Source organism: Rhagoletis zephyria, unplaced genomic scaffold (assembly GCF_001687245.7).
Source record: "Rhagoletis zephyria isolate East Lansing unplaced genomic scaffold, Rhagoletis_zephyria_1.1 Rzeph_scaffold_00903, whole genome shotgun sequence".
NCBI lineage: Eukaryota > Metazoa > Arthropoda > Insecta > Diptera > Tephritidae > Rhagoletis > Rhagoletis zephyria.
Genome location: NW_016157987.1, coordinates 52,459 through 124,547, shown reverse-complemented (window position 1 = coordinate 124,547; position 72,089 = coordinate 52,459). Strand labels below are relative to the sequence as shown.

At 35.2% G+C, this 72,089-nt stretch overlaps 1 protein-coding gene across 1 annotated transcript; it reads left to right on the top strand.

Moving 5' to 3' along the window:
• The first annotated feature begins 51,862 nt into the window (after positions 1–51,862).
• Positions 51,863–64,136, top strand: sr (zinc finger domain-containing protein striped). Its single transcript, XM_017614806.1, has 2 exons — positions 51,863–52,712; positions 62,156–64,136. Exons 1-2 carry the CDS (start codon positions 51,887–51,889, stop codon positions 64,120–64,122), a joined length of 2,793 nt encoding a protein of 930 aa, XP_017470295.1. The 5' UTR covers positions 51,863–51,886; the 3' UTR covers positions 64,123–64,136.
• The last annotated feature ends 7,953 nt before the right edge of the window (positions 64,137–72,089 follow it).

Sequence of the window (72,089 nt, the reverse complement as noted above, 5' to 3'; positions counted from 1 at the left end):
AGGTATATTTGTGAGTGAAATCCTAAGTGGCTGGAGGGATTTTAACAAAGTTTTGTGTGTGTGTTTGAGTGGGTCTCTGGATAGTTAAGTTTCACAATTTAATCCGCCAGTTGCCGCTGGAGTTGAGTTATTACTAAAAATCCTTTTTATGATCCGATTTGGCGAATATTCAAAACATGTATTCAAAACGGTAAAGGCAGTCCAATTGCAAAAAAGAGCTGCCAGGTGGTGCTGAGGTCGAGTTATTACTAAAAATCGACAATTGAGAAAAGGTGCCGTAAATGTCAGACTAAATCGACCTGTTGCATCGTATATCGAACTCTCGTGTGTTACGATTGGCTAGGGTGGCCAGATATTATAGTGACATAATCAGTACAGTTGGGATCAAAAATCAGTACAAAGCCATAAAAATCAGCTAATTTTTAAGCGTATTTTTTATTATTAACAATATAACAACCAAATAACAGCGCATTAATTTAACAAAAAATAACTAATAGACTTTTAAATACATATAGTATTATCAATATAAAAATTCATTACTTTAAAACAAATCAAAGGTATTCCGTATGTATGTACAGCTGTGCTCAGGAAAATAGTTGTAAAATGTATTGACAGGTTTTGAAAATTTTTTGTTTCCTTACTTAGTTTAAATTTTTTATAAAAATATAGTTAATTCTATAACAAAAGACATGTGAGTTGAAGTCTCAAACTTTCTAGAAAATTTATAAAAATTGAGAAAATTTAAAAAAAAAATTGTAGCCCATTCAGTTTCAGTAGAAGACGAGCTCGAATGAGAATCTGTTTGCATATTTTAAGCTACAAATTTAAAACATATTTAGTTGGTGTGCTTATTAAATACAACATTCACATTAAAATGTTGACTAAAAGGTATATTACCGAATTATCGCTAAACGAATTTTCGAGTACGAATGAAATTTAATAGTGTTAAATGTGTGTTACAGGTGGTCGAACATCAAAAATCAAAGTAAAGCTACAAATATCATGTCCAAGAGTGGGTAGTTTGCACCTTTTCCAAATTTTTAGAACTTACATTGCACCGTATCAGTAGTCGTCTTAAGTTTGAAATACCGACAGCCGATTTCTCAGTGGATGTTTAATTATAATCGAAAGATAATCTCTTATTGTCATCTTCTCAGTGTACTTAATATATGATGAGCTCACCACCACCTTTCATAAGATTTGTTAATGGCGAAACCAGCTTTTCCTGTAAATCCTGNTGTAAATCCTGTAAAACCTGCAAATCGTGATTGCAAATCGGGTTAGGTTGAATCCAAATAGTTTGTTATTTTGCGAAATCCTAGGAAACGAAATAATTGCAAGCTGACATCTTTTTAATAATGGTTTAAATTTAATTAATGCTTTGAATCTGCTCACAAGTATGAGTTGTCAAAAACCATTGTTTTGAACCTGTAAACCTCAAGTAAATGTCAATTACACCAATTTACAAAAGTATTTATTAAATGTAAAAATCAGTACAAAATCAGTACAAACTCAAAAAATCAGTAGATTTTGCGTACTGATTTCGGGCTCTTAAAAATCAGTACAATAGAAAAAAATCAGCACATGTACTGATTAAATCAGCGCATCTGGCCACCCTACGATTGGCCCAATGGATGTGATTTGCCAATATTATTATGCGTTAAAGCTTCATTCGAAGGGTTGAGTTGTGCAGTGGTAAATCTCAAATCACCACCTGTCGAAATACTTTAAAAGCCAGTTTCATGAAAGCAATTTAATGAAAATTTATTTTTTTAATTGAATTTAATATAGAACCCGACAGAAAAAAATAAGTTTTCACTTAAATTGCTTAATTTGGCTTTTAAGGTATTTAACCTCAGTTTATGTATGTATATTGTATTTCTGTTGAACAAGGATACGCATTCATTTTGAAATTGCCACCAACTATAAGATCAATTTCTAGGGCACATTCACCATAGATCCGGATCAGGGAAATTCTCATGGACATAACACTTTCGTTCGGTTATTTAACCCACCACCACCAAACGATAATCTTAGCCGATAAATGTGCCCGTACAAATGGTAAATGTGGATTGTTGGAGAAACTGTTGGACCAAATGTTTAAATTAAAAATCAAATTTTGGGGGGGACGAAGTTCACCAATTTCCACCAATAATCATACAAAGACTCACCGAGAAATGCATACAAAAATCTTAATAAAAGTAACCAATGCTGTAGCCAATTAAAAGTAACAGTCAATGCCGTACAACTCGATGTATTTAGGCAAGTACACCTGTCAAAACGGTGAAATTAGCAAAAAAGATTTTGCACAAAGAATACTTCCAAGGACTCACCCACGGGTGCATACACAAATCTTGATAATTTTATGAAGAAATGAAATTAGATACGTGCAATCAACAACGTGAACACAAAAACGCAACACGTGATATTAGTGGCTATAACGTTTAAATAATTAAATTGAAATAGGTAAATATGGGATATTTATAAAGAATAATTGATTACATTTTGCCTTTCAAGCGCTTACTTAAATACTTTATACGGAAATGCATCCTGCACTTGAAAAATAGCCTTTTGACATTTGTTGGAAGGTCTATTTTATGGCTGTGAGATAATAATTTTTCGGAGAAGTTCGTGTTGCCAGAAATTACTTCGCCATTAAATTTTTGAAAAATCCTTTCCAATAATTGAAGCTTTGCGCGAAACTCTTGTGAAGGCTTTTAAAGTCCAAATTTCACAGCTTGGCTTAGGCATTATTAATTTTTTAATCACGAATAAATTATATAGTATTTTTTGACAATAATTCAAACGGTAACTTTTAGAAAAAAAACATTTTACCACAAAACTTAAAACCCATTTTTAAATTGATAACCAATGTTTGAGAAAAATTTTGGAAAAAAATGTTTAGTTTCAAATGACAAACAGTGCTGAAAATAAAAGAGAGAAATAAGATTTCCTCAAACGCTTGAATATCTATTTTCCAATGTTTTTTGGCCATGTACATTAGGATGGCCCAAAAACTTTCCGAGATAGGTTGGGGGTACCTTCCAAAATTATTCCTCCTGCCGAATGAGGTTCTGGCACCGAAATTTACTTTTCTCGGGATGCTCATGAAATGTTTATGTTTTACTCCATGAGTATATTGACCACATATTAACCAACCAATTGGTTAAGCATTCTAAGATCATGTCACATTTAACTCAGCTGAAATATTACCAACTTCAGATGCCATGGCAACACCAGCATTTTATAAAAATCATCAAAAGTCTGTGAGTTCCCTAGGTACACAGTGGCGCATTTACGGTAGAAAATTTTAAGTTTGTGTAAATGTTACAAATACCATACAGAAATGGGATCACTCTACTGTACATACGTATACCATCATTTATCGCACACCGTCTTCAAAAGAGTCACAACTCAAAATTTGGCATTTTTGAAATTATGCGCTAAAAATGTACACAGAGCTTTTACTTACCTCTCAGCAAAAGCTGGAGCAAATTTTTGTTATATGTAATTTGTTAAAAAACCTAAGTTAAATTCGCCCTTGCCCATATGATTAAAATGTGCTACGAAATAGTTTCTCGCATTTTCTGACGAACGTATTATTTTGAGTTGTGACTCTTTTGAAGACGTTGAGCGTTATGTATACGTAAGTATGTATGTATACATACATATATGTAGTTGTAAGACTCCGTTTCGTCACTTGCAATTTCCATTTGCATGATCACTTAATCTCTGAGATAACAGGAGGTTGCAGTATACGATTCGATCTTGTCTTCGGTCCGGAAATTTGTCTATTACGACAAAGTTGTTAGCTGTTCGGCTAGTTGCTGTACAGGCATATAAAATATAAAGTATTTATGTTTGTATGTACATAGGTACAAATGTATTTACAAAAGAACAACATTTTCTCTGTAAATGAAAAAAATCAGCAAAAAGAGAATCGCTTGAAGATTGACGACCTGAGTGTGAATGTGACGCCAATATACGAATAGCCTTTTCCAGCATTTTTAACTCCACCTCTAATGCTAAACTTGGCCATATACTTAAAGCAAATAAGCATAAAAAAACCCACAGGCAATTGCATGCATATGTACATTAGGGTGGAGCTTTAATGAGGGAAGCAAATTTGTACATCAGATTTCATAAGCCGCAACTTCTAAGTCGATGCTACTATAGTCGAACATATCACAATTAAATCTTGGTCCCGTTTGGAGGCGGTTGAGCCGCGTCGTACAGGGCGCAGAGTTCAGATTCTTCTATAGATACTCAAATTAAAATTAATTTTTTTTTTCCGTCTAAAGATCAAAATCGATGCTACCGTAGCCGAAAATATCACATATAAACTTTGGTCCGGATTGGAGTCGGTTAAGGTGTGTCGCACAGGGGTCAAAGTTCAGATTACCCTATGAAGACATCTTAACCGACTCCAATCGGAACCAAAATTTATATGTGATATCGTCGAATTAGTAGTACCGATTTTGGGCATTTAATTAAAAAAAATATTTTAAATTTTTTGCGTTCCTGGAGGTGTCTTGTCTTTGACACCTTTGCGACACGCCTTAAACTTAAAGTCTCTATAGAGGAATCTGTCTTTTGCCCCCTGGGCGACACGCCTTAACCGCCTCCAATCGCGACCAAAATTTATATGTCTCAGATGACAGTGGTATTACCGATTGAGGGGGTGAGACCTAAAAAAATCCTTCATTTGATTTTTTTTAAGGACCACCCTAATATATACATTGTATTTCTTCAAGCAATGTGTGTACACTGGCGAAAATATACAGTATATGTATATATTTTAACAGCAAACACACTAGCGAGCAGAAAATTGTTGTTGCGAGTATTCGCTGTACATTATAAGGGGATTTCGCTTTGATTTCGAACTTTACTTGCGGAAACGACAAAAATAATATACAACTGTTTTAAATACAATTAGAGGATTCCCAAGACGTGTTACCGTCGTAAAATCTTAAGCTTAAAATTTTTTTATGTAAAATAATAAGCTGACCAACCGTCCTCTTTTGAGGAGGATTGCCCTCCCAAACGAGATTTGTGCTCCTCAAAAATATTGTCATTCTCAGTCCCTCTTTTGAGCAAAGATTTAATTAATTTTTATAGCAGCGATGAAATTTTAAAATAATTCGTTCAGAATAATAATATTTCCTAATCGTACACAATCATTGTATTTAGAAGCCGTTTGCATTGCTCAACTTTCAGTTAAATCGTTGAAGTGGTCCAAAGTTATGCGGTATATGTTGCATACAAAAAAAAATATTCCGACGATCTGATAAACTCCTCATTTTTTTGAAGTCGGCTAAAAATACATTAAAGTCCGTAAAAATCCCCAATTGTAAAGTTTTATGCGATTTCAACAGATTTTTAATTTTTTGTCCGCCATATTTGACCCGTCATTTTAAATTTTTCTAATCCGACTTCAGATTCGTAATCGGCAACCCCGATATCCCACGAGCAGTGATGTTCGATACGAGTACATATGAGTAAATACTCGAGTACCTCTACCAAGTACCGAGTATTTTTTGTAACTCGATACACTTGGTGGGTATCGAGTACACTGTGCAAGTATTTACTCGGTCCAAAAATTTATGCAGCTCTAGTCAAATTAGTAAAGTTGCCACAGGTTGGATATATGAAGTTTGACACGTATTCTTTATGGTATGTATTTCATACAACAACAGCCTGCGTTACGCAGGAAAAATACGTATATACATATTTATATTAAAAACTAGCAGACCCGGCGAACTTCGTCCTGCCCAAAATTTTTATATATTTTATTGAAACTTTTTGGTCCAACATTTTCACCAACAATTCACGTTTACGATTTTCATTGGCACACTTGTCTGCTAAGATTAAGGTTTGGTGGTCATTTGCCGCTTTAAATAACCTAAGGAAAGTGTTATATCCGTTCTTGAAATTCTCCAGTTGTGCGGCATTTCATAGCACGGTTATTCGCAAAGCGAAATAAATTTTTTCCTCTTCACTCCCTGGCGGCAACAATGACCCGGTTCTATAGTGAATGTCCTAGAAGCTTTACAGTATAGTAGGTGGCAATTTCAAAATGGGTGCGAATCATTGTTCTACAGAAATGCAATATACATATACTTATTTCAGACGAAATACCTTAAAAGTTTGAACGCATAATAATATTGGAAAATCACATCCATTGGGCCAATTGCAACGCAGGAGCGTTCGATATACTCAATGGTGCAACAGGTCGATTTAATCTGACCTTCACGGCCCCTTTTCTCACTTGGCTATTTTTAGTAATAGCTCGACTTCAGCACCACTTGGCAGCAAGGTTTTGCAATAGTATTGCATACATATTTAAAACATTAGCCAAATAGGATCATAAATAAGATTTTTAGTAATAACTCAACTACAGCGCCAACTGTCGGATTAAATTGTGAAACTAAACCATCCAGAGACCCACTCAAATACACAAAAAGTTTCGTTAAAATCCGTACAACCATTTAGGAGGATTTCACTCACAAACACACCTACAGAAGAATAAAAAAATTCATTCAAAGATAGCTAAAGGTCGGTACGTTTGTAGGCCTCACACCCCTTTTCAAATAGCCCAAATTTTCTCCATGAGTATGGGCTTGATTTCAACTATATACATATCTCCATACGAAGTTCCAGTACTGTACCATGAATACTTTCAGAGATATGCAGTATAAAAATTCGATTTATATGGGAGGTGCCACGCCCCCCTTTCCAACAGCTGCCCTCTTTCTTCATGAGTATGCGATTGATTTCGTATATCTCCATACCAAGTTCCAGAACTCTACCATGAACACTTCCAAAGATAGGCAGTATGAAAAATTCGGTTTGTATGGGAGATGTCACACCCCTTTTTACAATAGCTAAAATTTTTCTCCAAGGGTATGCGATTGATTTCGTATATCTCCATACCAATTTCCAAAACTCTACCATGCACACTTTCAGAGATATGTAGCATGAGAAATTCGGTTTGTATGGGAAGTGCCACGCCCCCTTTACATATAGATTTTTTTCAGCCTAAAACCATCCTTGGGACACGTGCGGCAGGTGGCAGTTTCAAAAAAATCGGTTCAGCCGCTCTCGAGCCTTGCGAAAACTAACAAACGGCTTTCTAAATATATATTAGTTGAGATATATTATATATTATAATTATATTTTGACAGTATCCGTTGTTTCTGATTGGCGCAAAAAAATCTTGCCTAGTGACGAATTCGCCCCTTGATATGGTCGTTACTTAAAGCTATTTATATTCGAAATTGCATGAAAATTGGAAAACAGGAATCTATAAGCTTATCCAGGCAAAAAGCTACCTACGTACCGAATTTTAAGCAAATCGGACCATAAATACGATTACTTCGAACAGATCGGTCCCTGGTCCACTTCTCGGACAAAATGGATCATATATGGTAATATATACTAAAAAGCTACCTACGTACCGAATTTTAAGCAAATCGGACCGTAAATACGATTTTTTCGAATAGATCAGTCCCTGGTCCACTTCTCGGAAAAATGGACCATATATCCTAATATATGCTAAAAAACTACTTACGTACCGAATTTTAAGCAAATCGGACCTTAAATGCGATTTTTTGGAATAGATCGGTCCCTGGTCCACTTCTCGGAAAAAATTGATCATATATGCTAATACATGCTAAAAAGCTACCGCGCACCGAATTTTAAGCAAATCGGACCGTAAATTCGATTTTTTCGAATAGATCGGTCCCTGGACCACTTCCCGGAAAAAATGGGTCATATATGCTAAAAAGCTACTTACGTACTAAATTTTAAGCAAATCGGATCATAATAAGATTTTTTCGAATAGACCGGTCCCTGGTCCACCTACCCGAAAAAAAGTAAAATTTTGTTTAGCCTAAAACATGGTGGTTACCGAAAGCTATTTGTATACAAAATTTCATGAAAATCGGACCAGCCGTTCGCGAGATTACCTGTTACAAAAAAAAAGGGACTTCTCTTTATATAATTAGTATAGATAAGCATATATTTTCATATTCAAAAGCCTTTTTGCATTAAATTACATCTTTATAGCATATAAAATATGATTTTATTTATTTAAAAAAGATTGCAAAACTGTTTTCAAATATTTCGTCCGAGTACTTTTGAGTACAAGTAGAATCGAGTATTTTCCAGCGATACTTTGAGTAGCTTCGAGTACCCCCTTCGATATTCTAAAATGAGTACTGGTATCGAGTACATGGTGGTATCGGACGAACACTACACACGAGTAACGAATTCTAAATTAATCCGTTCTTTATTTTTAACTAAAAGATATTTCAGAAAATATTTTCTTTACACAGCTTATCTTTCTTTGGGAGCTCCTAAAGACCATATTGTCCACTTATAGTGCTCGAATATGTGGTATCAGCATTTTCTGGGTTTAAGAATCGAACGACCACTTCCAAACTTTTTCTTAACAGAGCTTCGGACTGAATGTACTAGTATATAAACAGCTCCCTAAAAATATTAGATATGTAACGCACATACATATATGTTGCTTTAGCTGCTATATGAAACTAGCCAATAACCAGCGAGCTTTGTTACACCTTTTAAGTCAAATTTAATCCAATCATCTGGGGTCGAGTGCATCGGATCATTAATGCTTATGCAGTTCGATAGATAGATAGATAGATAGAAATTAATTAAACTATATCAAAATTTCCAGATATTAGTACGGCGTTTTCGTTTTAAAAATATGAGCACTTACAGCACTCTTGTGAATACTCTAATTATATTTATTTTGTCTGTTTTATAAAATATCTGAATACTTGCGATTTTCGGATTTGCGCAACACCCCTGACACTAATTAGTAACGCAAACCGAGTAGCATACAAACATACACATGTACATCTATCTGTATTTGAGCAGTGAAAAGTGCTTGCTTTGAGGTATTGGAAGTAAACTTTAAAAAAATGTTCATTCCCAAGGCAGACATTTTTTCACAAAATGTATATCTTTACATACATATAACGGGCTCCTATTATTTTGCGATTTCATTCACCGTTCATTTAATATTATTAATGGCTGCTTAATAAGATACATACATATGCATGTAAGTATAGTAAATAATGTATGTACGTACATATAATAAAATTTCCTTCATTTGCATTGGCTGTTGTAGACTATATTGTTGTTTGGCTGTTGAGTTTAAGCTCTTTTTGTGTTTTTGTATGTACATATATGGTATGCACACGCGGCCAGATTTATTCAAAATGCCGCCCTTTCTCCTGGAACTTACATGAAATATTAAAACAAGAGTGTATTTTACGGCGCGCCTGACGCGCGATACTGGAGCGCAAAATACCTTCTGTACAACTGTCAATTATTTCGATCCCATTTTCGGGCCTAGATATTTGTGTAGGAAGGAAGTCGCACATCTTTTTACTTAAAAAGTCTAAATTGCGGCATTGGGATAAAAATACTTAAAACTAAAAAATATTACATTAAATATTTTTTCCACTAGAATTAATATTTTTATCGGAAATCTTAAGAAAAATGCTTTCTAAAGCATACATAAAAACCGAAATCGAGCCACTTTAGTAAAATGAATATTACAGCTCGCGGTAAAACTGGAAATTTTTGATCCCTTGACGACTCAGCATACTAGGTTTGCACCGTTTGCAGATTTCAAAGAGATCCACTAACACTACGATTTGGTGGAGTTGCAGCATAATTGAGCAAAATAAAATTTTAGGCGGGTATACTTGAGCAATTATTATCCTTATCCAGTGAAATTTTCAAAACCTCAAAGAGTTAATTGCGAATCGCTGCTGCCAAGAGCTTAATAGCATAACAGGGCGTTTGCTTAAAATAAGTTGTCGTGGCATATGTTTAAAACACAGACAGCTTTAGATAACTCCTATTAAATAAATAAACCTGCCTTATCTGATTTTTTTTTTCAAAATTTGCTGCTTCCCAAAATCGGCTGCCCTGTGCCAGAGTTCGCAGTGCGCCTAGTGAAAATACATGGCTGTATGTACACATACATACATATAATGTTAATGTTTTCGCATTTCTCGCAATTTTCTTTCAGTCATTTTGCTTCTAATCCGATCCACCAATGAAAGCCCACAGAAGTTCCACCATTGCTTTGCAGAAAACAACACAAAATTGTTTACAACTTTTTGAACAGTTTGCGTATAATCGCCACGATTGTTACAGCTACTATACAACATTATAGTTGTTGTTGTTACTGTAACTCGCGCTATTCTTTTTATTTGTTCATTTGTATATTTGTTATTGTTGCACACATTTAAAGTCGACACAATTTACTACCGGAAAAGACAAATTAAATAAGATTTGCATTTTATGCTGACTTCTCAAAGCGTTTTACATATACAGAAATTCATACATAGTTAACGTATCAAACTTAACTTCCAGCTACAAATACACGACCCAACCAACATCGATTACACTCCCAGCCGCTTCTAGCCCCGCACCTTGGTCGGGTCCTGCTTGGTTTGAAAGCTTGATGGTAGGCGTTCAACTTCATTTCAATAATTCAATTGTCTTCGATTTGATTATTTTATAGTTGACTATCCAAAGACTGGGTGCACGCAAATACATAAGTATTTATGTTGATGTGAACGTTTGCATGCCAGTGTATATAAAATAAAGGTTACAAGTATAGAAATAGATGATTGTTTGTGTTGCTAGCGCTGTGTGGGTTTTTGAGCAAATTTATTTAACTTTTTTAGGTCTTAGGATATTTTTATACTCGTATCAAGCATTCAATTACAAAATTGTTATAATAAATATGAAGTTCATTCATAAAAATCGATTTGCACTCAATTCAAGTAGGTGAACTTAGGCAGTAGATTTATTGATTGACTTTAGTTCGGAACTTTGTAAAGCCGACGAAAACGTTTATATGTACGCATGCAGTATCTAATCGTTTTTTTTTTTAATTCACTATTCTAATGTTTTCTAAATTCGATTTCGAGTCATGCGGAAAGTGGCAATTTATTAAAATAACAAGCTATGTAGGCAGTGTTGTTTTTGGCTATGCCGGAGGCTAATTAAATGCAGAAGTTGTATTACACAAATGATGCCTATACCTTATGGAGTATCGATCTTGGTTATTTTTTTATACCTGATAAGCAAATAATTCACAAAATTTCACGGTCTAAACTAACTGCCAAATCTTCTGTTAATTCAAACATCGAAATCCTATGGTAAATTTTTCTACGAAGCGAAAGGTAATCACGATATTTTCGTAACAAAATAATATGTTTATGAGGCATTCCACAGTATTCCAATATGTCAAAAACTACTACTTTTGCTCAATTTTTCGATAAGTTGCAGAGGAGGCCCTAAAATGCGTATAAACGACAAAAATATAACAATAAAAAAACTTTCACCAGTTATACAAGCGTCCAAAAAAGTTAAGTAGTGCTCGCTTGTCAAATTTGGTTTGGAGACAAACCGGTTTCGGCGTTGTGCCATCTTCAGTGTCATTTTTCGTTCCGAAACCGGTTTGTCTCCAAACCAAATTCGACAAGGGATGACGGAAAATCGTTCCACATTACATCACACTCCTACCCTGTCGGAAACACAAACAATTAAGTAGTACTCCTTTATTGACAAAGAGTGAGAGTTTTATAAAACAATTTAAATCCTATTTGTCATACGCTTGTTAATAAACAATATAGAAAGTACTTAGCTACAAGTAATCTTTAAGCAAAAAAACAAGACCGACTTCAACCCTCAAAAAAAATTTAAGATTATCGTTAATTTTTTCACGATCCAATCATCGGATCTAAACAAAATGGGACTACCTTTAAGGTACCACCTTTCCGATGAAAGAAGAATTATCGAAATCGGATAATGTGGTCCAAAGTTATGCGGTAACATACATAAAAAAAATAAAATAAAAAAAATTCCGACGAACTGATAACCTCCTCCATTTTTTGAAGTCGGTTAAAAAAGCATGTTTGCGGGCTTCTAAAAATCGGCAATAAATGTATGTGATAGAAAGATGTAATCATTTGACTGAAAAACTTTCAAGTGTTTAGCCGAGCTTCGCCTCCAATTTGTATTGCGAGCCTTGATGATGTTACACAAATGGAGAGACCTACAGCTTTAGGCCCAACCGAACGGCAGATTGATTTTATAAGAAGTTTTTCATGGCAGAAGTACTTTCGGAGGCCGAGGGGCGGCGGCTTTTAAAAACGACTTTTTCTAATTTAGATGTTGCCCGGACTAGGCCCCACGGGGTGCAATAATCCTCTTACTTTGCGAAAAATCGCAAATTTAAAAATAATAATTTCTTTGATTTGTCGCAAGTCCTGCACGGACAGAAATAAATTAACCATTTTGGTTTTAAATAAAGTGGAAAGCTCCATATTATTAAAGATGTGGTAGAAATAGAAAGACCAAAAATGTAAATTTTTTTGACAGATTGAAAAAAAAATAATCACGTAAATCTTTATAGAAACTAAATTAAAAAATAAACATTTAGTGTCAACTGGTTTTCCGACGCCATCTTACAAATTTTTACAAATTTTTTTGGACTCGAACATTTTCTATACTGCATATCATATGGGTAAATCTTTTGAGATGAGGATTTTTCAATTAAAAACAATTTATTTTTAAACTCTTAGCACTTTTTTTCTACCATAAATGATCACTTGTCAACCTAAATGATACTAACTACTACTAATATTTTTTAATAGCTACTTTATTTAAAGAGAATGTTTAAAATTGTTTTCTATTAGCGCGGTCTAGTTAATGTTTATAATCATGAAGAACAAAATATTCGCATTAATTGGATGTTAGACCTTTGAATTTATTTATGCAAAAAATTCGCCATACATTTCGTTTGAGTTGATCGTTAGATCTAGGTGTGCGATATAATTTTTTCAAAAACAAGTGAATTGTGAAATATTATTGTGAAATTTGAAGGATAAAATTTTGAAAGGACATTTTCAATACTTACCAGTCCTACCGCATCAAAAACTTGAATCTGTTTAAATTCCACAGGATTTCCTCTTTAATTTGATATCCATACTTTTTCTCTAAGCACATTTCTCTGAATTTCTTAAATCATTTTTGAATTACTGCCGTCAGAGTGAAAAACTAAAAACTCAATTTTACTATATTTGGCCTACGGTTTCGCGAATATATTGATATTTGTGTTTAAAATTTACTATCGCGCGGTTTTATATGTATAATGAGCTAGACATTTTTAAAAAATATTAATTAGTAAATAAAAAAAACAAATATAGGCAATACGAATCAAGAAAAGGAGTTTCTATTATTACCAACAGTGCAAATAACATTTTTAGGAGCTTAAAAAGACCGGGATCCCGGGATTAACAATCCAAGTGCAGGTGCTTTTTAGCGGCAACAATATGCCAGTGCGGAAAATATCCCCATTGCAAAAAATTTCCCCATATAAATATATACATACGAATGTATCACATTCTACTAATTTCCTGCAGTAGAATGCAAGATACGAGTACATGGCTTCGTGGGCTTGCTGTTCCTTAGCCGTACAAAATATTATTTTTTTTTTTTGGTAAAAATGTAGAGTTGCCCATCGTACAAAAGTCCGGGTATGTTAATTGATTTCGGCAGCATTTCTTACTGCAAGATCTTTGTTTTTTTTAGAAGTTGCAAAAAAGTGCCACCCTGATTCAATGCCGTGTATAGTTTAATGTTCGAGCAAAGAAGAAAAATTAGACTTGTTTTTGTATTGAGACCAGCTGCTGACTGATTCGTCCTTTTTGAAATTACAACAAAATTTTCGCTTATTAATAGGTTGTTGTGCTTGCAAAACGTTACATACACATGTACATATGGTTTGTTGAGAACCATTCCAGTGGTAAGACTGGATTTCGTTTTGTATTTCTTATAAAATAATAATTTTTAGATTACGGATTCTTTAATTTTGGTCAGAAAAGAAGGTTGCGCTAATGCGATGAAATCGTTATTAACACCAAAGGTAATTCCTCTGCTATTTTCTGAAGGAATTGTGTACTGTGGTTTACTCGATTGTGCCAATAAAGCATTTACAAATTATACCAGCTCTTTACAAAGTTAAGCGGTACATTACATTGGATTATATATGTAGCTGGTAAGGGTTGAACCAGTTATTTCCCTATACGCAATATGCCACTGTCTTCACAATTTTTCAAATAACAGCTTGAGGCCGTTAATAATGAAATTTTTTGTGCAAATACAACAATAATTTACATTTTGGTAGAAGTTAGGGCTGCTATTTCGGAGATCACCGCGTCTCCTCCCACTGAGCAAAGTTCACCACGTAAACTTTAATAACAATAAACCAAATCTATAACTTTAGGTAAAAAGAAAAAAGTGGACTTCTCGGATGCTTTTATTGCAAATTTCTGTTCAAACACAAATAAATACAAATCTTAACACAGAAATGCACATATTTAATGTTAAAATGATGTGCATATGTACATACATATGTATGTATGTGCGTAAGCATTTGGCACGCGTTAAAAGCGCGCCATAGTCCATTTTTAGCATGATGTATAACATTTTATGTATATTTATATTTATAGATGTGTATGTGTGTACATAGTTTAACGCACGAATGCCCAACTTTATACGCCCATGAAATCATGGGCCACAGAGTAACGCATGAACTCATTCGAAATCAGTTTTTATTATCAACTTGGCATAGTTTGCGAAAGATAAACAACATTTCAGTACTAAATTCGCATATGTGAAAAATATACGCACATCTATACAGGTTTGTATATCGAAAAAAGAACATGAACAGATGTATGTATGTACATATGTATGCACCGGGTAGTTTGTATTTAGGTATGGCATGCACGCTAATTAGACACGGCCAAGAATAAACGCACACGAAATATTTGAGGAATCCCTGACGTCGTAACAATTCACACACGGGGAACTGCGAGTAACTAACGCCTGCTTGGCTGGGTTGCAAGATATTGAATTCATGTGCTGTTTATGAACACCGGCAAAATAAGAAAAAAATAACATGCATACATACCCAGCAAAAAACACGATTACCATAGAAACGAATGTGGAAACGAGCTAGGCGATGGGAATCGCTTACCCTTTCGCTTCAGGAAGGCCTTATTTTAACATGGGCATGTCATTGGCGGTAAGCCCTTACCAGCAGCATTACCTTCAAACGAAGGGAGAACGCATGGATAAACAGAATCCAGAGAAGCGAACAAAGAATGCCTTACAGAGAAACTAATGTAGAATGCCCAGATGAGTACATACTTATTTATATTATATCAGAAAATGTCTTAAAAGATTAAATTTAATTAAAATTTTTATAAATCAGTTTTTATACAAACATATGTATGTATTTGGGTATTTAGATTTTACTTAAAAATCGGTATGTACATACATGCATATTTAATTAAGCTTAAAATTGTACTTCCTCACTCATGTACTTCACTTCATTGACTGACTTCAACTTCGCTGCAAATTGAACAAAGCAAAACATGATTTTTATGCGAGACAAATTTCCACAGAAACTAACGGTAGGAAAAGATTTTTTGGATATTCATTCTATTTTTCAGCTGACTACGATGCAGCATTCTACGTTGCATTCCCCGAAATGAAGCAAAGAAGCGAAATAAAAAAAATATTGTAGGACATTCTACTTTGCATTCCCTGAAATGAAGCAAAGAAGCGAATTAAGAAAGAAATATTATAGGACATTCTACTTTGCATTCCCCAAAATGAAACAAAGAAGCGAAATAAATAAAATATTGTAGGACATTCTACTTTGCATTACCGACAATGCCTAAAAGAAGCGAAAAAATTCGAAGGCATTATAACGCTATGCCTTCTAGAACACGTTACCACTAAAAGCAATTACCGATTTTTTGCTGGGTATGTTCATATGTATTTCCACTGTGTGTGTGCACTTGTAAACAATTTTGCATTAGCCCCGAAGGTAAATTCGAATATTCAATTGCGCGCTTATTTGCCGAATATGAAAACGTCATTCTGAGGCTGTGATCTAGCACAAACACATCTACACTGTGNTTACCGACAATGCCTAAAAGAAGCGAAAAAATTCGAAGGCATTATAACGCTATGCCTTCTAGAACACGTTACCACTAAAAGCAATTACCGATTTTTTGCTGGGTATGTTCATATGTATTTCCACTGTGTGTGTGCACTTGTAAACAATTTTGCATTAGCCCCGAAGGTAAATTCGAATATTCAATTGCGCGCTTATTTGCCGAATATGAAAACGTCATTCTGAGGCTGTGATCTAGCAAAAACACATCTACACTGTGAAATAGCTTAGGTTCTTAAAAATTTGTTATTTTTAGTTATTTTACTCAGCACGCGAGCAATGAACGCTAACCAAATATATGAAAGTCGCTGCGAAGGTGAAGGTAAACCGAGGCAGCGTGTGCGTGTGTGAACGTGTGGCTATGAGCTTGCGAAAAACTTGGCCAACGTCACCACCTGTAGAAGCCCGGAGCAGCATACCTGTGTAGCATACAAAGTAGGAATAAAAATCGTGGTGAGAACGGCTGAAGGGAATATATAAAAGTAAAAATTGATTCATATACATATGTATACACACATACTTTACTACATGCAAGCCGGAAAACTGCGACATTTTAACTGTTATCGCTACCCACTTGATTTCACCCACTCCGCAAGTGTAATGGGTGACGTCCTAAGTTGTTACGTCATTGTTTTATTGTTGATAATTTCATTCATACCGCGCTCGCGCCACCATGCTCTTGTAACCAGCATGTGTGTTGTGTGTGTGTGTGTGCGTGTGTGTGTGTGCACTGCTTTCACAAGCGTAAAGTCGTCCTTTCATACTTCAGTTTTAAACGAATCACGCTTTAGCGAGTATGTACGGTTATGCATGCGTGCGTAGGTGCACTGCAAAAATTTGAGGACAAGGTGGTCTACTGGGACATTGTTTTACATTTTGTGCAAAAGGGTACCAGGTTGCATACTAGTAACTTGTTATGCTGACCTGGACCATGTCAAACGTAAAAATTTATATATGCCGACATCGATTCGCTACCTCATTATTGTATGTACCTCATTTGTTTCGTTCGTTTCGCCACTCGCTAACTGTTGGCGAATCGATGGGGGCTATTCATACATGCTAGGGAATTCATTCTATTTAATTTTTTCGCATCCCCAAATTACGGAATTTTTCGATGTTTCGACTTTATCACAATTTTTTTATTTTACAGTAGGCTTAGCAGTCTCTGCATAGCATAATTCACCTAAGTAAAAGAGTCCGTAATTTAATGTTAAAATTTTATTACAGTATTCTTAAATATGTATAAAATGTAGAAAAGTACTTACCAATATTTCCGGAAATTCAAATTCCACTAAACCACGCCAACAAAATATAATTAACAAAAGAAAAACTCTGCCATGCTCTAAAAGTTTATTGTGTTTTCAATTGAAACCAGATTTTTCAATATTACACAGCTCTTGCACAAAATGTTTACACAAGTTTCTGAAACTCACTTTCAAGCGCAAATAACCCAAGTTGAGTGTTGGTGTTGGTTGATTTTTCCGACAGGGTGGTAAGATGATTTATTTTGGAACGAATTTCCGTCATTATTTTGTCAAGTTTGGTTTGCAGACAAACCGGTTTCGGCATTGTGCCATCTTCAGTGTCATTTTTCGTTCTGTCTGGTTCGAGTTTTTGTCCTTAATTTATGTTCGTTTATCTTAGGTAATGTGATTTTCGTCAAAGTACCACCAGGACAAAAATCACCGACTTTTACCTACCTGCAGGCAAAAACTATACAGAGACAACACAACGGATGTTAATGTCGAGACAGCGAAGATTAACCTATTACCTGCTTCTGAAATAAAAAAGGACACCATGGCATTTCTAATAATTAATCATCGACGAAAATCACATTACCCATATAAGATAAATTAACGTAAATTAAGGACAAAAACTGGAACCAGATAAAACGAAAAATGACACTGAAGATGGCACAATGCCGAAACCGGTTTGTCTGCAAACCAAACTTGACAAAATAATGACGGAAATTCGTTCCAAAATAAATCATCTTACCACCCTGTCGGAAAAATCAACCAACACCAACACTCAACTTGGGTTATTTGCGCTTGAAAGTGAGTTTCAGAAACTTGTGTAAACATTTTGTGCAANTACATATGTAGGTATGTAGGTTTGTGTTGAACACAAGCTCTTCGTCGTGGTTCATCGGCAACTCGGNTAAATTCATTCTAAAATGACTCAAGTTGACTTTGAATCCAAATTTTGGTGTTCTGTATTTCTCTTTTTCATTTCAAATGCACGTGAATTGATTTTTTTCGTTTTCAACATCACTTTCACTTTGTACCTAAATAAATCAGCAGAAATCTCGGGATCACAGGATTTCCCTAATACATACATACATATGTATAGGTTTGTGTTGAACACAAGCTCTTCGTCGTGGTTCATCGGCAACTCGGTTCGGTTGTCGAATGTGCATATTAGTAAAGCGTCCAAACGGGGTTGTTGTGTAGGTTCCGTGCTATACAGCGGAGGACCAGAGGTGGTCGGGTCCAATAAAATCGCAATGTCAATGTAACCATTTTTTTCTCCATATATTTGGACCATTTGGGTAACTAGTCTTGGTTGCAAGGAAGCGTGGTCCTCAAATAGTATTTAATTTCCACATCTGCAAATCAAATGCATATATGTGTGGGTGGTCAAGAAATGTGTGTTAAAAATTATAGTCGGAATTTTTATGCTCTCACCCCCTAGGATTGCTCTATACCGAAAAAAATATGCCCCTATTTTTTATTTGGAAATAGAAAAATATTTGGAGGACGCTCAAAGCATTCAAAGTTTTCCTTGTATTTATAAAGAAAAAAAAAAAAGTTTTTGTAGAAATGATATAGAAATCTGGAAAATCCAAATTTTTCGATCGGAAAACTCTGTTCTCTGCAGGAGACTTCCAATAATAATAGCCACTTTTTTATGTAATCATTTTTTCATAGTAACTATATTTCATAGGTCCCCCAATAACCCAAAAAATGCAATGAGGGGATCATTGAAAAATCGTTAGTATAGAAAAATGGTTAAATAAACAACTGGATATTATTATTAGAAGTCTCCTGAAGAGAACCAGAGTTTTCCGATCGGGAAATATTGTTTTGAAAAACTAGATACCGTTTCTACGAAAAGTGGTTTTTTTTCATATCAAATACATGCACAACTATGAGCGACCTTTAAATATTTTTTGATTTCAAAATAAAAAAATAGAGGTATATTTTTTTCGATATAGATAGAACAGCATTAAATTTCCGACTTTACTTGTTCCCCCCCACCCTAGTGTACATATGTATGTACCGGCATGACTACAGCTATTACGTATGAATGCGCACACAAGCTTTCAATAATCTCTAAATAGTGCAATTATCGGTGGGAAAACTTATGTAAACAAATTCTTTTTAATTTTAGCTATGCGCCGCACACTTCATGTCTATTTTCGACACGGCACGGCAGTCATGGCATCCGCCGATGAACCTGCCTACTTTTGCAAATCTTTTTTAGATGTATTTNAAAATAGTGCAATTATCGGTGGGAAAACTTATGTAAACAAATTGTTTTTAATTTTAGCTATGCGCCGCACACTTCATGTCTATTTTCGACACGGCACGGCAGTCATGGCCTCATCCGCCGATGAACCTGCCTACTTTTGCAAATCTTTTTTAGATGTATTTAAAAATAATTAGCAATATACATACATATGCGTATATGGGTACATATGAATGTAGTTGGCTATAACCGGTGGCAGTGTGTTTATGATTAGAGATAGCGTTAGTGCTGCTCTAGCCGCTTGCAAGAGGCTCCCTGCTGTGTGGGTTATACATATGTATATGCAGTGGAAGTTTGTGAACGTATCGATGACGTAATGGTCATTCAATGACGCTTAATTATTCAGCGTGAGAATGTATACACACCATAATAGGATCGTGTGATCCCTGCATTAGGTTTACAACCGCCAAGGATGACCTAACTGAATAACAGGAATGTTATTAATAAAAGATATATAAAACTATCTCGACATGCCAAACTGTGAGCATAGCAATAGCAATTCTCATAATAAAAATATATATTTTTTTAGCGCTGTAAGACAATTCGGCGCTGTGGTGTAGTGGTAAGCACTGCGCGCTTCTACTCCGCAGCGCCTGGGTTTAAGCCCTGGTCAAAGCAACATCGCAAAAAAATTTAGAAAAAAGGTTTTTTCTTAACAGCGGTCTCCCCTTGGCAGGCAATGCAAACCTCCGAGTGTATTCTGCCATGAAAAACAGCTTCTCATAAAAATACACTCGCCGTTCGAAATCGGCATAGAACTGTAGGTCCTTCCCTTTGTGTGACAAGGCACACACCACATATTGGAGGAGAAGCTCGGCCAAACACTAACATATGTGTAAGCGCCAATCTATTATTATTATTATCAAGACAATTCGCCATAAATGTAAAACTTTATTTCCAGTACTCAGAGGGGGTTTTGGGAAAGCCTCAAACTTGGTCTTGATCTCAACTAAACTTGGTATTAATCTCAACTAAATTATGCACCAACTTACGCATCCATCCGTGATAGTGTCTTATCACCATTTTTATCACAGTGGAATATGCTTTAATTCTTTCCCCTTTTTAGTCGAAAATATAAGACAAGTAGATATTGTCGGATTTTTCACATCCCCACAGAGGCAGCTTTTTTGCAGGGACCGAGAACGTGTTCCAATTTTGGTTTAGTTCTGCACGAGAAAAAAATGTGATATAAACAACGTTCCCATAAAAGAGCCTAATGGGAACAAAACTGTCGGGAACGTTCTCGAAAAGAATAAAATGCTAACAAAACTCTCGGGAACGTTCTCAATAAGAACATAATGGCAATGAAACTTTCGGGAATGTTTCCAATGAGAACAAAATAAGAACGAATGTATCGAGAACGTTTTAATGAAGAATCAAATAAAAACAAAATTCTGGAGAACGTTCTGCTAGAGAACAAAGCGAGAACAAAACTTTTGAGAAATTTACGTGAAGAATGAGAGAGGCATTTGCGTATTGGGATGAAAACCCGCTTCAGTGAGAACCACGATGAAGCGAGTCTGTTGGAGCTCAACCGCAGCGGTCCGCGTTTACGTGCCACCAATGAAAAACCTAAGATGCTGAGAACAAATATGCACATCGCATTGAAGGCTAAGAAAACAGTAACAATTTACCTTTAATTTCCAATAATTCGCTTATCATTTATTGGCAAAAATACCGTTCCATTTTATGCGTATACTGTAGAAGGGAATTTAACTCAGAACTACACCGTATGCAAAAATAGAGACCAATTCGTTTAAAATACATTCCATTTTATGCAAATGTATGCCTGTATACATAATTGCTATGTTTCAGTAAACTAAGATCAGAGAATATAATACTCACGGGCTTTATTTCCTTTTTTATGAAATAAATCAAGCGGGCGTTATTTTCTTTTCCTTGGGAAATAAAGCCCCCGGCCATTATCGCTCTTTCGCAAAGGAAATAAAGCCCGCGGGCTTTATTGTCTTTTATTGGTGGGCGCTACTTCCCCTTCGAAATAGAAATAATTCCCATGGCCTTTATAATTTCAAGCTAATGGAACGCTTTGAGACAAATTTATTTCTCGATTCCTTCCTTCTTGATACTCTTGTTCCCAATTTGTTCTTCCAGAGAAAGTTCGTTGGACTTATGTTCCCATTTTGTTCTCTTAGATATGTTCCCGAAAGTATTGCTTCAGTTTGCAAGTCTTGGAGACTTACCTAAGGGTAGGGTCTTCAATATGAAAATACATCAGTAGGCTCACCCACAGACCTTGGTCAAGATTTTGACAAAAGATCTATGAATTCGGAGCAGCAACGAATGTATGGATACGAAGGATTGGCAATCTCAGCACTAGGAGCATTGTGATGTCGATATATTACTTCGTACACTTCTTTTGGCCAACGCGAGCTCCGAACGATCTTTTCCACACGCCAAGTTCATTAAAGCACACCAGTCGTTTTTCTGCTGTGCCAACGCCAGTTGAAATTCTTACAAGGCTATCTGCATTGTTAAAAGAAAACACAAACTTTGATGTTTACTGCAAATCATGGGAAATGAATTTATATTGCAGGAGTTGGAGTGCATTTAGCGTTAGTGAGCTATGATTTATAATTCTTAAGTATGCGTATTTGAACACCCATAAGGCTTCGCCACATAAAATGCATGCATGTCTGACGCGTACGTCTAGAGTCCGACCTATAAATCGTCATTAGCATCGGCATCGGCTAGTATCGGCACAAAATTGAGCGTCGGCATCGGCAGTTTTTCGTCGATTCTTTGGCGATTATTTGGAATTTCTTTTCATATGTTCAGGTGAAGCGACAGACAACAGCCAACATAAAAAACATTTGCAGACAGCTCACAAAAATCACTTTTTTTGTATGAAGGTATTTCCCGTTTTTTCCATACAAAAGTAGCTTGAAACTTGAACTTCATTATACTAGAATTAAATGGTCCACAAAACTGCATATCAAAATTCTGATTAAAAGGTTTGAAATTTTGGTGAAAATAAGCAGGTATTTTCTAATTTTTGTACAAAGTTTGAAATCTGAATTTATATGGTATTTGTTGTATACCAGCTAGACTTTTTAAAGAAAATAATAAACATTAAACAAAAGACAAATGCCAAATGCCAAAGCCGGTCAAAATATCGCAATTCTTTTATTTTGTGGACCAGTATATATATGCAAATTAGGGTGGTCCAAAAATAGTAAAGTAGGAATTGTAATGCTCTCACCCCCTAGGTTTGTTCTATTACGAAAAAAGTATACCAATATTCTTTTATTTTGAAATCAAAAAATATTTAGAGGTCGCTGAAAGCGCTCAATATTTTCCATGTATTTTTATATGGGGAAAAAGCAACTTTTCGTAGAAATGGTATTGAATCCTTGAAAAGCAATATGTTTCGATCGGAAAACTCTGGTTCTTTGCAGAAGACTTTCAATTATAATATCCAATTGCTTATTTGTCCTTTTTTTACTAACGACTTTTTATTGATCCGCCCATTGCATTTTTCGAGGTTTTCGTTGGTTTTTGGCGGACCAATTGGAACAATTGGGTATTATTATTGGAAATCTCCTGCAGATAAACAGAGTAATTCTTAAAAATGCTATACCATTTCTACGAAAAGTTGTTTGTTCCCCATATAAAATACATGGAAAACTTTGGGCGCTTTGAGCGACCTCTAGATACTTTTTGATTTCAAAATAAAAAATTAGAGATATATATTTTTCGGTATAGAACAATCCAAGGGGGTGAGAGCATAAAAATTCCGACTTTACTTTTTCACATACATTTTTGGACCACCCTAATACTTAGCATATAAGTTATTTTGCATTGAGTGCAAAATAGTGTATTTTAGTACAAAACGAAATTAAATTTTATGTTCCTAAATATTTCTTGCTTAGCACCATATAAAAAGTATTTTATATTTTTACACATACATATTAATGTTATTAATGTTGCATAACAAGCCAATGAATTCAATTATTTGTTTTCTTTTGTTTTGTTGACTTCTTTAAATTAACTGATTTTATGAATTAATAAATTTATTTGCAATTTTTTTATGGAATCGGCATCGGAATAAAGAATTATTCAATAAGCGCGGGTAGATATTAAAATGGAATGGAAAAAGTCTAGGGGGTCATATCGCACGATCTTTGTGGCAAATTCACGTCATATCTGCGAGAATTAACCTTCAAATCATTCATACGGAGTGTTCATAGTGTCCTACGCTATGTGGTGCCATGGTAATTTGGCATGAAGATAAGAGCGCCGACAGAGGGCGCAAAAATCGACCTTTTCGAACTGCCAAACCCTACATGACTGAAACATGCTTTTCATGTGAGCTGCTTCATATATTTTGTAGTTTTCAAATTGGTTTGACGTAAGTGTGTAGGAGACATTATTTCTGAATGCCAAGCACTTTGGAGATAACTTTCAAAAAAATTGGCATGAAAGGGTCAAAGAAAATGTACAAATTAGCAAACTTTTATTTTATTTTTAGCTAAATTAGGACGCGACACACGTGTCGTATCCTGTCTTGGAATAGATTTTGCACAACCTGAGGCAATTTATAACAGCTTCACAGTCAGCTGAAGTCGATTTCATTGGACAAATGAAGGATTTATTGGAAATTGAAAACAAAATAGGGTCCGCAAGTTCTTGTTGGAATCATGCCACACAAAATACTAAAAATAGTTAAAACCGCTTCTTTTGTTCTCAGAGTCGTGGTCTTTTTTGCGTACGGTGGACGTAAACTTCTTTGCTGTGAAATTTCTGTGCTTTTATCGTTTTTCGATTGCTTATTTGCTTTTAATGGATCTATAAGAGGCTAAATCTGTTGTAAACTGTATGCGTATTTCGATACATGATCGGCTTAATTTTAAAAGGTTTTCAGCTTTTTATTAAATAAGTTCTATAAGTAAAAAAGCACGTTGCTAAGTTATATACTTAGTGCCGTTTTCACAGTATAAAATTAACTCACATTCAGTGGTTAGCTTCAAATTTATATGCTAACAATCGCCAGTTAAGTAACTATCGCATGCAATACAGCCCTTCACTGTGTAGCGGCGCTCAGTCGGCAACATATATGTAAGTTCCAGTTTGTTGCTGAAGTCTTTCGTTTTCGCTTGAGCGATATGCCAGCGGCTGTTGTGGTGTAGTGGTTATCAATGCGCGCTACCGTTCCGCAGGGCCTGGATTCAATCCCAGTTTTTTAATATCATCAAAAAATAAAAAATAAGAAAGTTGTTTCTAATAGCGGTAGCGCCTCGGCAGGCAATGGCAAACCTCCGAGTGTATGTATGCCATTAAAAACAGCTTCTCATAAAAACATTTAAAACTGTAGGACCCTCCTCTTAGTATGACAACGTCAAGGCGTACGCAACAATTCGAGGGAGAAGCTCGGCTAAACACTAGCATGATATGTAGGCGCCAAGCTATTAAATATTATTGTTTTTAATATAAATACAATTGCCTTTATCTACGGTCCAGCTAGTTATCATGAATGTTTGTTTTATCTTGTATATGGATGAAAATATCTGTCTATGTGCTTTTAGTAGCCACCCAGATCCAACTAACCTAACCATTATCTAGTAGATAATTGATAACTTGTCGATAAAAAGTTTCTATGAACTATGTAGTGCATATAAAAAACTGTTTTTCAATCCGCTGTTTTTTACAGTGCCTTAATCTACCTAAGCAAGCTTTTTGAGAAAACCTTATAAGGACAACAAGTAAATAAGTAACGCCAAAGGTGATGTCAGATAAAACTTTTGCTTCGCGTTGCGTGACATATTCGTTTTGACAGATAAGATTAAATGTATGAAAATGCGCTAGGCATGTCACATAGATCGTTTCAGCTGCAGCGCGAAGCGAAAAGATGGCCAACTCCGTTGACGTGGCATTGACAATCAGCCGGTTAATATATTAATTTTGTCCAAATTCGAGTTTTCATGCAAAAACATAAAACCTTATTACATTGTTGATATTTTTAAAGCTAAATAAATAAACTCCACATCAATTTTGACGAGTAAAAAATCAGTATAAAATTGTTTTATTGGCGTTCATTGTGGCATACCTTTTGCACAAAGTTTTATCTGGAATCAGCTTAATTTATTCACGGAAACTGTGTAGTGAGGATAAAAAATTAAGCGGAAAAAATATTTAACGTGCAACACCTAACTAAAACAATTTCGGTAATAATAATTATTCTCAATCAAGTAAACAACTTATTAGAAAGTAATAAAAATGTTATTAGGGTCTAGTGGCTGCTTCGAAACCGAACTTTATAAACCCGGCACACAAATTTATATACATCAACTCCGCTCGACCACCTTTACGAACTTTTAAAATCGGACAATAACTACGCCTACCGCAGAAATACGAAAACTGCGATAAATCAGTAAATACTGAGGCTAATTTAATCAAAATTGATGTTTGGAATAAGTCCTTAGAAAGAAGTTCGAATATAATAAACTTTGGAAAATGGGAATGGCACGGCCCACTTATAGGTGTATTTCGGTAAGCGATTTATCAATTTATATCAAACTTAGTACAAAAAAGCAACTTGTTGAAAATTTTTTAAATTGGACTAAAATTACGCCAACTTTTCATATAACGAAAAATTTCAAAAATACGAAAACTTCGATATTTCAAAATTTAAGGACGCTAAAATTGTTATGGATTTTTCGAAAATGAGCGTAGCACCGCCCACTTACTTATGACAACATAAGCTCCGCTTTATCGATTTCTACGATTTCTACCAAGCTCGTTAAATTATTTTATTAAGTGCCCAATTAAACTTAATAAAATAATTTACCGAGCTTGGTAGAAATCGTAGAAATCGATAAAGCGGAGCTTATGTTGTCTTAAGTAAGTGGGCGGTGCTACGCTCATTTTCGAAAAATCCATAACAATTTTAGCGTCCTTAAATTTTGAAATATCGAAGTTTTCGAAGTGTGCATATTACCGAAAATGTTTGGAAGAGGGGTGAAACCAAAACTTTTAAAACCATGTTCAACCTTTTCAGCGGAGTGGGTCTGTATACATACATCTATCTCGATTCCCTTATGCGCAACTGCCCTTGGGTATAAAAATATTACATTACTACGTATCTACGTATCTATTACATATTTATTAGTTCCTACAAACAAACCGAAAATGATCGCAGATACTTGTTAACACATACGAAAATAGTAAACAAATTAGCATCAACAAGTCGTTCGTTCGTTCCTTTCCTTATATGGATTCACACATTTCGCTTCGAACCAAAACGGCCAAAACTGCCAAAATGATTCAGCCACAATGCCGGCAAGCAATAAACAAATATGTAAGAGTTCCACAAAAATTTGCAAATAAATTTTCATTGATGACGTCGGTGAAGGCTAAAAGCGAAACATTGCAATGAAAATCTAAACAAAAGAGATTCAAGTATGTATAGGCTATTAGAAGCAAATTAGATAAACTTGGAAAGCAAGCGTAATGTAAACAGGAAAAAATTACGTTAATAAACAAACTTAGCGAAGAAAATAGATAATAATAGTTCGGTTATTTGGTAGAATGAGCAAAGCAATGAGAAATTAGAACTAAAAATATATAGTGGTGAGAGTTGCATACTCACCACAGCAACTAAATGGAAATGAAAAACAAATGAAATCCAATGAGCAGCCAAGCGGAGAATAAAACTTAGAAATACTAAAATTATTTTAATTATCAGTTTGGGTGTGTATGTGTGCGCATTATACACGCTCGTGTGAATTTGTGGTTTACACTGTGTTTTAGTTTTCAGTTTACTCGCACTACGTGCATGTTTGTTGTTGCCAGCACCATCAGAAACAAACTGTTGATTGGCTGTGGTGCGCGTGCGCCAGCCCCGTCTGTACGAAAATGGCTGCAAAACAGGGAGGTGACCCACACCACGATTGGCGCTAAGCGTCGCCGTTCCCCACTCAGCGCACACACAAATTCACTTAGCAAGACAACAAGCAAATGTACAGCGTTTCGAAGTTTGTTTTTCGAAGTTCGAAAAGTGGTACCCCATGCTGGGGAAATACGTACATTGATTTTGATGCATCTCTCACGCTCAACGCGCCAGTACTGAGCACACCGGCCCCTCTACGTATATTGGGCTATTGGTGACTACTTAAGCAAGCGGCTGGCTGTGGTTGGGGAGCACGCAAGCCGGCTAACCGCTCACATACAAGGCACGCGTGTGTGTGTGTTGGGCTATACAGCCGCATCGCAAGTGGCTCGCTGGCTGGCTGGCGGCTGGTGGATGCCGATGCGGCTACAAGTTGAATTTTCATTCATAAAAACCAAACGTGTGCTCTTCGCGTGCTTCAGTTGTGTTCGAACAAGCGCGTCGGTTAGTTCTCCAATTGCTTTAAGCAAACAAAAGTCCACAACGGCTAAAATATAAGTACATACATGTATATCTATAAAAGCTCAGCAAATACAAACCAAAGCAAAATATCTATAATTACAAGTGGAAAATTTCAAATTGAAAGTTTGGAAATTGTGTTGAGAATTATTGACAGTGATTAAGAAGAACCCAAAAGAAAAAAAAAACTGAGTGCAAGAATAATATGCGCTGAAGAACATTGAATTGTTAGAGATATTTTTGTTGAAAAATTCATTAAAATTTTTGCCAGAGTCATTTACGGAAACAACTCGAAAAATTCGAACTTTGAGTGCAGGAAAATTGATTAAGTTGTCGTCGTGCCAAATTGTCAATTTCGGTTGTGCAACAAAGCCAAAAGCAAACAGAAATCAGTATCGACTTGTGAACTTGGACTTGGCCTCTTATTGGCGGAACAGAAAGTTAAAAAAAGGCAACTGAAAAGGATTTAACATTTTTGAGTGTGTCAGAAAGTGTCGAGCAAAGTGAATTCTCTACAACTAACGCAGACAGCAGGTGAGAACCGTCAAAAAGAAAGTGTCCCCCACACGAATTTCGTTGAGTGCCTATTTTTTGTTTTCTTCTTTGTGCGGTGCTCCAATAAAAAGTGAAAGGATTTTTTATTAGTCCAAACGGCAAACAAATCATTCCGCCAGTTAGTCAGTCACTCAAGCGTTTGCTGGTATAACAACTTTAAACCTAAACGTTTGTGCATACATGCATACATATGTACATATATAAGTACACCTAGCGCATGTCCGTATGTTTTTGTCTGCCGAAGCGACCATACGACTACCGCCTACACCCCCACAACGCGTGAATTCCGTGAAGCAGCAGCAGTAGCACCACCACCACCAACAACAACAACAACAACAAGTACCAAGTGTTAAATGAATGCATGAATGAATTGCACTACTGCGCGCACACAAACATATTTTTGCACAGAATACCAGCTGGCATACAAACAAATATACAATTGTACATACATGCATACATATGTACATAGATAGCGACTTTTAGTGACGTATTTGTGCGCATTTATTGCTATCAGCCGCCCGGTCGCAATTCCCTACTTTTTTCATTATATTTTGCACGCGTTCGCGTAAGTTTCTATCGATTTTTGCGCGCAACACGCAAACACAAACTCACACGCACACTTGTACCCAGTACAACTTATACATACATAAATATACAGATAAGTATGCATGGAAAAGAGTGTATTTAGAGTACGGGAATTTGCAGGCTATAACTCCTAAAATCAAATAACTCAGCAGATCCACGTCACAGACTTTACCGGCTGCTGCCGCACTGCCTGCCCTTCCTTTGCAACCGAATTTGTGAAAGTTTGCACTCACATCGTTGAGTAGTGCTTTGAGTGTGACAATTAAATTTGTAATAATAAAAAATTCAAGAGGTAAATACATCAGAGAGTGCTAAAAATAGTAAAAAAATTAAAATATACACTTTAAGTGACAAAACACAAAAAAAAAGAAAAACAGTTTATTACTCTGAAGGTCCTTGTGCACGCGTGAAAGCCACTCGTCTATGAAGCAGGACTTGCACGCACGCATACCCAGCAACAAAAACAACAACAAAGTTCGTTGAATTCTTCTGCTAGTGGCATTTATATCCAGGTGAGTGCTAAATGAAATTCGCCAAAAATTATAGAAAATCAAATTGCATTCACTTTGTGAAAATAAATGGTGATGTAAATATGTATGTATGTAGTAGAAAATGGTACATAGTTGAAAATAAATTAACCAATGCATTTACTAAACTCACACGCCTCGATTATGTAGTTTTATTTCACCTTTGTAGCGTTATTGTCGTAGTGACTGTAGTGCTTACTCGTACACTGAGAAAAGAGTTTATTTACCTGAACTAAATATGTATGTATGTATGTTTCTCTGAACACCTGGTTTGGCTATAGTCTTGTGTTGTGAAACATATATTTAGCTGACCCTTTTCTCAGTGTAGTTGGCTGTTTGTTGCATATTTATCTATCGTTACACTTTTAAAACATCATGTAGTTTATTTAATTCATGTGAAGTGTGTAGTGAAAATACAAACATTAAACGAAAAAAAAAATTGTACGTGCAATACTTAAAGAAACAAAATTTGCAACTAAATATCCTAATGGAAAAATCAATATAATAGTAATGTTATAAGGATCTAGTGGCTGCTATGTGAGACTCAGGTCAAATACAACCACAAGTATATGTGCTTAGAAGGCTTTAACCAAAAAATTAGAGAGTGTTTTCTTATGTAAGAAAAATTTTTTAAACTGGATTTTTCCAATATTTATTAGTTACATGCCACAAACACATAAAAAAAGAAAATAAATTTTGGACCAAATACTTACTGCCAATCCAACATTTTACTTTTTTGTAGATGTTTTTTACTTTGCTGTTGGAAATATAAGCTTTTGAGCCACCTACTTTTTGCTGCATTTTTCTATAGGCCATACCTTAAAAAATAACATCATAAAAGAACAATTACAGCACTCAAATATTTTTTGAGCTACAGCCTTTTATTTAGAAATATGTTTATATGTTGTTATGAAATGCACTGATATGAATTTGGCTTATGTCGCTGAAATATGAGCGGTATGCTATACAGTGAAAGCTCCCATAGACGGACGCTCTAATAAGCGGGCATCTCCTTTAAGCGGACACATTCTTGGGAACGAACAATTTTTGTTGTTTTTCCATACAAAATGCTCTCCCATACGCGGAATTTCCGATAAACGGACGCGGACACTCAAACATGTTTAATTATGAATAAAATCTCCCATAGCGGACGCGAAGCTCTAATAAGCGATGAATTTTTTTTTCAGTCTGATGTTGACTGAAGCACACATTCCTTATTCTGAGATGTTTTCTTTAAAACAAAAAAAGTTACTTTTCATTGCCCTCTTCTTACTGCTTCAGCCAAGCGGGAAATGAGATTTGTCGGTAGAAAAGGAAACGCCATGAATTTGAATTTATTTTCCGTTAATTCTGTTTTTATCTATCGAAGGATAAATATTATTTTAATTTAGGAACCCGCAATTTAAATAAAAAAAAAAGTGTTTAATATTATTTTTTGCGAAATTCCCATAAGCGGACATCTCCCATAGGCGGACAAAAAGTAGCTGACCATCGGTGTCCGCTTACGGGAGCTTTCACTGTATACACATATGTATGCATGTTGAGTAGGTTAATGCGTTCACTCAAATATTTACTATTAGATTATTAAAGCTTAAACAGACGGCAGCGTTGATCCGGATTAACTCGGCCCTAATCCGGATCAACTGCAGTTAATTCCCGAGTTGATCCGGATGAACGCTGCCGTCTGTTATTTTGCCGCTTATATTTATATTTTACCTCAATTTTATTTTGTTTTAAGTTACTTAATTAAGTTTTTAAAGTTAAATGTACCACATCTACACATTTATGATGCACTACATCAGAGAAGTCAGTGCCTTTTGGCTTTTTATTGTTTGAAAAAAGCGTTCACATTTTCGCTATAAACTGCTTTAGCTCGATAGCCATGTTTTTAGTTTTTAGTCCGTCTCCAAATATTCGCCCTTCTCAAGATTCTCAATTTATTGATTTTTGTAATGAACTACATTACTGATCCACTGCTTCAGGTTTGGGTATCTTTAGAACATGCTAGATGTAGGAGCAATTTGTAATCCTAGTGGAATCACGGGCTGCATCCTAAAAAACTTCTTAAGGACTTCTCTGATGCACGTTCAAAAGGAAAAGTACAATGCTTTGGCTATTCCTTAGGCTCTGGTGTATTGTTATGGATCCATAGCTACGAAATTCATCCGGATTATGGTTGATCATCGCCAAACACACCATTGAAATGTGCATCCAGTTTCGCTTATGGTTAAATAAGAGCAACCGCGGCATACCCCATGCTAAGAATGTCTAAGACGTTCGCACTAAGTTCAGATTTATTGTCGTTCAATTCAACAGCCCGAATCGCAGTTTTTAAAGTTGTGGTATAGCAAATTGTGGAAATAAGACCTTAAAAAATAAGCAAGAGTGCGTAAGATTTTTGAGAGTGACAAACCTAACGAGCTCCTAAAACATTTTCTGTTAAAAAATTAAATTTTAGACGACTTAACGCAAGGAAAATTTATAAAGAGGCTGGCCAACAAGTTCGGATTAGGACATGAAGCAATATAAAAAAGTGCACCTAATTAATGTTTTTTCTAACTATGTGCTTTTAGTAGCTTATAGAAAACTTGCAACAGGTTTTTTAGAAGTTATTGTTTTCATTATACATGACTGTATATCAGCAAGAAATATAATACTGATTTTTTGGTGTTTCTTTAAAAATTCTCGCTTATAAAGACCATCCAATGCTATGTAGTCCAAATATTTTTATAATCTCGACTGCACAAAATTTTTTAATTCTCGCAAAAAAATAATAACGTTTTTGTGTGCACTCTTTTGTGAATAAGGTAAGACATCTAAAACCAAAATTCGAATAAATTTTAATAAACTTTTAAGATCTTAAGTCCGAAGAAAACATCATATACTCGTATTTTTATGGTTTTATTCAAAAATTTAGAAATTAGTCTCATTCTGCTTCATAAAAATAATATAATTTATTGCAGCTCCCATTTTTATATTAAGTGGGTGTTGTAAAGGGAACTATTTTGTTTCCTTTGAATTAGTGAAAAATTTTAATTTCCCATCATTACATTTATATTGTCTCGTAATATTTTTTTAATTAACCAAAAATTTTAATTTATATTGTACAAATTACTTTGTAACATAAATTTTAATTCCACAGCTTTCAATTAATACAGCATTTAGCACTAGTTAACTGAAATCTTAATAAACAGAAGATGCAAACCACAAGTGTTTCGCTCGTAAATAACAATGCCTAACCGCATACATACATACATGCATATGTATATATGTATGTATATACATTCGTGTATCAAAACATTTACATAAAATTTCATAGAAATACACACATTTATATATGTATCCATTAATATATGATTTATTTATAGAACCATACTTTTTGTTTTTCTCATAATTCGTCCCCTTTTTATTAGACTAAACGCCAATTGGCCGTGTGCTAAATATAATCGGATAAACAAAAACATATTTTAAAACCATTCTTTTTCTGGTTTGTCAATAAGAAATAATCACAATTCCAAATAAATAAATTGTTTCTATGCTTAGTTTTTAGTTAGCAAAATGCAAAGGTTTTGAATTTTTTTTTTAGCAATTCAGAGCTGTTGATGCTTTAACAAGATATTAAAAAAATTGCTCAGATTCTTTTTAAATCAAAATTCGATATTAAAACTAAATGAATGAATTTATTGCATATATCGATGGTCCGCTGCAATAACGACACAATTCAAAAAAATAAAATAAATAAAAAAAATCGTAACAGTAGTTATGTGGCTCATGTCTCTAATACTTTTCTGTTCCATGTCTTATCCTTGCTACCTACTGCAGCAGTCCTGGCTACTTATCTTAGTAACATTAAATTAGATTAGAGAAGAATTCGAGACATGAGCGACTTAACAGCATTAAGACTTTTTATTTTTTAAATTTGGAATTGTGCCGTTATTGCGGAGGACACAATATATATATAAATATATATAAAAAAATTTTTTCTGCCGAAAATTCAACGTGCTTGAAACTGAAATCAAGATTTTAAAAAATACTTCCAAAGTTAACGGTCTATCTTATAGAAAAATGAATTGCTGTTATGAAATTTTCATTTATTTAACGGTGCTTTCCGTACGACCCAAATTAGTATTAATCCGTTTTTATGTGCATAGTAGGCCAAGCACCATATTCGTTTTATTACTAACTTTAAAGTGCGAATAATTGCAAATGGTTAATATTTTTACCCGCATAGATATATATTTTTTATGATTAAATATTTTTTATTAACACTTTACCAGTTTCGATTCTTTAAATGCAAATTCCACTTTGCCATAAACTAATCAAATAATTNTAAAATAAATAAAAAAAATCGTAACAGTAGTTATGTGGCGTGGTGTCTCTAATACTTTTCTGTTCCATGTCTTATCCTTGCTACCTACTGCAGCAGTCCTGGCTACTTATCTTAGTAACATTAAATTAGATTAGAGAAGAATTCGAGACATGAGCGACTTAACAGCATTAAGACTTTTTATTTTTTAAATTTGGAATTGTGCCGTTATTGCGGAGGACACAATATATATATAAATATATATTAAACAATTTTTTCTGCCGAAAATTCAACGTGCTTGAGACTGAAATCTAGATTTAAAAAAATACTTCCAAAGTTAACGGTCTATCTTATAGAAAAATTAATTGCTGTTATGAAATTTTCATTTATTTAACGGTGCTTTCCGTACGACCCAAATTAGTATTAATCCGTTTTTATGTGCATAGTAGGCCAAGCACCATATTCGTTTTATTACTAACTTTAAAGTGCGAATAATTGCAAATGGTTAATATTTTTACCCGCATAGATATATATTTTTTATGATTAAATATTTTTTATTAACACTTTACCAGTTTCGATTCTTTAAATGCAAATTCCACTTTGCCATAAACTAATCAAATAATTCAGATTAATGAAAAACTTTCAATAGCTCATTGCTAGCGCCGCAGGACATTATGCGGCAAATTAAAATATTTTATTGTTTATTTAGAATTGATTTACTTAATCATACATATTTCAATGTAAGTGCACGTACTTATATATTAATGTAAGTGCTGAAAATAAGAGTAACCGCTGTTAATAAAAAAAAAACACGTGTAGCTGTGTATGCGTGTGTTTGCGCCTTTTATGCATATTTTACACCTGAGGTAATTGAAAGCGTTAGCCATACTGAGCGAGCGATATACCATCTAAATAATAAGTACGTAGGTATGTTGGTGGTATGTACAGGAATGTATGAGTGTGTGAGTGCCTTGCAATAGCGGCGGCTCAGCTGCACTGATCGCAACAAACGTGTGGTGCTGTAAAAAACACCAAGTAGCCAACAATTTCTTGCAACTCGGCGTCTGCTGCCTTGTCTCCTACATGCCTGCGGGGCGCAATTTGACGGCATACCCCACTGTCTATTCGGCTGTAATTATTGTTTTTAATAACAAATAATAAATAATAAAAAATAAATTAATCGTTTCACTAACGCTTAACTGAGCGAACACATACATGCATAGATACAAAACATAAATTCATACAGTTCGCAATATGTGTATATGTAAATATGCACTCATAGACACTTTTTCTCTGAAAATTATTTTGCTTCATTTTTATAATATACAAGTATTTCCTCAAAGTATTTTTCGCACAACTTAATAGACTTTGTTGCAACACTGTCTCATTTAAATAGTCAGTCATCTATTGAATGCAATATATGTACATTAGAGTGGCCTTTTTTTTTGTATGCAAAATTCGAAATGCATGAATCCAAAAGTTTTCGCACAGAATAATGTGAGGTTGGGGATATAAAAAAATACGTAATTAGTTTAAAAGCCTTCAGGTGATTCCTAGAGGCTTCGGGTTGAGCTTTTTCGACCAAAACTGTCGAAATCACACCAATTTCTTTTATTTGGCTTTTTCTTTAAGTATATATTAGAAAAATTCTACATTATGCTTTATTTAAAATGATAATAAATATTATTTTTATTAGATATTAAATGATATATTGATATAAATGATGATTTCATATTTTTCTCAGCTTTAATATTATCGTGTACCATGGTTTTTCAATCTATGTCAGACTTTTTGAGCACTTTAAAAAGGTAAATGTATTCAGTTCTCATTAAAAAACAGTTCAGGAATAAAAAAATTGGGTTTCATGGTCGTAAAAGCTGAAAATTTAAAATAATAATTTCAATTTCAACATATCTCCTATTAAAAAATCAACATGATCAGCCCAGAGCCACTCGGAATTTCCGGATCCGGAAAAAACAAATTTCATATTTATTTTCCTTGCCAACCTCATGTTTTTTCGTGCGAAAACTTTCGGTTTTTGAAAATCGACCAAAAAAGGCCACTCTAATGTACATATGTAGTACATATGTAGAAGTAAGCTTCTAATTTAAACCGTAGATAGATATGAACTAATGAAATGACGTCCAGGCGACCATCCCAAGTTTTCTTATTTGCACTTTAAGTATTAATTTTCATTCACAATACCTTAATGTCATGTATAAGGTAAGGTTGCTCTGTTCAATGTGCACCGTATCGTTTTGAAAACATTGATTGTTCTGCCAACCTGATAATTTTCCACAAGGGATTCGGTTTAAGAAGAAATAAGCTATTCTAAAAGAGACTAACTTCGCCCCTCGGCAGGCAGTTGCAAACGTCCGAGTGTATTTCTGCCATAAAAACCAGCTTGTCATAAAAATACAGTCGTCGTTCGGAGTGGACGTAAAATTGGGGGTCCCTTCCCTTATTGTAAAAGCATCAAGGCGTGCGCACCAAGTCGGAGGAGAAGCTCGGCCAAAACACTATCATATGTGTTAGCGCCAATCTATTATTATTATTAAGCTTCAGTTCCAGCAGAAATGTGTTCTGGAAAAGACTAACAAATTTTATCTCTTGGTAATAAAATTATAAATTTGCCATTTGAAATAATGGTAACTTTCAAGAGTAGCTGTAACGGTTTTATCGCTTATTTTGATTTAAGATTTTGTTTTGTTAAATTCGATTTTAATTTGTAGAACTAAGTTTTTGATCTTGTATTTTTTTAGTTAAAAAATAAGGATTGTTCTTTTAACCGATTTTTCAAATATTTCAACTTTGTAATTTTTATTAAAAGTTCTGGTAAGACTTCTGTTTATAATATTCTTTTGAGCTCATTAAGCGCTTGAATCCTAGATCTCCGATTACTTTTTTATTTATTTAAAAACTAATACAAATTCTGAAATTAAAAAATTTCAGTAGAGATGTGCGATTAATCAATTATTCGAACAAGCTAATTAATGGAAACCTGATTAATTAAGGAATAGTCATTTTTGATTAATCAAAGTAATCAGAACCGAATGGTTAATCAGAAACTTAAATAATTACTTTCATTTATTTATTTTTTAATTCTAATTCGCTTTAAAAGTAAACTCGAAAGAAATGAACAAAGTTACTCAGCTTTCAATTAATTTTTTAAGAATAAACAGTAATTATTCAGAATCTGACTAATCAGAATCTGATAAATCAATTTCTTCGATTAATCAAGGATTAAGATTAATTATGAAGTTATCTGATCGAATCTAATCGCACATCCCAATTTTCAGCTGTTTAAAATAAATATTCTTACAATACTTTCTAATTATTTCAATGTCGCCTCCCGGGACACGGTTTTGCATTTTAACGAAGCCCACATATGTATGCACTGATATACCTTAATTCACAAAGGCCCTAACTAGCAAATTTTCTATTTTACAGAAGAAGCAAAATCCATTATAAAAAATAAATCAAAAACTGCAGAGGGGCCTTTTTAAAAAGTGGCATAACTCCGTTGTTTTTGATACTAACACTTTCAAATGTTTAAAGAAGGTGTATTGGAATGTATGTATCTGTGAAAAATGCAGTTTCGAGGTATTGAATTTTAAAAAACAAAATCGAATTATTTGTTTTTCTGTTGTTTTCTCAGATTTGTAAAATGGTTTGAGTGCGTCCTGAGCGTGATTCTTTTCTTGTTTTTTACAACTTTAGACTTTTTCTCTAAAAAATTGTGATTAAGGTTCTTTTGTATATGTATATATGCGATTTTCCGCATTGTCGGCACTATTTCAGTAGCATATTTGTGATTTATTTTGTACAAATATTGCAAAATTTATGTATAAGTATACATATAAGTAGCTGTAAAAGATGAGCGCAAATAGTGTCTGGCAACTTCGCCAAATGGCACAAACATATCTTTGCTGGCATTCATGGGTGAAATTAATAAGCTCACCGACAAAATAACTTAATTAGAAACAAACTGTATGTTTTAGAAAATTTATAGAAACATAGATACATATTTGCAGGCATACTTATTTATTTCTGTACATACATTCTATGCAAAAGATGGACTCGTTAAAGGCCAGTGAAAATAATTTGCAATAAGCGGGAATGTAATTTCATTTAACGCTCAATAAAAATTCGCACATTATGAAAATAAAACAGAGAAACGGCGGTCAAAATTCAAATTACCAAAATAACTAAAAAAAAAAATACTAACCAACGGCAACCAAAAGATGCTGCTGCCTCGTCGCTATTACAACAAACTATTGACTTTGACTGACTACCGCAATGGCTGACTGACGATCGTGCGATTTTGTAGTCAATTAGCGGTCGCCACACCCGTACATCCGCGCCTTAACGCATAAAAAATTCACATTTAATACAAATAATCACCTACAACGTGCCGAATGTCCAGCAATAACCATTTACCTACAAAAAAAAAAACGAAACATGAACGCCTGTTCGAAAACGAGTCGCTGAGAAATACATAATTTTTTCACAATTTTTTTTTCAAGCATTTCCATTAAAATGACATTTGAAGAAAAATTCCGGCAACATTGTCTGCAGCAACAGCAGCAGCCGTATGAGCAGCGGAAAAATATGAAAATAGCCAGCCGTAAAAATATTTATAGTTTGTTTATCGGCGGCTTAAATATGCGGAGATTTCGTTTATGCGCGAACGCAAGCAATTTTCTACATTCTCCATCGTGTCGACGACAACAACAAAGACAATACATACTTAAATGCACAATCAATCCCCATAACCATAGACAAATTAACTGCGGCGGGCGGCGGACGCGGCAGTCCACGGATATCGAGCATGTAACTATGGGCCGGATGAGATGAGGGATGTGGATGTTGGTGTGGTGCCGGGTTCATTTCACTTGATTTTCTGAAGAAAAGTGTTAAAGAAGATAGCGATTACCAAATACGATGAAAACGATAGTTTTATCTTGAAATTTCCCATCATATGCACTTAATATACATATGCACATACATATACATACATACACCTGTGCATACGCCAATGCAGTGGTCTACGAGCGAAAACATTTATGCATTAACCTGCTTATATGTGCGTAAATGTTTGCTCATCTACTTATCAAATTAATTATGACACAATTACCCAGCTTCATGCGCCACTCAGAAGTTACCGATATTTACATTAGCGCTTGAACAATAATAACAAACACATTGCGGCGGTGAATTCTCACACCACTTTGTGTGTCGCAAATGCAGGCCACATTCACACATTATATGCAACAATAGCGTATGCATTGAGTGAGATCTTCGCATTGTTTTTTCGAGCTGACATTTCAAAAAAAATTATACTTTTGACACATCGCACATCTTGCGAGCGACCGCATACATTTGCTTCTAATTTTTTAAGAAAACACTCGGTCCTCACTGGAAGCCACTCGTCTCCGCTGATGCTTGCCGACGGCTGTCGCATAGTTAAAAGCAGTTGTTTGTATTACTTATGTATCCTCAAGGCACAATTTGTGTGGAGTTAAATAAAAAATATATAAAAACTGAGAAAACAAGCTGCTTCTCTGCGTAGAAAAGTGTGACACGTCAAGCACAGTGGCGGCTGACATTTCTTGCGTTCTTGGAAATTAACCATTGCATTCTTGAGATTCGAATAGAAAATAATTTAAAACCATCCTACCTATTTTCATTTTCGCTTGTAAGTTATGAAAAAACATAGTATCAACACGTTAATTTGAACTAAGAATTTTGGTTAGAATTTTCATAGAGCTTTCACCTTACAAGCAGCGGATTGACCTGACCACGAAGACGGAATCCAGCTTAGTTTTAAAAACGAAGAGACGTCGTAGCCCATTCAGGGCGATTTTCTGGCGTTGGCCAGGCTAAGTCTAAAACAATTAGATTCGGGATCAGTCAAATCCTTTAGCATTAGGAATTCGTCTATCTGTCACAATCCATAACGATCTTTTATTCCATAAATATTTAAGTAAATTGTGCTTTTCTAATGTACTCCGGACAAAAGCACCACCATCGTAATCACAATGGGGTTAGCAGATATGATTTCTATGTATAAGTCACGCCAATGAGTGTTGAGTTATTGTCGACCACCATTAGCATTAAAGCCGGGGATGATAGGCTCTAAAAATTCATGGCTTTCCGAAATTTCTGGACTGTCCTTAAGACCAGAACTTACCGGAATGTCATAGTTGGCTTTTTTGTAAAGAAAGCTTTCCGTGGATTTATCAAAAAAAAAAAAATAAAGTTTTTTTTTCATTTCCCGTATACCAACTTTAAATTCAACTAACATCTGTGGAAAGATAACCATCAAATATGAAGTAAGTTACGTCATTGACATTGAATTTTGGCGAAAATGGAAATAAGTGAATTTTCTTTTTTCATCAACCAAGAAACTCATTATGAAACTATGGGAGCTCTGCACCACAAATTTCAATAGCCAATGTCTGGTTATACCAGAAAAAGTCACGACAGAAATCTTCGCTAAAATCCATGGAATGGTATCGGACGATACGAGAATAAATGTACGTGATTTGGCTGAGGCTGAGCGGGTAAATCAGATTTTACATGAATATAGGCGCAACTGCGTGACTACCTCAACACGATATTGTTCAGACGATTGTCCTCATATGTGATTCTTGCCCAGATTTAGCTCACTGCGAAACATATTTTCTTTTTTTCAAACCTGAAGAAGAGGCTGGGTAGGAGAATTGCGTCGAATGAAGAGCTCATCACTGAAACAAACTGCGATTGAGGACCTTGAGAAAAAAATGCCCGGAGAACAAACTCCCTGGGATTATTCAGAATTGGGCCGTATGAATGTATGTATGTATGTCAAATCGAACTTTCTGATACTACTTTTTGTCCATTTCCGCGGTGTACGTATGTAGGAAATTTCACTTTCAACTGCGTAACCAGACATTTGTATGCGCATAAAAATATTAATGACTTGAAAAATATAATAAAAATTAAAAGCTTAAATTAAAAAATTAAAAATTAAAAGCTTACTTCTCCAAGCGCCCTCGCTTGACTTGAATCGTGCTAGCGAAGCAGTCAATGGCACTGTGAATATTCTTCGAAATTATTGAGAAAATGCTGACACACATTTTTCTGATATAAATATTTTCAAAAGTTACCGATATCGCTAAGGAATTGGATTTTGACATTGTCCTTCCTCGGAAAACGAATAGACAAAACTTTCGGACTAATTATCGTGCGACTAACGCTGAAGATTATTATCGAAAGGCAATACATATACCACTATTGGATAATACTTTGCTCGATCTCCGAGAAAGATTGCCGAAAGAGACATTCCACATTTTTGATTTGAACTTATTACTTCCATCTAAAATTGGGGAATATAATACGCCGGATGAAAAAAACAATGCTATCGAACGCGTAAAATAGCGATACAAACATTTCGTAGAAACAGACGGTATTAATTTGGAAGGAGAGTATAAAGTGTAACGCTACTTCCGAAAGAAGTTTTTCAACCCTTCGCCGGTTAAAAACATGGTTGCGAAGTACCATGAATGAAGAAAGACTGATAGGTCTAGCACTTTTACACGTACACTTAGATACTGAAATTGGCACTGAAGGGATAGTAGAAATTTTCGCAAAAGGAAAACGCAAAATTGAATTTACAATTTAAATCATTACAATAAAAATTCAGAATAAGTTGTTAAGTTACTTAATTACATACATCCTTCATTTTACCAATATTGTAAGCAAGAAATAAGTATTTATATGTTTATATTGTATTAATAAACCCAAGGTATAACTTTACATCTTGTGTTTTTTCTTAATAGTACATGCAATTGTTTTATTAGACCTTGCACCAAATTTACAAAATGAAAAATAATATTATATCACAAAACACTTTACTTCATACTTCATACAAAAATACTCGAACCTATATGTGCATGCAAAATAAATTACGGTTAGATGCTTGCAATTTAACATTATTTGACAAGTTGATCCCAATCGAAGAATTTCAGTTTGTATGGGCGGTGCCATGCCCCCTTTTCCAAAATCTACCATTTTTCGCCGTAAGTACGGTATTGACAACGTATGTTGCTGTGTCAAATTTCAGGACGTTGGCATAAGCGGTTCCAGAGATAAGCAATACAAAAATTTAAATTTGTATGGGAAGTGCCACGCCCACTTTCCTAGTACCTACTATTTTTCACCGCAAGTAGCGTATTTACAATCTATGCCTCTGTTTCAATCCCCCAGCTAACTGGTTTTAGAGATATGGTGGTTTTCACATCTTAGTCTATATGATGTCACGCCCCCTATGTATCAGGATTAACATTTCTGGATTATATGAAGCCATATCCTTTAAATCGGTGTATGTTTCATTGAAATCGAGCGAACGGTGCCTTTAAAAAAGGGGTTGCAAAATTTTCTTATGGCGTATTTATATATCTACAAATATTTGTGCTGTCCAAACAAAAAAGTTGAATTTTATTTTATTTCATATACATTTTTTATTTTAATTTTTTTTTGCCATTACCTTTGAAATCAAACATTTATGGTTAATTATATTATAAATGGCGGCCGCTGTGGGGTAGTGGTTTAGCAGTGCGTGCTACCACTCCGCAGTGTCTGCGCCGCCCCTCGGCAGGCAATGGCAAACCTCCAAGCTTCTCATAAAAATACAGTCGACATTCAGACTCGGTGTAAAACTGTACGTCCCGCCCCTTTGTATGACACCATCAAGGTGCACACCACAATTCGGAGGAGAAGCTCGGCCAAACACTAACATATGTGTAAGCGCCAATCTATTATTAGTTTTATATTATAAGTATTGTGATGTTTTTGTATACCGAATTTCTTTTGACCTTACCATATTTATTTAATTCAATACGCAAAACAAGGCTGTGGTTAAAAATGTACAGCTAAATCATGCCTTTGACCACTTGTGGACCTGGAAGGTCTTATTAACTGGTCTTAGTAAGCGAGCCAATTTCGTCAAGGTTGAAATCGAGACTAGCGAAATGTTTTTTTAAACAAAACAACAGCTCATTTTACGCAAACAATATTCATTTATTGTGAAATATTTACATATGTACATGTCTTTTTTTACCAAAATTGTTTCTTGCGCCAAAAATTGCTAAATAATTTAGATAACAAATGCTTCGAAAAGGCAAGAAATTAAATAACTTTTGCACAAATGATCGGCGAAATGTAAAAATTGCTAACGACAAACAAAAAAAAAAACAAAGAAAAGCCAACAACAGCAATAGCCAATAGTCAAAAGCACAAACCAATATCTGGCACTACCAATAATAACAATAATAATAACAGAAATATAATAAAAACAGCAGCATATCTCTCTTTATGGAGCCGTTAAGTAGCCAATATGCAAAAGGCACAAACGACGGTGTGGCTGGCGGCTGGTTGCCAGCAACTCACTTCATTCACTCACTCCACTACGATACGATTTGACTCGCTTCAACTTCAAGCGCATTTTTTAATCCCATTCAGACAACCAAAAACAACATTATGCAAAAAAATAAATAAACAAATATTAATACAAACGGAGCTGTTTAAAATCTACACATACACGGTCATATATTAATGCATGTATGTATGTATGTATATACCCTTGTGGTCAGCTGATTAAGTCAAGTGACATTTTAACTAGTTTTGGCTCGTTTTCTTTTATTTATTTAATGTTTGTATTTTTTTTAAAAAGTGTGGCACTTTATCTAGCCATAACATTTCAAACATCGTACAAAAATTATGAAAATTCAACGAACTTTAACATTTGCACCCAAAAATTTTAAACTTTTTATTTCGAATTTTTAGAAAAATTTTTGGTATGCAGTTTTGTAGCTCATAAAATTTTAGTAGTGCAAATTTCAAGACGCTAGAAAATCGCGTTGATTTTAAATATCTTTTTTTGCTGACGGTGTTGTGCATTTTCTTATATGTATGTATATAAAATATGCTCGAAAATTTCCTTTGTATGGGAGAAAATGACTAGCACTACCAGCAAACAAAAATTATTTAAAATCAACGCGATTTTCTAGCACTTTAACCTTCTAGAATTAACTGAGCTGCAAAACTGCATACCCAAAATATTTCTAAAATTCTAGAATGTTAAAGTTTGTCGAATTTTCATGATTTTTGTACGAAGTTTGAAATGAGGCAAAGTGCTAACTTTTTATAAAAGGAGATATAAACATTAAATAGACAAAAGAAAATAGAATAGAAATAGTCAAAACTAGTCAAAATGTCACTTGACTTAATCAGCTGACCACAAGTTTATATATGCCAAGAATCCATTGGACCAACCATCAAAAGCAAAACACGGTTAAAACTAAAAATAAAATCGAAAAAAACATACACCACGCAAAAAAAGAAAAAAAAAATAACGACAACGGGCTTAAAATATCAAGACGAACATTGCAAGGTAAATGCGACAGACGAGCCACAAAACCGTCCAGCGCGCAGCCTACATCAGAAAAGTCAGCCTTTTCCGCCTCCACCAACAGCGCAGTCAACACTGTGAGCGCCGTTAAAGGTGCGTCTAAGCGCTGCATTGCTGTTGTTCTTGTTGTTATAGCTAGCTGTAAGTGTTTCTTTTTTCTGTGCAGAGCACGGCACAGCAACACTGTCAACGGCAGTGACCGTAAGCCAACGGCAACAACAACACCACCAAAACCATCACCAAACACCATAGTCACCGTAACAGTCACAGTTCGAGCTGAAGCTCGAGCACCTTCTCATCTTGAAACCGGTTGAATACTTAATTAAAACAATTCCGTAATATAACGTTGTATTTTGCTTTTTAACTTATTCCATTCTTAAATATTTTTAATCATTTAATCGTTTTTTGTGTATATAAATATTAGGTTTACCGGGCGAATTTTAGGATCCACAGAATGTCTTTTTAGCCATATAACTATTAGCCAGCTTTAATGCTAGATATCATTCATAACTGGCAAACTGGAAATATTGTGACAGGGCGAATTGAAGCTGTGGAGAGCGATTGGTTTACTTGAGGGAGTGTAAATTTAACGTCAAACTTAAGGAAATGCGCTGCTGTGCCACGTTCTTGAAACATTATTGTAAATTGAGACGGGATATCGACTTGCTTTGGCGTTTCGATGATAAGCTTAACCCTTACTGTGGCTAATCTGTATACTTACATACATACATATGTATGTACGTAATCTATGCAAGTCGCTTTCGCATAAGTATGTACATATATACAATACAGAAAATCTGTGTATATATTCTCAGGCATCACTCGACTTATGCCAAAAAAGTCGGTTTACTGACAACCGTATCGAGCATAAATATGTAGAACAAACACACAAAACTCTGAGTAGTGCAATCAAAGCAACTAGCAATAGAAAAAACAACTGCTTGAAAACATAAAGATCAAGAAAACAAAATAAGCAACATCTCGACTGAGATACAGCAGCATCATTTAAGAGGAGTGTCAATGGCGTTTACTCTACACAGTCAGGCCGTTCTCCAGTTACACAGCGCCGTAAGAGAAAAAAAAAACCATCATCAGTCGTAGTTTGGCACAACTCAGCTGAGCTCGGCTTAATCTTTTCTCTGGTGGTTCTGAATGCGATGTGGTTGCTCGCTATTCGCGATGTGTGTAACGAATTTGTATGAGGGGGTTCTGCTTGCTGCTTCGTGTGATTCATTGTTCGAGCTGTTAGTTGTTGGAATTGTATTTGCATTTTTTTTATCTTAAGAGCTAATATCTACATACATATGCATATATTTTAANGTTCGTGTGATTCATTGTTCGAGCTGTTAGTTGTTGGAATTGTATTTGCATTTTTTTTTATCTTAAGAGCTAATATCTACATACATATGCATATATTTTAAAACCTTAAACTTTTTTATATTTTTTTCTCTCGCCCTCAGTGGAATCAAGATATGTATGTAAACTTATTTCCGATCAAGCTTTGCTGGTTTAGTCACAAATATGAATGAATTATTCTAGTCTATTTCAGGTGATTTGGTATTGGAAATAATTTTGTTTTTATAGATTTTTTATAACTCTTGATTGGATTTTACTTTTTTTACTAAATACTTATCAGGCAATTGATTGGATTCTACTTTTTTTACTAAATACTTATCAGGCAATTTTCTATCGATTGTCGGTGGAACAAGGAAAGAGCGTAACTTGTAATTCAGGAAACGGGTTTATTATAGACCTTATAGGAACTTCACTACCAGTCCAATAAAAATGTATCTTAAGCAAATGTGAAGCAAAATCTAAACTCAACAGATCGCTAAGTTTTTAAAAGTTCTGCTTATTTCTGGGTAATGGAATACATACAAAATTCATACAAAGTACATACGAAATTACAGTTTGAAGTTTATGCGAAGTTGAGCGAAGTTATGCGAAGTATGCATAACCAGAACATAATACTCTCAGTAGGTTGCCGAGTTGGTCATATTGACATTCAATGTGCTCCGGTTTCATAAGTCGGCACTTAAAATATGAAATGACAAATAATATATAATAGGTCTGTTTTTTACACTTTGAGCATGTTACGAGCCAACGAAATGCTCTCACAGGAGAGAAGAAAAAAAAATGTATAGATGAAAAATCTGAGCACCAGCGAACTCGTTAACGTAAAAGTGTTAGTTAAGTTAAAATTTGTTTCATTTATCAAAGAAAAATAGCTAGATATGCGTATATGTATGCATGTATTAGTTATAGGCCGCTTGTTTTTCATTATTATTATTCTTCTTCATCGGCATCGTAATATTTTCAGCCTGCGCTCACTATGCTAACCAGAAGCCCATCCTTCCAGCAGGAGACCACGTGCGACCAATGGAGCCCAAATACTAGCTGTATTTTTAAACGCATTAATAAAAAGCAACAGTCTCTTTTATTTACAAAGGTAATGGAAGTATATAAATTGCGCCACTTTATTAAAAATCGGTATTTCTTCATGGTTGCGCATATTCGACTCTCTAGTTCAGTCTGTTTACTCGGTAAAACTCCTTAAGGTTGCAATGTCTTACCAGTTTAACAAATCAGTTAATCAGAAATAAAATAGACTCATGCTTTGGCTTGATGCATTTCTGCACTAATATTTTTCTTAAAACTTCCACCAGATGAGGCAAAAATGGAAATTTTCACATTTTCTTCGAAGCCTATTTTCGCAATTTGGCAAACAACAAATTGATTTTATACTAACGGTTTCTTCGGTAAATTTGCTTAGAATTACACGTAGAATCCTCCTATGCTATACGCGCGTAGTCAAAAAAAATTATTATTTACCCGCCCTAAATACATATGTATGTATGCATACCAAAAAATTCGCATTGAAAAATTTCACTCATGGAATTTGGAATATTTTTCCAAATCAAAGTCCGCAATTGCTGCTGACTTACATATGTACATATAAATACTTATTATTTCCCCATTTTCGCCACTTACCTTTCTTCTTCAATTTAGTAGAAACAAAAACACATCACAGATTCGTTTTTAAAATGAAAAAAGGGTCGCACACTTCGGTTTCACTTTTTTGTGTTGATAAAACATAAGTGCGCCAACACACTTCACAGCAATTCCGACAATGAATATTGTGCAAAAACTCAAAAACAACAAACACAAAAACTATTAAAATACACAGAAATCGTGGATCCCAAAAAAATATTTAAATAAATAAATGCGCACAGTAGTTATTTTAGCGTAGAGATTCTGACATCAAGTGCACTTCACTCGAGAAGCGAACGAATGGAATAAAGCTTCCTCTATTTAAATGATAAAAACAAAATCAACAAGCTGTACATAAGCAGGCGCTAAAAACATAGCAAAAATTAATAAAAAGACGCTTCGAAGCAAAGTCAACAGTAATAAAAGTAAATGAAATGGACATCAATGAGGATGACCGGCTCGGTTGAGTTTGTGCTGAGCCTTGAGCTACTGTGCGGTCTGCTGTTGATCTCCAGTGTTGACAATGACGTGGAGGTTGACGTCGCTGTAGTGGCGGAGTGTAGTGCAACTGATGGTGCTGTGCAATGCGAAAAGGCATTACTTTTTCCTTTAGAAAATCACCATCAATAATATCTACATACCAGATTTTCATAAATTTGAAGAGTTTTCAACAGGCAAAAAATTTAAAAAAAAATGCATCCGATCATCTCATTCAAGGTTCGGACAAGTTTCTAATCGCTTTTCTTAAAAAAAAAAAAAAAAAAAATTATAAGGCTATTTAGAATGTCAGCTTGCACTTCTGGAGTCACAAGATAGGATACAAAACGAGTCACCTAAGAGTTTTTAGAAGAAACCCACTCTGCTTTCAGTACCTTACTGCTTTAGTAAAAAAAAAAACTGGAAATTTTAAATTCAACACAAAAATCAACCACTTCGTGGAGATGGGGTCGAAAATTAAAACTAATAAAAAAGTAAATTTTCATAGAAATTTTATGTATTCGCACCCACAAACCTTACGAAGTTCTTATCCGTCCTCAATTATGGATAAACGCTTCTCAATACATATCACATGACATATATACAAATATAGCACCCATCACTTGCCTCATTTATTACTCATTTAAAACATTTGAGTAACAACAATAACCATAAAATAATCAATTTCTACATTTTCCACAGTGTCCAGTGAAATTCAATTAAACGCACGAAATTAAATTTGTGACATCAGCCGTTGAGTTGAGGTTTACACACACATGTACCCACACATGTACCCTATGTACAAACAAAGTATTTACTCAATGATCTTTGCAATTGGCGCTAGTGTTGCCCCTGAACCAGCAATAGTGCTTGCCAGCGTAAAGCCGTTCAAGTAGCTCAGCATTCAGAGGTTGCGGTGAGGTGTTGGGGCCAACATCTACAAACATAAATAGGCAACATTTGTATGTATTATATGTGCATACTTTTGTAAAATACATATGTAACTATATTAACTAATGCTTATATGTATATTTGAAATTGTATGTGCGTTCATTTTTCAAATGCAAATTAATGTCGCGTTGCAAAGTAAATTGTCAAGTGACGTTTTTTACAACTTTTTAATAGCCGAAAACGGAATGGTAACCCAGTACGGCATAGCTCAACCAATTACCTCAGAAAAACTAACTTATTTCTAGTTATGTAGCAACTAACTTCAAATTGATGTATAATCACCTAGCAGCCTCGTTGAGATAAACCAAATGCTTACGCTTTTGATACATATGTATGTATCTTTGCAAATAATTCAATATTAGGTGAAATATCTTCTAACTGTGGGCAATTAACTAGCATTTAATACCAAGTAATTTTAAATNACGTTCGAAACGCGAACGCTGTTTGACAGCTTGAACTGTCAAAAGTGGGTCAGTGCTAATAGACTTCGCGACACACTACGCCTAGTGTGGAGACTGCATACATAAAGCATTGTGGGAACTGGAACGTGAACTGCCTGCATGCTCCTCCTTCGCCTTTTCCTTCAAATCGTTTCCTACAAGTTCTTCTTCTTCCTCTAATTCTGCGGTTAGTTGATTACTTCTTTGGTCCAGCATTGGCTGGTTAAGTGCTTAATCGATTTCAATTTAATTGTAAACAACATCTGCCAACTATGACCACTGTTGACGGTGACACGTCTCGGGCGCTTGCTCAACTCCGAGATGTCAATGCGATCGATTGATGGCTGGATGGAGTGTGAGAGCACTAAATACGTTTATTATTAATTTGCAAATGTCGTATGTATGTTTGTGCATACATATGTATGTACATGGGTATTCTGTGTGGGTGCACAGATGTCAGATCGTTAATTTCTGCGTATATTTGATGTCTAATACTATTAGCTATTGTTGCTATTGCTGTTACTATCGTAAATAACCAAATAAAATTGTGAATGAGTGATGGAGTAAATGAATGAGTTGCTGCTTTCGCTTTCTTGATTGAATTCTAGAATGAATGTTATCTATAAAAAAATTAAAATAAATTGTAATTGCTCGTTTTTATGTCGGACGCCTCATTCTTGGGCCTGGGCCTTATGAATCTAATTGCTGTCATAGCAATTCAATTAACGTCAGTGCGTAAGATTTTGACATTTGTTGACATACATACATACATAAAAACGAGGGATAAGAGGTGGCGAAGCTCTATGCTATTGGAAGCTTCAATCAACAGGAACTCTTTCTAACGTGCGGCTAATAGTTAGAGTACAAACTTTAAATTTTAACTACTCGTTTTTTTTCTTTCAAATAATTTTAACTAATAAAACCAAGTTTTAAACTTTGTACCAAAAATTAAAAAAAAACTACAAAGTTTCACACTTTTCATTTATGGTCTGATTATGCATACTTCGCATAACTTCGCACATCTTCGCATAAACTTTTAGAATCTTTAGAAAATTTTAGGACATCAGTTTCATAGCCCATTCCAGTTTGATGTGGCTAAAAACCACCATCGCTTTTCGGAAGTGTTTTTTTTTTTAATTGACGGTGTTGCACACTTTCTTCCGCATAACTAATTNCCCATCGCTTTTCGGAAGTGTTTTTTTTTTTTAATTGACGGTGTTGCACACTTTCTTCCGCATAACTAATTCTCACATTTTAGTTTATATGGAAGAAAATATAAATAGGCACGCCAGAATCAATTGGGAACAATTTTCTCCTATGTTTCTTAACCGATTCGAATGGTTGTGCTTTGTTGGAAAGGTGTTTAGAAGGAGGAGTGCACACAGCTTTAATTTTTGTGAAAGGTGGCGCATGGGTCGAGCATTTATGGCCCCATTTGCTTCAAACTCAGAATCTATATTCGCTGCTTAAGAAAAAGAAATCTGCCAGAAATGAGCAACATATTCGAGTTATTTCAAATTCACGTTCATGCGAAATGCTATGATTTTATTTCACAACGAATTCACATATGTACATATGGTGCTCTTTAGCGTGGATATTATAAATTAGATAGGTTAGCTTAGAATTACTATATTATTTAAGAGCATGTATATCAATTGGATATAAAACATTAGATAGATTAGCTTAGAATTATTATATCATTTAACAGGATGTATATCAATGTAACAACGTTAGTAAGATAGGCGGGGCATAGATTATTATATATATTTTGACATGCTAATCGACTTTTAAATCATCAACATGAAGCATTATTGTCTCTATATTGCTAACAAGCAAAATGAAAAAGTGTGTAAAAAGTGAAGTGTTCGAATATCGACGACTAGTGGAAGAAAATGCGCAACACCGTCAAAAAAGGTTTCCAAAAATCAACGGTAAAAAAATCAACTCTATATATAGGAAACGAACTGAGCAGTAAACTGCAATACGCATATTGTAAAAAAAAATCAGAATAAAAATGTAAGAAATTGAGCTGATTTTGATATTTTTTTTGTAATTTTTCCACAAAGTTGAAATTTGGGCTTATGTTAGATAACTTTTATAAAAAATTAATAAACATTAAACAAACAAATGAAAAATAGGCGAAACCTATCATTATGTGTATGACCTTATCATTATATCACGCACTATATATGTATGTGGATGAGAATTTTATTTTGCTCTGAACGTGGTACCGGAAACCTAGTTGTGGTAGAAAACGATTTAGTAAAGTTTCTAAAAATCACAAAGTAACAATTTTAATAAGTATCAGCCAGGTAAATGCAGCTGGAAGCCTCATCTGTGCTACATTCAACTTAGTAATTTTAGTCAAAGCTAAGCAAATTTAAAAATTAATAGTATGAAGTATTCTGTTTTGATACATATTTTCATGAAATTTTTTGCCAGTATATTTTCTTCAGACTTTATTTAGGTACCAATTATATACCCACAAATTATATTTAAGCATGTTGCATTACTCGCTTAAGAAATACCATCTGAATTCATAAATTCTTCAATTAAGCTAATGACTTTTTCTTTTTCCCTTCCATCTTCTTATAGGTGGCGTAGCCCCTGGAACCCCATCAGCGGCCATGATCATGGAAGGGCTTGAAACCCTGGTGGCGCCATCGCATCACGCATTCCTACTTACCGAATCCGCCGCCGCCGCACACTTCAATGTGCTGAGCTTCGATACGTGTCTCTTCAAGACTACCGCGCAGACTAGTCCGTCGACAGCGGCCACTTCGGCGGCCACTTATCTCAGCAGCCCATCGCACACTTTTGGTGGTGGCCATTTGGGCACCGCCCAAACATTACTCCACTACAATCTGTCCACGGCGAATAGCAATCACCAGAGCGCCATACCGTGTAGTACCACCAGCGGCACCAGCCCAGCCAACAATAATATCACAACACCTGCTGCAGCAGTAACCAATTCAGCGCTTAGCGCTGCCATTTCACGCACAAATTTCGCACGCATCAGTGGTTCCACCAACAATAGCAGCAACAGTAGCAACGCCTGTATAAACGCATCCAGTGCGCAACAATCTAGCGCAGCAATCGCCAGCGGCAGTGTTGCCCTAACTACACCAACCGTCGCTGCAGTAAGTTCAGGTGGCAACAGTGCAGCTGCCAACAACAACCACAATAGTAGTGGACGCAATTCCGCCACACACTTAAGTCTACTGAATACTGCACAGCAGCGTCCAGGAAGCCACGCGTCAGCTAGTCTTGGCGACGTGGGCGCCACCAGCGGCTTGGATATCGCGAACAGCGTCAAACATTCGGAATCGTTGCCGTCGGACGCGCAGTGCGGTGACACGCAGACGGGCGATTTGAACACGCCCGTCACCACCTCCAACGATATTCCATCATTCTTCGGACCATCAACCATTGTTGAGCCGCCACCAATTACAGGTAAGAATCTACATATATATGTAGCGTTATGAAAAGTACTCATTGTTAAATTGGTATTGAATACTTAGTGAGTATGAACATATACATTGATGTATGTTTTGGCTTAACCGGTGACTCCTGTCAAAGCGAAAAGCGTAAAATAATGCACTCGAAAGTACGATTAAATTGTTTATGAAGTTCAAAACATTACGTAGCCAAGTCAAATAAATGGTTTGCATCATCGTAGCTTCTAAAGTAGATGCAAAAGCCTAGTAAATAGAAATCTCCTCTGTCCAGAAAATCGTTCAAATGTACTCCTATTTTTATAAATACCTTCATAATTTTAGTTCCAATAAATCCTTAATACGCAACCTGAGTAGATACCTTCGAATTTCAAAACATGGATAGCAACAGGGTATGACAATTGAATTCAGCATGCAACTGCCAAAAAAATGAGTATACACGCTTCATAAGACTTGCTAATATGCTGGTGGAAAACCGCAGCATTTTTCTGCTACAGCGATTTAAAAATAACATTTTTTAATTAATGATCATGCCTTAAATTTTGCTTTCATGTGTTTACTTTTTTGTCTTATTCTTATCTTATTTTTTTTCTTGTTTTTCAATTTCTTTACCCTCTCACTTTTATATTATTTTTGTTTCCCTTTTCCACAACATTTTTGGCGCAACGCTGAAAAGACACTTCGGACCATCGAGTGTTGTGTTAAGAGCACTTAAGCTCTTGTAAAAACATTTTTTCATGTTTTCATTTCATAAATGTTCGTGTATTGTTAAAACAATAATCACAATGTAGCAAGACTTTTTACAAGCACAATTGTTTTTTTTTTCAGAAAAATCAATAACTACATTTTACAACATTTGCGGGTATTTATTCCGGCATTATTGGGTGATTTGTCTGCTTACGAGTGATCTTGATGTCCGAAATGTCTGTCGACTTTGCAGCTATGAAAAGTATTTTTTTATTAAATTCAGGCATTGGATTTGTTGACTAGATATGTATGCACATATCGACCCCTTTGCGCGAAATTGTCGTATATGAGTACGTTTCCGCTGATTTAGAACCGGTGAATAACTCAGAGAGAGGGGAGACCAGTATGCTTGCATGTATTTAATTTATAAAAAAAAAAAATTTGTTGGGTGAAAAATGGTGAGTAGGCACTGTGGCCAATGGTAAAGTTCGTTTACCACCTCTGCACGGTTGTTAGCCATTCAGAGTCCGCAAAATGCTCCGGAATCAGTGTCCGGAGCATACATCAGACTAGGCCGAGCATGCTTTGAAGTGCCATCTAATCAAAACTTAAGACAGTTCAATTACATGGCATTTGAGAAGTGCATGTGCAAAAATTTCATAAATTGCATAAAGGAAATTTTCGCACATGCAGCAGTACATAGCATGTATTTAGGCGCCTGGTGTTAGCAGACGCGTCTAAACAACCAGCGTTTGGCAACATCTGCGAATCGAAATTTTTGAGGGAGAATGCCGTTGGGAAACAGTAAATTACATACATGATACATACTCTCCTCTATGATTTCTGCCAGGACTATTAAATATTACAAGTGTACATATGTGTTAGCTCGACAAAATATAAATCACACCTTAGGATGACAGTGCAAATAACGCTAGCCACTTACTGTGCCCCCATTCTGCCGTCTGCCTACAGAAACCGTAGAAGACCGACTCCCAGGTGACAAAGCCTAGCAATGCATATTAGGTCAAGTGATTCATTTGGCTGTGCGGAAGTCCAATTTCGTAAACACAGTTTACATTATTTTTTGTTGCCATTCTGTAGGGAATACTCCAAGATAACAGGAACTTCACTTTGTTTTTGTAAAATAAAAAACACCGCTGGACAGCAATCAAACAAAGTTATACTTTCAAAACGTTATTGACACGTTGTTTGCGTTGTTTTCAAGTGCTTTTTTTTTGTAAAGTTCGAATAATTGAAGAAAATTTTTAAATGGAAAACAAAACTATAAGTGAGAACCTACATTTGTCCCAATTTAAAAAAATGACTTTTTATCATCTGTTTGCAAAAAAAAAAAATTACTTATTTAATTTTCTGATTTAATTACGTTGAATTAAGTGAACTACAAAACTGAGTACTTAAAAAAATTCTAAAAAATTTTGTTTAAAAGTGGAAAACTTTGTCGAATTTTCCTAAACTTCTTAAAATATTTGAAACATTAATCTTTATGCCATTTGAAGAAGAATGATTCTACAAAATATGTACCAAAAAAATAATTATGAAAAACATTGCAAATATTACTAAAAAACACCTGTACGGAGACTTATTCTGGTGGGTGTATGTGTTCCCTAGCCTCCCCATTTGTCCGCATCCCAAACAGATTGTGATAAGTTTTTCCTAACTTAAAGGCATTAGATGCCAACGAACGATGTCCTGTTGGTACTCCGATTACCAGCCTTCTATCGAAGTGAGACTCACTATGATAAGGCTGCCAACTAAACCATATACAGAAAGAGTAGTTTTAAATAGGTTTAATCCAAAGCACACTCTCTACTCCGAGGAAGTCTTTTTTTTTCATTGATGCTCACCAATATCGGCCAAACGATTGATTTCAAGGTCAATTAGGAGAGGGAAAACGTTTGGCTCCGGGTGCAGGCCAGTATCTTTTTGCATTCATGGAGAGAGTAAGCCAGCCCGCAGTATTATATCTCCCAATAAAGAGAACTAGGCCCGTTTTTCCGCATTTATGAGAAGCCGCTTTATTTGATTTGTACTTGCTACTTACGTAAGTGCGTGTATGTAGCCATCAGCTGCATATTTTTACGTACCTACATCCATACGTATATGCAAATAAATATATAAGAGCAATTACACATTATCCCTTAAATAATGCTCTTTACTGTTTTTATCAGTGGTATCATAGTTGCAACGGTATTACTTAATTAATCGTGTCGTATGTACTATTAAACATTTCCGTTCAGTGTCAATGCTTCCACAGGCGTTCTGAGGCACACAAACTTTTAGAGCAGATCTCGTGCGAGTAATGATGTTGAACGAGAAAAAAACTCAATTTGCTCCATAATTGAATTAAGAAATGTCTTTGGTAGTAAAGCAGAAGTATATATGTATGTATCTATGTCGTCTTCCCCTCTCCCAGAATCCTCGTTCATATTAATTTTAGTTACATACACTTTTTTTGCATTTTGATATAAAACAATGTAGTATTTATAAGCGCAAACGCAGAGACAAGCAACTATGTAAAAAGAGCAGCAAATTGAATTTAATTGATGCAGTAATTTGAGAAAGGAAATACAAATTTTATCACATTCCCTCCGCACTCAAATGAGAACCAATGATGAAGGAGGTGAGGGAGGTCTTTCATTAGGAGTGCAAGGTTTTTTGAAACAAACTTTTGTATGCATTTCCTAGATTATGCTCACGAAACAACAAACACTATTAATGGAGCTTATGTAAAGTGGCAGGAAGTGGCGTTTGATTGCGGTTGACAAGTTTTGTTAAACATAATTAAAATGCAAATTAGATTATTCTGCTTTTGGAATAAAGCAAACTTAAGCAATTGTTCAAATTCTTTAAAAATACTACATACTTGTTTTAAAACTACCTTTTCGCCTTCGCGAGATGTAGTTAACGAAACATAAAAAATGAAAAAATTATATGAACGATAATATAAAAACAATTCTGTTTTACAGTTATTTTCGCCCAGCCGTTGTTTTTTTCAGTTTCAGAGCACATCCTTTTTAAATCAGTTACCGTTAAATGTCATTTCAGCATCAATTAATTACTAAATATTTATAAATTTTAATTTTTATGATCTATAGTATATGTATATTTGTGCGTAAAAATAAAAACAGTTTTCATTACAAAATCGTACAATGTGTAGCACCCCTAAAAAAAGTCAAACAAAAAATTTTTATTAGCTATGAACACATAAAAAGTTGCTGTCATCATAAATTTTACACAACATTTAATTTCGAAAATCAGCAGCAGTAGCAACACCAATGGTCACAATAACAAAACCAATAAAACAAAGCAACGAAAACTTTGGTGTCCCCCACGCAATTTGGAAATGTTATAAGTACTCGTATGTATTGTGTTTTGAGAAAGTTTTAAAGCAAAAAATTTAAAATATGAACATACATATATTCAAGGAAACATAAATACAGCCATGTACATACATACCTACATGTATCGCCACAAGATATATAGTAGTATATACAAATGTACATACAATTGTCCACAAAATAATAGGAGTGCGATATTTGAAACAGTTTTGACTATTTTTCTTTTATTTGTTAATGTTTACAATTTTTTTATAAAGATTTACTTCATTGTCCAACAAAACCCACATAAATCCAAATTTTAAACTTTGTGGAAAACTATAAAAAAATTACAAATTTTACACCAAAATTTAAAACTTTTTATTCAGAATTTTCGGAAAAATTTTAGGTATAGGCCATTAAATTTTTGTATAATAAATTGCAAGTTTCAAATGCTAAAAAATCGTTTTAATTTTTAGAAATTTGTTTGTTTTCCACATAAAAAAAAAACTGACGAGCATACTTTGTATGGAAGAAAATGCGTGACACCGCCAACAAAAAATTTTCCACAAATCAGTGGTATGTAGCAGCAACTTTAAATTTGCACAACATTCTACTATAATTTAGTTGCCTATAAACTGCATCTTAAAATTTTTCTACACACTCTGAATAAAAATTTTAAATTTTGGTGAAAGTTTGTTGAATATTTAAAATTTTTGCACAAAGTTTGACATTTGAATTTGTATACTTATTTTTAGATATGCTTTTGTAAAAAACTAATAAACATTCAACAAAAACAGGAAAAATTGTCAAAACAGGTCAAAATATTGCACGCATATTATTTTGTGGATAACTGTAAATATGTATCCCTACAATTCACTCCACATAAATGCCCCACTGTTTGTCTCATTTAAATGCCCATCACTGTGCTGGTATTATTTATTTTATTTTTGGTTTTTGAATTTTTGTTTTGCTATGCACTTAGCTACTAGCCAATTTCCATGTCTTCTTGCTCCATTACTTCTTGTGCTTTTCTGTCTTAGAAATTGCAAATATTTCACTCAGATTCAAAAATATTTTTCTTTTTTCTTTTTTTGTTTTGGGGACAATGATGAAGTCGCTTTTAATCGCTAAACTTGGCAACGCTAAACGCATTTTTCATGTCATTTTTTGCTGGCAAATTCCCCAGCAAATTTCCAAGTGCATTAAGAACAATAAAGTAATACACATTCACTCGACTGGACACAATGAACTCAGCGACTAAAGAATACATTTATTAGCCGAAAATAAGCCATAAAATGTTGGCAATTTATAATAATTTATTTGCAGCGCGAAACATTTATACTAAATATCTGCATATGCTTGTTTGTAATTTGCAATTATACGAAGACTGTACTATCTGCGAAAGGAAGAGATTTCCGAAGGGTGGCATTGAGACTTCTTGGTTAGCAATAAATCGGAAGTTTGAACTTCTGGCGCGCGAACATTTGCGATGGACTTTGGTTTTGTATCGTAAAAGAAGTGCTGCGAAAAAATTATTGTCACTATGCGTTCTCACAAGCTGGTAGTTTCCCAAGATAACTGCTAGGCAGTGAATCAGCCCGCTTCATTCAAAAGCCTGTGAGGTTTTGGGTGTATTTTGAGAATTTGTCGTTTGTTTATTGCACGTACATGCTCGTAAGGGTACTCGACTTTTGATAACTTTGCGCAAAACCAGCGCATACATACCTCGCACAGCTTTCTGAATGCGCTTGTATGACTAATTTGTGATAACATTGTCAGTAAAAGTATTAAAATAGTCAGTCATTTAAAACTTTTTTTAATCAAACAGTCCTTACACCACTTCGAGAATGTGAAAAAAAGAGGCCAGTCGGCAACTCACTAAGGGCCAGTATCTATTTAGACCTTTTGAGATTGGAGATAACATGATTTTTGCCTGCATGCAGTCTCTCGTCGAGATCTGAGTGACACCTAGCCAAATGGTCAGATATTTGATTATCAGGTAATCCTGTGTGATCTGGTATTCAGAGAAATATAAACTCAAATAACGTAGCTACTTATGTATTTATGTATATAGGCTAAAGAAACCAAATCATTATGTATTTCACTTAACGGATGCAGCGGTGCTTTCACTTTGAGTCTTTCCTGTATCAGAGGGCGAATTACTTTATAAAAATAAAGTTTTCCCAATAAGTCCCTATTATGAAGCCAAACATTATTTGTCAATTTCTTTAGTTGGAGACACTAACGCCTCTATTCTAACAGAGTCATAAAACTTAGTTCATCAGTGTTGTGATTTCTAATGCGCCTCAAAATGTGCCACAAAACTTCGATTTTAAAAGCTAGAAAAAGACACAACAACTTAAAAGTTTGTTGTACCGGCATATTGGTTGCAGGGGAAAACTTTGAGGCTCGATAGAAATCACAGCAGCGATGAACTAAGGTTTGTTATTCTGTAAGAATACGGGTGTAAGTCTGCTATAAAACTTTCTACACATAAGAGGTGTGGACAGTGCCACGTGGAAAATTTCGTATATGAGACATTCTTTTTCATATCGGACACCAAATTTGGTGTCACACTTTCGATTGGCTTCAAATCTTTTTTTTTTGGGTTCTATTCATGAAATAAGCTAACACGTGTTCGAGGAACTTGTTTTCGCTTTTTCTTTGGAGATATGATCCGCCAAAGTTTGCATTTTTTCGTGGTTCTGACAAATCATTTACTCCTTCAAATCAACATATCTCCGAAGAAAAAAGAAGAAAAAAATTCCTCGAACACGTGTTCGCTTATTTCATATATAGAACCGACAAAAATATTTGAAGCGAATCGGAGACATGACATAATTTTTTTACGAAATCCGTCCGACTTAAAAAATAATGGCTCATATACGGTATGCACACATTTACTGTACTTCAATAACGTGTATTTTTTAATGCTCCATATACCGGCGCAGTACTAAATACCATATTTCGCACGGGAACGTGCCAAACCGCACCTCTTCGAGCCGGTCTTTATCCATAAATCTAGCTTAANTAATGGCTCATATACGGTATGCACACATTTACTGTACTTCAATAACGTGTATTTTTTAATGCTCCATATACCGGCGCAGTACTAAATACCATATTTCGCACGGGAACGTGCCAAACCGCACCTCTTCGAGCCGGTCTTTATCCATAAATCTAGCTTAAAGCAATCTAACAAATATTTACCTATATCCAAATCAACAATTTGGGTAGTCACACCTGCCTGCTTATCAGGTTATTTGGTCAAAAGTTATTATTCTTTATTTTATTTTGTTGTTATAAACTGAGTAAAAATTAAAGCCACATAACCAGCTAACCTGATAACCAGGCAGGTGGGAATTCGCCAAATATTTCTAAAAATCGCCTTCCCAACGAGCAAATTAAAGACTGATTGTAAGTATTTACATATCGAGCTCCAAAGCCAGCAACAAGGAATCCTAAACCACACAAATTAAAACAGAACTGGACACCAAACAACAGCATGTGAACCACAAATATAAATAAAAACAATAGTATAAAAGTAATGTAAACAAGTAATGAAATAAGAGGCTAAAAAATAAAAAAAAAACCATTCCCTGAATTCTTTACTTCGCAGGGAAAGAAGATGCTGCGTTGACTACTTAATTCATCAATAGATACGTACATATGTGTGCACATACCCTGCAGTAAAATTTAGAGACAGTCTGTTAAAGCGCTAGTTCTAGTGCAAAACGGCTGTAGAGAGGGACACTTAAAACTATTGGTGTGGTAGTTGCGCTCTGTTGAGAAGTAAATGCACAAATTCTCACTTCTCATACAATACTAAAATAGGTCAGCAGGAAGCCCTCCGACTCTAACTTCGTTGGTCGCGAGTTCAAATCGCGGTGGAGGCAGCTGTGGTTTTCAGATTTAATACAAATTTAGACTGTTGAGTGCCGTTTAAAAATTGAAGGATCAAATTCAATATAAATAAAATAGAATAATAAAAAAATTAAACAAAATGCAATCTGTAAAAGAACAGAAAAAAAATCGAATAAACAAAATTTTTTTCATAAAAAACTTATTTTCACAGATCTGTCCAAAATGGAAACAGTTCAGAAATGAAAAAAATATGCAATAATTTAGTTTTAAAATTTTTTCTCATAAAGATTTATTGACCCAGAACTGTCGAAAATGGAACCAGTTCAGAACTAGTTCGAAAGTTCTGCAGAGGTGCCAATTTCCACTTCGTAGGGCATCGCCATGTAAAAAGAGACAGTTTAAGTATTCCTTTGGGATAGACCGAGAACCAGTGCTGCCTCTTAAAGAGCTAGTTCTGCGCTAGTTCTGAACTATCGCGATTTACTGCAGGGTACATACATATGCGATTTCTTTTACACTCGCTCGAACAAGTGTTCGCACGTTTATACAGTAGTGCTCGTAGTAATGTTTTTATTCACTTCGACTGCAATGCAATCGCAGGATTGATGTCACATCGCATTAAAAGCGTATTGCAACTCAATCAATTCGTATCCAAGAAATTCTGCCGCCGCACACATTGAAACAGACTGTGCAGCGCCACAAAAAATATGTGAAAATAAAAAAACTGAAATACAAACAAATAACAGACCGCTGTTCGGAATGTAATTAGTCTTCTTTGCACACCAAAGTTGTGTTATATTCGCGCTTTTTTGCGGCAGTTCGGTAGGGCTCATGCTATTGCTGCCGCTTCTACATTATTGTTGCCACCAATCATACTGTTGGTGTTGGTATCACTGTTTTATCGCCTTGCAATGGCTTTACGCTTTTTACGTTCTTCTTTTGTTGCAACTCAAGATTTTGCTGTTACTGCTGCCGACCGACCTCCCGTGTGGATTTCATACGAATCGAAGAGAGTCCAGCTGACTGGCTGGCTGCCACTTGGCTCTTGCCTTTGGCGTTTTGATTTTTGTCAATTCAAGCAGTCAAGTTCGTCGAACGAAGTTCCGACGGCAGCTACTGGGCGGCATTCGCGGAAATCACTTTGCTGCAATGGTCATCTTTTTGTTGAAGCTGAATGATACTTTGGTTTGCAATTGAGCGAAATTAATTGATAGCGGCCAGCTGGATGGTATATGTAAGATGAGACCTTTTTGGAGTCGATAGGGTGTAGGAGAAGAGGCTAAGCAAAGGATGTGCACTGAAAAATTATTCTAAAAACATTAAGCTGAAGCTAAGCACATATGCATGAACATACATACTTACATATAATGTACATACATACACACATATACATATACGTACTTCCATATAAGTACGAATGAAAGGCTCAACGACTTTAAAATTATAAGAGATTATTAGCAATAATAAAAACTATTTGTTTCATTTTTTTTATTTAACTCTTTCCAACAATTCTGTCTAATAAAAATGTTTGGCTTTTCTACTCGTTTTCCAGGATCCATCGAGTCCGAGGACTTGTCCCTCGAACCCCAGCCGACGACCAGTCCTGTGCTGTGCAGTCCACTGAAGGAAGAGCGCAGCACGCCGCCAACGTTGACAATTGTCAAGGAAGAAACAAGTAATAATAGTTGTACCATGTACCCTACACATCTAAGTCAGAATCAGACAACAGCAACAACAACAGCAACAAGCACAACATTATGTAATAATACTACAAATACAAGTACACAAAGCAATACACAACAACAACACCATCAATCACAACATCATCACCACCAACAACAACAACAACATACGCAGCATCATCAACAACACCATAGCGGACATAATTCACCACACCAATACCCGCATCAGCAGCAACAACAGCATTTGCAACAAAACCAAATATCTCACCACAATGCCTTACATCAACAACAACAACATCTACAACACAACAGTCATCATACACACCACCACCAACAGCATCCACACTACCAGCATTCGCCTCATAGCCTTCATCAACAACACGCCCACCACCATCACCAACAACAACAACAACAACAACAACAACAACAACAGCATGCGCAACACCACCAACTACAACAGCAGCAACAACAACAACAACAGACGCATGCAAATAGCAATAGCGGCAAAATATCATATCGTGGCATTTTCACCACTACAGGTAATACAGCGATGAGCGGCCTAAATTCTGCGGCCGCTGCCGCCGCTGCAGCTACTCACCATCAGCAGCAGCAGCAACAACAACAGCAGCAACAGCTCGGCTCGCCCCAGATGAGCGTGCTACCTGGCCAAATGTCACCGCCGTCGGCTGGTCTTGGCAACAGTTGGGGTTTACCAAGTCCCGATAAGACTCTCTTCCAGCCACCCATATTTAGCTTACTCGGTCCTGGCCCGCAAAGCACCGCTCAGGCTCATTATGCCGCCCAACAAACCGTGACGCAGCCATCGTCGACGCCCTCACCTTCACATCATATGCATGCCGGTTACGACGATGGTCGCTCAGCAGCGCAACATGTCGAGCTGATCGGCCTCAACATGGACTGCTCGCCGATTATACTGAAACAGCCGCCTCCAAGCTACAGTAGCACCAGCAGCTTTACCAGCCTCGCAGATATGCAACAGGCGCAAGCCAATCACGAACTGCATCAGTATCGCCAGCAAATGTCCGTCGGCCCAACCAAATACCAATGGCTGGACTCGCCCGCCGAGTATGGGGGCGCGCAACAATCACTGGTTGTACCAGGTCCTTCATCCTCCACATCGGCGTCGGCAGCGGCCGTCGTTGGTGGTATCATCCCAAAACAAGAAGCCTACTCGGATCCAACGCCACCACATCATATACAGCCACCGACGCAGCAAGGCAGTCAGTCTGGCTACTCTGTCGTGCAATTGGCCGAATACAGCCCGTCAACAAGCAAGGGCCACGAAATTCTCTCGCAAGTATATCAACAAAGCACCATGCCGCTAAAATTGGTTCCGGTTAAGCCGCGAAAGTACCCAAATAGGCCGAGTAAAACGCCTGTGCACGAGCGCCCCTACGCCTGCCCAGTTGAAAACTGTGATCGACGTTTTTCCCGTTCTGATGAGCTTACCCGCCACATTCGAATTCACACAGGCCAGAAGCCATTCCAGTGTCGCATTTGTATGCGTTCCTTCAGTCGTTCGGACCACCTAACAACGCACATTCGGACACACACCGGCGAAAAACCCTTTTCTTGTGACATATGCGGACGAAAATTTGCACGCTCCGACGAGAAAAAGCGCCACGCAAAAGTACATCTCAAGCAACGCATAAAGAAGGAATCCAAGCTGAGCCAACAACAGCAGCAACAACAGGCCGTTGCAGCAGCTGCAGCGGCAGCTGCGCAGCAACAACAACATCATCACCACCACACAGCCCACCACATGCTCCATTCCGGTGACCTACCCATTGTGACGAGCAGTGCCACTAGCTTGTAGGCCGAAAGTAACTCATCATCGAATGATTCCTTCTTACAACTCACCCCGCCACCAACGACAACACCACCACTGATGATGCAGGACTGGCACACGGAGCTTTCATCGCGATTCTCACCCAATACGCCACTAGATATGATGCCCACGGCGGAGCTCTCGTTGCGAGGAAAACGTGGCGAACTAACAACAGCTTTTCCCTTCCCCACAGACATTCTGGGCGATTTTGTTGAAACACCCGACGAGAGAGAACTGACCGAAGATGACGCCGGAGCGTTGGCTGATGAAAACTACCAAATGGAAGTGTATGAAACCGAGTCAGACTTCGATATTGAACTGAGCGGACGCAGGGAATGTGAGCCGGATGCCGGCCGATACGTTGGCGACACCGTTGAAGCGGCGACCAATACATCGCCGTCAATGAATACAAAAGGCGGAGCTTTCAATACTACTAGGCCGTTGTCTCAGGGTGCCGGTGAAAGTGAACAAGCTGGCAATATACCAGTTGCCATATTGCGCAGCCTGAATACTCATGCTTCGGGTGGTAGTAATCAGGAAATGGTAATAGTATTTCTTACGCAGTAAATGATTTAAATGTAAATATATACATAACATACATAAGCGCTAAGTCAAAGTGTTGGCAAGCGGAAGTATTAAAGGGGAAATTGTGGAGTGAGTTGGCAGTTGACAGTTGACTAACCCAATTGACGAAGATCTTACGCCTTAGGATGTGGGCAAGTAGTAAATCTTTATGTTTTGAAATCAATCCTGTCGCTTACTTCGACGTCAATTTACAACTACTTTGGACTGGTTAACATTTTTGGTTATATGTTTTTATAGTCAATAACTCATAAAGGTAACAACACTCTTATTTGCTTCAGTAGGCAATTAATTGCAGCCAAACCAGCCAGTTAGTTTGTACTATACGCACACTTCCATAAATATTTGTGTATTTATTCGAACACAATGCCGGCAAAACGGGTTAATTTGCTATTGGTCCGAGGGCTAATACATATATATGTACATACATATCTATTTATTTTATTTACTCTTTTTAATGTTGCTCTTTTCAAAATGGGTTTAACAATATTTCTTTGTACTTTACTGTGCTTCGTGTCATAAATTGTCATTAAGTTTAATGGCACAATTGTCGCCCATATGTATGTATGAATGGAGTTTTGTGTAGTGGCAAGGGCACTTTTAGATAGCTATACACATATGTATGGGGGTATTCAATGATATGTACTTGCGAAAACCGTACACCCTGGACTTTTAACAAAATGACTTTTGATTTTGTTTTATGTACTAGTTCTTTTTAATTATTATCGAGCAACAATGATCCAACGTTTAGTATTGAGCCAGTGCTCATAAATGTAGCCATACATAGCTTTACAACTAGAGAGCGCCAGGTCGAATGAAGTGAAACTTTACACTGAAACCTTTAAAATTTCTATGGTATTTTGGCGTCGTTTAATTTTTTAATTTTGCAAAAAACTTCCACTTTTACAAATCACTCATCACCTTATGAAACTGTATAAAATTTTAAATTTTTTAAAGCGTTTCGCATCCTATTCCAATTTTGTTTTAGTTTGTCGATGTCAGCAGTCAAATGCCAAATTATTATTCGCCATCTCTCTCCTTACACCCGCTACGAAGAGGCAAAAATCTTTTAAAAAAAATATTACGAGCAAACAATTTAGAATGTCCTCACCACAGAATCGCATGCACGGAAAATACTCGATGATGATTTGAGCACACAAAAATAAAATACAAGTATGTATAACAAAAAATAATACTTACATTAGATATGTCAAATTAAACAAATATACAAATAGTTATAAACAGACTAGAATTCAAACAATAAATGGCTAAAATTTAAATAGAATAACAACAAAAAAAAACAAGTACTATTTAGTACAGAAATCTTTCATAGGTTGTTATATTGTTGACTTAAAAAGTTGAACAAACCGAAACCGTTGCTATCAAATTTTGCTGTTCAATACGAAAAACACAAAAACAAAATAAAACAAGCTTAAGAACAAGACATTCACCATAGTTTAGATTATTTATAAAAATGGAAATTACGCTAAAGCTATTATTTAGTTTAAATTTACAAAGATAAAGTAAAATTTAAAGGATATAAAATAAAAATTAGTCAGCGCAATACAATAACGGACAATGTCAAGGTGCAACGCTAATGAATTTCAACTAACCATACGATACATAACGGAAACTTTTGGACATCTAACATTTTTGGCATACAAAAACACAAAAATTACCATTTACAATTAAAATAACCAGTGAAAGACTAACAAATAACCAGTACATGATTTGTTTAAAAGAAAGAAAGAAAAAAAAACACACTACTATATTAATGCTAATGCAATGCGTGCAATTTGGAAAAAAATTTTATTCATTTACAGGAAAAACAACAAGAAAATTAGTAAAAATTCAGCAGATTTAGCGCAAAGAATAACTTAAATTAACTTATATCTCTAATACTGTGATCTCATTTGTAATATTAATTAATTTTAATTTTAAATTTCAACTTAACAAAATGTTTAAACAGAACCAAAAGGTTGAACTAATGTTACATACATAAATTAATTAACAAAATAAAAGAAAAGAAAAATCGCCTCATTGTTTAGCTAATTTTATCTTTTAAATTATACTTGTTTTTATTTGTATAAAACTTAGTATTATTATAGAATAAGTGCTCCGAAAATCTAAACACATTAACTCAACTTACTAAATTTATTAACTAATTTATTTATTTGTAATTGTCCTGTATTCGAAAAAGAAACGTCCAAAATAATTGTATTTTATGTTCTTAGATCTTTCGTGTAGCGTATTTGCCAAATACAAGCATACATATACATACATATATAGATACATTTTTACGTGGAAATACCACAAACTAAATTTATAATTAAATTAGTTTCTAAGTTTAGTTATTTAAGTGCAGTGGAAGGCTTTTAAATGTTTAGCATTTTGCCCAAAGCTGACTTTAGCATATCGATGGACCAGTGTAATTAAGAATCAATTGAAAATTAGTTTATAGTCTTCATTGTAAATTTATTATTCTAAGATATTCGCACAGCCATTTAATGTCAGTTTATATGTGTTTCTTTTATTTTTTTCATATTTTATCTATTGCTAAAAATACTTTAATTCGATTTTGAAAGTCCTTAAAGTCATTTGAATGTGAAAATTGCAAATGTTTCTTATTTGATTAAATCAATGTATTGTTCGTAAAAGTTTAAAATTTTTAATGTGTATATATGACCTTCACTAAAATGTTTTTATTTTCCGAAATTTTGTTGAAAATTTATATGTTTTATTGTATTGTACTATATGTTTTTGTTTTTTTTTTTTCTACACAAGTGGTGCAAGCATGAAAATGCAAAAAATAATTCAAACATTAATAAAACAAATACAAATATATATTATAATTACAAAAAAAAAATGGTTTTTATTTTATTTTTTTCAGTATATTTGTTTTTTTTACCAACACATGCGTGAATCGCAGAAATGAAAAAGTGTCTGTGGTGTCAACAATTTATGCATGCATGCATGTTTGTATGTACTTGGTCCTGCCATAAGTCCTGTTATAATTTGGATAAATATCGACCTCTTAGCGCGAAATAATCGTATGTGCCAGAAACCAAATTTTACAGGAAAGCGTTTTTTGTCTAGTTTTCAAAATTGTTTCAATTTTTTTATTTTAATAATATTTCGCCCACAAGAAAAAAATGCATTGTAACATACGAAATTAGTAAATTTTTGGCGTAACTATAGGGATTACAGCTACAATATTTTACCACGTTCTGCAATGGGGATACAAACTAAATTTGCAACAAAAGGTTAATTTTGAAAAAAAAAATGCCACATACGATAATTTCGCGCAAATGTATGTATGTAGTTTAAAAACTAAACAATGAGTTTTTAGATAATAATGTAATTTTTATTTTATGTTTTTTTAATGTTTCTGAGAAAACAATAAAATTTAAAATTATCACTTTTTCCTTTACCTCTAAACAGTCCCTCCTTTGGGCTATATCGGCACATACATATGTGTATGTGTTCCAATTTTTTGTGTCAAAATTTAGCAGGAAATACGCTTTAACTCTGACCATAAAAAGTAATCGATGACCACTCTTTCGCAGAAATACAGATTTTAACCAGCGTTCTCCATTGAAGCGGCGATGCCATATATATTTCGAAAAGGCTGTAAAAATTAGAAATATCGGACAGCAGTTGCATGAGGCGTCACACCTTGCATGTAAAATGTCTTTCGAAAGAGGGTTTTTGTTTACAAAAGGCAAATAGCAGGGAAAATTTCTGAAAACGCATGGCTGTTCACACAGCGAGTGAATTTCTGTCAATCTTTCTCGATACTAAAATACAAACGTGCAAAGGCCACTTTCAGTTTGAATATTAATTTATTATTCATAACTTAACAATGAAATTCCGACAAATAAATAATTAAAAGAGTTTCAGCGGATGACGCAACAACCTTCATAGGAAATGTCAATAAGTGCCTGTCAAGTAAGTCTGTAAGTCTGTCAAGGCACAATTTTGATCAGATCAACTGCGTTGTTAATGAGGATCAACGTTGCCGTCTGTCTACGCTTTAACAGGGTATTTAGTTAGTAAAATTATGATCCAGTTTTTAATCATTTTTCGTAAAACAGCAAGAAATTACGCATCTATGGGTTACTCCACACCAAACAATAACGAATGCAAGACGACGATTCCTCCAAAACCTGGGTATAGTATTAGTTGTTTCTTGAGATGTTTTAGCGAAGATCTTAACATTTTGTTTATTAAAAACTTCCTCCACCAACAAAATTTGTTTATCCGTAAAATGAACATTTTCATGAGCATCGCACTGTAGCGCGTTTGTTCAATTTAGCCGGACCAAATTCATTGTAAAATTTCCTGACCAACAAAACGCGAAAATTATTTTATAGCTTTCATTTTGAAATTTTTCTTACGTGCAAAAGTGGGCGAATTCAAATTATGTATTTGAAACGGAAGCCAGGTTCAAGTTTTGACAAAGGGCTCTTTTTTAATAATCTTTTTTAAATTTATTGAAGTGTACATCGTATAAAAAAGAACACACTTTTGTGGTATCTTTTGATAATTGTGCATCATTGTTTATATTTGGCAATAAATATTATAATTTCTATCTAAAGTGGACAATCTAAAAGGCTACCCTGCGCTACACCGCACTGCATTTTTGATATTGTTTACCTCAATAACTCACTTAACATATCCGAAGACCCTAGACTTCGCACGCGTTCGCACCAATACATTTTAAGTAATTTTAAGGTCATTAACAAGTTCATTGCTTATAAGGGTGTACTTAGTATTGCTGTTTATAAAGGTGTACTTAGTTTTGCTATTTTTTTATTATAATTTTTTGAAAGATTGTTTAGAAATAGTCTAGTATATAGTTTTATACAAATTGTGCAGGAATTCGTAGCAGCAATTGGCAATTATAATTATCCAAAGAGTCGCAAGAAGGCCGAAATAAATCGTAAAAATCATCCCGAGCTGATTCAAATAGAGATTTGTTCAATATTATGGTTATTTCATCAGATCATTTTATAAACTCGTTTCTTGAACCACCTTTAAAAAGTGAAAGATATATTTCTCCAGACATATTGCATTTTTTAGATGAATCAAAAAGTTCTGACGATTCAGATGCCACCGAAAGTAACTAGTACGTCTTATATGCGTGAAGCTGAAAGCTTTTGATAACTAAAGTGAAACTATGAATAACTTTGACATGCAAAATATATGCAATAAAAATATCTAAATTAAAAAAAGAAAATTGATTATATCTTTCATATGTATTGCATTGCTTTTAACCAACAAAATGCGCAAAGATGTACTACATACTGATTTATATTACGATCTAATTTCCTATCTCTTTTAAAGACAAAATGCAAAATTAATTTTTTCTTTTAATCAAAACAGCTGATTTAAAATCCTCCCGTAAAATAAAGTGCAAATGTATGAACATATTGCGAAACCCTCTTTATCAGCTTTCCAAAACATATTAGTAGTTTGGAAGTTAGAGAAACCTCAAATATACCACTTTCAAATCCTCTACTGAACTTGCGATGCGCAGTAGACCCACATCCCTTAACGATTTTTTACTCGTTTTAATTAGTTCTATAACTTAAACCCATAAAATAATTTTGTCCGGCTAACTTGTATGGGTCGCTTTGAAAGACATATACAGCTCTCTGACTATCAGCCGTACCTAAACAAAAGAGGCTGCGTTGTCTGGCTGTGAAAAAATTCTCATGCCCATTTAATTTGTATGAAGCATACCGAAACAACGCGGCGTCAACGCTGAACGGTTGGAAAATCCGATTTTGACAGGGCGTTAGAAAGTGAAGTTGGATGCAGAAACCGGCGAAACTGTCATTTTCGGAGTTCACACAAACAAACCTATGCTTATTGTTGGTGTTATTTATTCATTTGACGTAGCGTTGCCGCTTTTGTTTATGTATGGCTCTTCGGCGTTAACGCTAGGCGTCCGAAAACGCTCAGCCCAACGCTTTTGTTTGGGTATGGCAGTATGTGTTTCTGTTCCCCTAAAAATTTCGGCAAGGCTAAACCAGGCATGGGCAGGGCAGGCACAACTCCAGAACTCCTAAGTACAACCACGTAATCTGAAGTATCTCTTATCACAGCCTTCTCTGCTGTGTACGGGTAAATATGTGGATCCTTAATATGGGAAACTTAAGCTAAACTAAATTGAAACAAATACGTTTGAAATCAACGCCTTGCTCGATTCTCTTTGCTCGCCGCTCCACTATGTGTTTAACCTTACAGGCCTTCACAATATCCCGCTCTTTTTAACATCGTGAATATCTGACTCGCTTATGTCCGCACTTTAGTAATGTAAATACATTTTAAAGCAAATTGTCCTGAACTTATATATACATAAATATCTATGTATTATAAATACGGTGACCATCCGTACTTTATTTCAAAGGACAGTCCTTTTTTCGTGATGCTGGCCTTTGATTTTATTTATTTTTCCATAAATCTATTTTGTTGTTTATTTCAACACTTTTCTTTTAAAAGTACTTTTTTATGTGAAGTCAGACATCTCTGAGTTTCATATACATATAACTATATAACTATAGTTATTACAGCCTAGTATACATATACATACAAAATTTCGAAGTTTATTTTGTTCTGTGGGTAACACTTCGCCGTAGGAATTCGCTCTAGGTTAGGTTAACTTACGTTGACTGCCAATGCAGAGGGAATGTAGAGAGTCAAACTCCAACCAAAAGGTTCATTGTGATATCACAAGCGTGACCTGACCTCTACCACATCTACTTTCCCATATACAGGATCCACATATTTTCCCGTACACAGAAGAGAAGACTGTGATAAGGATAAGAGATACTTCAGAATTCATGCAACTACTGGAGAAGTCAACAGAGGATAGACATTTATGTTCTTCGTGTATTGCAATTGAACAGTGTCCGTTGACAAGACCAACCGCTAATCTGGTAAAGAGACGATCACAGAGATTTAGAGAACTTGTGGTTATCTTGTCAAATAAAAAAAACATCTGGGCGATAGTTCATTTGAAGATAGTTTGCGTGACGGCAATTGTTGCAGAATTGAACGACTTCAGATTACTTCCTTCCTTAATAGCTCGTTCGCAATGCTGTTTCCTGGAATATTTCTGTGCCCGGGAACCCAGACTGAACTATGGCTACAAGCTCCATCTTTTGCCCGTGCCCTTTTTTAATATTATTGACTCTGGCATACGATGAGAAAAGTTTGTGTTCGTTACTTAAAATGTCACACTCTTGTAAGGCAAAAAAGGCACATTTTCTGTCCTTTGAAACTTTTTCAGAGGAGAAGGTTGCCCTGAATATCAGATAACAGCTTAAATTATAATGTTATGAAAAGCGTTAGCTAGACAAGGACAA

What these genes read in the sequence shown, in the direction of transcription:
- sr (XM_017614806.1), top strand. Translation starts at nt 51,887, where the DNA reads ATGATCATGGAAGGGCTTGAAACCCTGGTGGCGCCATCGCATCACGCA. An exon ending in TGAGCCGCCACCAATTACAG is followed by an intron (nt 52,713 to 62,155) that starts GTAAGAATCTAC and finishes CTCGTTTTCCAG; the next exon opens with GATCCATCGAGTCCGAGGAC.